Consider the following 72,089-nt stretch of genomic DNA (forward strand, 5'->3'; position numbering starts at 1 on the left):
ATGGTGCCCTTTAGTGTTGATGACAAAAATGAAACTTTTTCATTTGTTTTTGATTGTAGTTTTAATTGTAAACATGTGAAATATGACAGGGATTTTTATCAGTATACAGTGAAAATACACAATAATCTGGCATAATATAACTAATACAGGGTTTTACTTTTTATTATAACTGCAACTTGTAAATTTAGAAAGTGTCTCTCGCCATCTCTTTGGACTTAACACGATTGGAACTAATTTGGGATAATTGGATCGTGAAGTAATGTCGATTTAATCTACAAATGTTATCTCCTCCGCTTTTCTTCTTGTATTACACACTTGTTTTTATGAGTAATTTGCGATTTTGCAACATTCATGTATATGACACCTAACACTTTTGAGAAATTTGCAAAATATTGAAATCCAATTATCCCAAATTAGTTCCAATCGTGTTACATAGGATTTTTAGCTTCAGAAATAAAGATCTATTGCTTCTCTCCTTCAAGTTGAAAAGGTATCATGAGATTAAGATGCAGGTAGGGCGTAAAGCTTCCATTAAACTGACAGGTTTTGTGATTAAAAAGTAATGTGCAAGATGTTATAATACACAAACTACCTAGAAAACACTAAAACTACACACGCAGGGTAGCGTGTTAAATGTTCACACCAACCTGTATCACTTTGGCTCCTGCTTGATTCCAATACATGGTATTTAACATTGCTAGTGCTGTATTCAGGTCAATGAAAGTAAGGTCTTTCACCTAGCGCATGCAAAACAGATGCAAAAACAATCACATATTTTATGTTAATTCACCAATCGTACCCTCCATCCATTATTTTAAGTGCACATGCCGCACCTAGCATAGGTCTACATGAATAAGCCATAGTTTATATGCTACAGAGCCTTACAGTACACTGCATATACTTATGCCGTCACCTTACAGTACACTGCATATACTTATGCCGTCACCTATCGTGGACGAAAAGGACAATTCTCCTCGCTGAGTGAAATTTATCGCTGTGTAAAAATCTCCGCGCTGTGTAAAATTTATTTATTTACCAGTTGGTTCACAGTGGCGGCAAGTAATACTACGCGGGGGAAAACAGCCCCCCTACACAGGGCTTGATCTTGCTGTAGTGCCGTAGCCTACAACTTTCCCCGGTGACATTAGCTTGTTTGAAAAGGTGGGTCATCTTTCCCCACCACCCACAAAACTGGAGCAAACATTGGTCGGTCTTGTGATTATACGTGCATCATAATACACACAATTATTGATGTCAAAAATCTACATTTTCTTCCAAATAATGACTCACTGGCATGGGACTCACAGATAACCGTTTATGTGTGGTCAAAGTCTAAACTACATCGATATTTCTAAGGTCAAGAGCGTACTAAAGGGGCCAAAACCGCGGTACAGATTTCTGCGACGGTGTCAGACTCAGTCACTACTGAAATTTCAACGAAGTACTCTGAAAGAAGTACGGTATATTCTTACTTGAAACTTTCGACTACAGTTTTTAGTCTTGTTAGTTGTTCGATAATACCAGTTTTGTAATCAAGAAAGGTTTCTGACGTCGTTAGAATGGCGCAAAAATCGCTTTCCTGTCTCAGCTACGAAGTGAAAATACGAAGATAAAGAGCGCCACATGCGGTCAAAGTAAGGTTATTGAACGTCACACTTGTAGGTTTTGAGGCTTCACTGTGTCAATTTCTGTGTCACTTTGAAGTCTCATAGGCTTCGCTGCATAGATGAAATGTCACACTTGCAAGTTTTGCACGTTTGAATTTATGTTTCTGAGACTTTAAACATAATTTCTTTTGTAGGTCTGACAATGATGTCTACTTCAATTTCAACAAGATACACAGAAACTTTGGTTGATTACTCAAACTTCTGTATCGAACGATTGCTCAGAGAACTTTTTTCCAGATAACTTAAGGAGGAGTCTTCCTGACATGATTAAATGGAAAGACTCACGGAAGTTAAATGAAATCAAATCACAATGCACGCAAACTGATGTGCATGGTTTTTGTGTGAAACGTTCACAGAGGGCGCTCTTAATTTTAATTACAAACGATGAACTGCAAGCGTCGATATAAACATCCTTTGTATTAATAGCCGGAATGATGACAATGGCACCCATTCATTCATATTTTTCATTCTTTATTGGAATCCGATCAGCTTTCTACAGAGTATTAGGAGTTTTTCAGGCAGACAAAATGTAATCTTTGAAAGTACGCATAAAAATGGTATAAAAATACAAGGTTGTGAAAAAAAATCATTGTACAATAAGTGGATACGAATACAGTATAATAAAACATTATACAAAACATCAAAAACATGGCGAACACATATCCACGTTAAGTAAAACTACCCAAATCTTGAGAGAAAGTGTGGTCTTACAAAATACAGGACGTTCAACTTCATTTGCATAAATTGCTGATGACTGCTTGTTAGATATATGTGATTTTCTGACAAGATAGTGAGGTTCTATTTTCAGATAATAGTTCGCATTGGATATATTAAGAGGACAAAGATGCTGTTATCGCTGTAATCATACATGTAAAAACATGATTAAAAGACCCCCCTACGTGCACAACATACAACACTTTTAAGTAACTTCAAGGAACAAAAGATAAAACTTTTCATGACATTGTTGGTATTTTCCTTTCACAAACAAGTTAAACTTCCCCTGTTTCACTCTTATGCGTGTTGGACAAGTTAATTATCATCGAAAACACAACTCATTTTACACTCCATATGCAATGTTATTTTTAAAGACTTAATTTAACTCCAGAGTAGCAATTTGTTTTCACGATATCATTTTACATTACACATTTACAAGTTGTGTTTACGAGTTAACCAGACATTTGACATGATTTTGCAGTAGAACAACAAAGATTTTATCATGTAAACAGTTTGAAATCAATGGTCCGAAATAGGTGACTTAGCTTTGCGTAGTTACACACTTTTGGTATCGATAAGAAAGATGAAATCATGCTAAAATTGCTGAAAGTTGCGTTTTGTTCTCATAATATAGTCCATCGATATTTTGTTCAGCTCATGCATTTTAGAAGGTATTTCATTTGCCTGACGGGGGGGGGGGTATGTAAGCGCAGAAAGTCCGTTACCTCCCAATTTCCTTCTGAATTGGCTGTGATAGAACAACTCGGCACGACCAGTAGGCCCTTCACTATAGAGACTATGAAAATTCACTGATATCAAGACATTTTATTCACAATTACCCTGTATTCCTTTTAAAAGTTCAAACTGTCATGCCTTAAGTAAATCCCTCTACCGGTCGAGCCCGATAAACGATGAAAATTTAACGACCGTTTCACGATTCAATTAGGTCATGTTGTTTTTTGTGTCAAGTACGTACCGTTTGATAAAATGACCTACGCACAATGGATATATTGTTTTTCGTTGAGTCAACCTTGGTATCTCAAGTCATATTTAGATCTGACGACTGTTTAAAGGAAATACACACCATGTTGCCAAGACAACGTCAAAACATCGTTGTAAACGACTTCTAATGGAAGTACTTAACGCTCCAATACGTGATATAAAGGTCATGGTACGAAATATCCCATAGTTCAAATCTATCGCAAGCAAGCAAGCAAACAACAAAATCGAGGTCAGTGGAGGTTTTCCAGTAGTGTTCGTAATTAAAATACACTTTACAAGAAAATGAAGAACTATTCTTAAAAATAATGTGAATATCTTTAAAAATCAAAATTGCCGTAAAGGACAATATCAACAAAGACAGGCCCGTAGGCGTGATCTGAACATGCCTTACAGAGTATTTTCGTTTTTGTGTTAATATTCTCTTGTAAATTATGAAAAAGGAAAAAAATCATCGCATTTTCAAGGCCCTACGCTTTTGATTAATAAGAAAATAGATACTTTCTAATCGTATTGAAAGAATTATGATGTAAAAGCATGATTCAAAAAGGCATAAAACAATGGCATTAATTACAGAGGCAGGAATACCTTCGCCTACTTAGGTACTCACAGGTGGTTGCTTCAATGCGGCAAATGAGGTCGCATACTTATATCCAAACAAACACAGCAGAAAGACAATGGGAGGAAAGGCGATAAATTCCTTGAAGTGACAGGAAACTCACCTGACAAGAACCAAGTGGGGACAGCTTGAACTAACAAGGTGAAGATTAAGAAAACAAATAATTCATTATGTGTGGGATACAGTAATTTATCACAGCCTCTTGTTTGCCACAGAGTTGTTCATTTCTGCTCTACGTCGATAACACCTCGCAAAGGGAGCCGAAGATGGCGGGCGCAAGCGGTTAACTGTTACGCAGATGTCACTGCAGTACGATAAGATTTTTTTTTGCTTGGCCACACAGTCGCCGCCATTGCAATCCCACATGAAAGTGCGTCATCACACGTCAAGACCTGAGCTTGAATATTTTTTTACTATTATTAAAATTTGCAATGATAGAGTTATGAAGTAAGTAAGATAAGTTGAAAAATTGAAAATATAACGCATCAATACATTTTTGCTTAGGATCATGAAATACATTACACTGACATGTTCCAAGGGTCACCGTCCAGCCCGAAGTACGTTGGGTAGCCGAGCTCAGCAAATGCTAGCTAGACGTCGTACACCTGTGACAAATTAGAGCAACCTGAAAAATATTTTTATCAAAAACCCACCTCCTCTTATCAGTCTGTTGTCACTTTCAACTAAAATTCAAATCTTACTCCACTTAATGGGTTCAGTCTTAGTGTGACATTATGTCAGTTATCTATCTGAACCAGATTCCAGTGTGAAGGTTACAAAAGAAGGCTTGCAATATTAGCTCACTGAACCGGGCTTCGTAAAGCACAGCTTCTCAAGGGCGCGCCCCGGGAGAAAAAAGCTTTGGCAGAGACCAGTGGGGAACAATCACTGCGCAATCGCGAAAAGGTAGTGGTATTCACATTCTGACGCCATACTTATTGTAATGGCTGATAAACGTCCCAGTCTCCGGCTATGAATAGCTGTATCTTATCAGAAGACCGGATTGAAATATGATAAATAATAGCCTTGCAGAATGACAGACAAAATCGAGATAAGAAAAGAAAAAGATAAAGATAGGAAAAATCGAGATAGCACATAGGGTAGCAGACAATGAAGGTCACGTGGATCTATAAAAAATCATAGGCAGAAAAAAGATTGCCGCATCGTGTAGGTAACGAAATGAAAAATGAAAGTTTGATGAATAAATCAAGCAACTATTTGCGAGAATATAGCACCTCGCTATATTTACAGATATAAATGGACCATCATGAATTCACGAATTGCTAGTTTACATGTAAAACATCATAGCCTACGCCGCCAACCATAAGGTTGTAGTTAGTGAAGTACCTGTTGAATTGTAGAATTGATTACATACTCTTTCATAGTCAAGACGAACGGATTAGTTGCCAGCTCGATTTTCGCTTATCAAATAGCTAAAATGATACGGCTGCATGTTATACCAGTGCTGTGAGTACGTGAGGTTTCGAAACAGTTATTCAGATGAAAAAATTTAAGTATGATTTAAGTCCATTGACGACAGACACTGGTACAACATTATCTCAGCGTAGCTCTTAATTGTTTTCTTTCGAACAAATTTTACTGACCTATACAATACATAGACAAATCAACTCCATAGACAATTGATTAATCAGCCCCAATGAGTTTATTCGAGTTTTAAATTGAAATCTTACATTGTAAATACAGAAAATGGACTATAACTCTACATTTCATTAGGCAATTCTTACCCCTAAGCTTAAAGGTATACTGTCACCTGTTCCAATTTTGCCACAGTTACCATGAAAAGAGGAAATCTAACCAATCACAGATATTTAGCGGGTGGCTGCTTTTTAAAAACAGCGCCCTCACATGGGCATTTTGAATACCAAGGAACGCCCCTTTGACCATATATGGGCATATTTAGATTACAGGTGACTGTATACCTTTAAGTATACATGTAAATTGGACATGCTGCTGATAAATTACGCTTTCGCTGTTTGATTTTCCGAAAATTGAAAATGTCACTCTTTTCAAACGAAATGATCATATTGTGCATGTAAATACAATGACGGCTATTATTGATTCATGGCATGGATCAGTTTGGGTATTTTAATAAAATCTGTCACATTTTACCCAGAAAAAGAGCCCTCTTAAATAACGAAATCTTATTGAATGAAAGGCTTGCGTTTTAAAGATTTTGTAAATATTAGTGCCCTTTAAAATTACGAAAGCTATATAGCGTAAGTACTTTTGTTTCGATGATTTTGTAAATATAAGTGTAAATATTAACCATACCTAAATTAAGTGTTACTATATATATAATATATATATACTATATATTATATATATATAATGTATATATATATATAATATATATATAGTGTAATGTACGAAATTTAAAGTATACATAGAGTGTAAATATATAATGTAATGTACGCAATTTATAAATGTATTAACATATATATATATATATATATATATATATATGTGTGTGTGTGTGTGTGTGGTGTGTGTGTGTGTGTGTGTGTGTGTGTAGAAAGGGTTCCCTTCCTCCGCGAGTAAGCTTATTTTCAGTGTATAGAAAAAGTAACGTTACCCAATAGAACCACGGATTCAAGGTGGAATCATTTTCTTCAGCAATATCGAAATGACTCTCTCAAACGGAAACTATTCTATGTAAATGGCCACGAATTTAAGAACGGATGTTATGGACGGACTTTGTAACGATAAAAATTAAACCTAACTGAAGCTGACCTCAATCGTCTAAAACCGGGTATTTCTGTAAAATCTGTCACATTTTGCCCAGAAACAGACCCTCTTAAATAACGAAATTTTTATTAAATAAAGGCTTGCGTTTCAAAGATTTTGTAAATATTAGTGCCCTTTTAAACTTACCAAAGCTATATAAAGTAAAATACTTTCGGTTCAATGATTTTGTAAAAATTAGTGTAAATATTAACTTTAACAACATTAACTGTAACAATATGTATATAAATATATATATTATATATATATATATATATATTATATATATATGTATATAGTATATATATATATATATATATATATATATATATATAATATATATATATGGTGTAATATTAATGTAAACGTATGCATTTTACTATGTATGTAGTGTAAATATTAGTGTAAATTTTAACGTAAATTACACAATCTTATAATATATATATTTGGAACGATTCCCTTCTGCCGCGAGTGAGCTTATCTTGTATAGAAAAAGGTGACGTTACCCATAGAACACGGATTAAAGGTGGAATCATTTTCTTCTGCAATATTGAAATGACTTTCTCAAACGGAAATTGTTCTATGTAAATCGCTCCGAATTTAAAAGCAGCTGCAATGGACGGACTTTGTAACGATAAAAATTAAACCTAACTGAAGCTGACCTCATTCGTGTAAAACTGGCCCATGTCTAAAGCGAACATTTTGGACGGATTCACATACGGAAATATACGAGCTTATTTGACTTTGACTATTTAGGCCACAGAGATATATCTAATAAAATCAAATCAGTCACTGGTCGAAAAGATATATCCCTAATTAAATGTAATGTGTTACACCAACCTTAACACATTAATTTGAAGAGAGGTGTACCGTGTTAAAAGTATATCCCATTGACCGATAAAATGATGTAAAAGATAGACATCGAATAATCTAGGATTGTAAACAACCCCCAAAAACTGTAAGATTATGGGACATTCTTAATTAAAGTAAAGTCACCTGACTAAATAAGAGGCAAATGTTGTTATGCCCTAATTACTTAAACAGAGTTGAGTAAACTTGTGCAGTTTACGGACGGGACGAACTTCCTTAGTTTTGATAACACAATCGCTACAGAAAAAGATGGGACGTGATTGAGTTGAAGATACTGGACGATGATAAGGTCAGTAAAAGTGAACAAATGTGCTTACATAGATTCATACGAACGAATCACCTTGATTCCGACTTATCAAAAAATGTAACTCTACTGACATGGACGGACACACAACATGCAGCGTAATGCATAAAGCAAAGTTACTGAGTATGCTGAGTGTTCACAAGTCCATTCTTCTTGTGACTTCTAGTCTTCATTACATCTGAAATCTGCATAATCGAATAAAACACAATTATTAGTGCAACTTAATGAGTTCGTTTCGCGAATAGGCCTTGTGTTGTGATCAGCTGATAGATGACTCAAGGATGTACTAACTTTTGAAGATGACAGTGGATGAGACTGTCTAGGTAGATTTAAGTTAATGAATCTATGAATTAAATTCATGTTGCAGTGAGAAATAACTTGATAGAGAAAAAGAAGGGAAAACGTTATTTGTTATGCTTGTTACCCTATGCTTGTTATGTAAGACACTCAATGCAATTATTTTAACGTCATGGACAGAGTACAACATCTAAGACCTTGACAACATGTGAAATTCTGTTCATTTTTCAAGGAAAACAGATTATTATCATGCTTCTACTTAAGTGCACTGATTAAGATTAACTTCGAAACTCGTCTTTGTTTCTTTAGCCCTCAATATATATATATATATATATATATATATATATATATATATATATATATATAGGCCTATAATATAGCCTATATATATAGGCCTATATATATATATATATATATATATATATATATATATATTATATATATATATATATACAAGAGTTACCTGTTTCGTTGATGAAATGTTGCTCTGATCTCCATTGTTTGGTCGTGCGATGAGCGAGAAGTGCTCCTCGAGGAATTTCTCCTGGAAAGAAAGGCGTACCCGTTGAAATAAAAAGGTTTTGTACTTCGGAGATTTGTGTTAATTATTTTCGTTGGTCAACTAGATTGTATTAGCGACAATCGATTGACAATCAATCGTAGGTATAATGACCTAGTCGTCGTCGATTTTCTTTGTGTGAATACTTAAATTCTCGCAAAATCAGAATGTGTATTTTTGCGATCGCTCTTAAATGTTTCCGTTCCGTTTTGACTACTAGTGTATAAATAAGTCGCTATTTACCACACCACACACCAGGAGTTTGTTGCATTTATAAGTTAAATCACGTCAATTAATTCAATGATTGATATGAAACACATTCCTTCAATTATCCTACAATTGTCCTTTATTCTTTGGTTTGTTACAAGATACCGATGAGTCGCCATGTTTTGATCAGTGATAACCCCTGGTGCAGCCCTCGCCAACGTCAAATAGTTTAAACTCTTACATTGAAATCACCAACCTCGTCTGCGTAAGTGCCCCTTGCGCACTCAATTCTTCCGTCTTGGTCGAGATGGCCATAGTAGTCGTAGAACCCAAGATGCTGAGGACCATCACGAACATAGCCTGGTAAACCGTGCTTTCCTTCCACATGCAGGATTGTGTCCTCCGCTCTATAGACCGTGCCGTCAGAGTCTACCAAAAGGAGATGGTCAGACCCTATTCTGCCCAAATATCCGAACATATACAGCTTCTTACCAACGCAGCATTTCTCAAACTCATCGCGTATGACATCGCAAGTGTCGCCAGTTCCATTATGAAGTATCAGTTCCCAGCCATTGATTTTGATTCGCTGCCCAATGTACTGCTGTAGGATTTTACCGTAGTTTTCTATCATGTTGGAGATTTCTTTTGCAAAATCTGCTTTGTCCGAATCTAAGGGCGTCACAACTTGTAAGTTTATCATGTGGTTATCTCTCTGGTTTTCAACGTAATAATACCGGGCGCGCTTTGCTGAGTGTTGTGCCATCGTCGTATCTTCTCTACATTCGTCATGGCTGCAAGGGCCTGCCATACTTGTCCTGACTAAACCTTTCGGCTAGTTACAATCTGAATTAACAGATAGAGGGAGTACGCGCGTTAGGGTGTCGTGTCATCTGGTTGCAAAATTTGTCAGGTGGTTGTTAGCTACGACACACCCATATTTGGTTATGTTTTCGATGTCAAAGGTCAGAGTGGAAAGTCCGCGCAAGTGTGCTCACATGGCGTGCCTCGACCTAGCTCTAGTGATCAAAATATAACAAAGCACATTTTCATTTGTGCCATTTCTAAGCAAGTGAGTTCGATTCTTGATCGTAGGCTTGTAACACAACGCAAGGATACGATTTCTCATATATCTCTGGTGCATGGTGTTAGCATGCAGGCGGTTTTAAAATTCAGAGGTCAGACGAAACCAAGTCTACATACATCAGTCATCATGATCGACCTCGACTGGTAGAGCTAGAATTCAAAGATTCAGCACTTTGTTGTGTGATTGTTATGGTGCAAAGCCGTACAAAGCGTGTGCCAAACTACTGTGCTTGCTTTTGTATTCATGGCACTGCTAAATATCAATAGCAAATCTCTTAGCCACATTTTTTATCCGTATTGAAACCAATGAAGGTTTGACTTTTAAAATCTCTGCTACCTCCATGGTTAGACTGATCACTTTAACCTTAGGGGTGTTACACACAGCGGTCTACACTAGCTCTTTTACCATCGTTGAGAGCAATAATAGTTAGCATGTCTTTTAAATTCACCAGTTGTTTCACAGTTGTGTCAAAAGAGTCAAAGAGATGTCTTGAAACACATCAAAGTCTACTTATTTAAAAGCATTAAGGTGTTTAGCCTTGTTTTACATTATCACTTTTCTCTTCATCATAGGATGCATGCTTCAGTAACAACTGTAAAATATGCTCGAAGCATTATAGACTGCAGAGAAGCAGATATGTCCTGCAAGCTTTGCCCAGTGAAGATGTTTCGTCCTACGAAATACAAGTGGAAAGTAAAAAGACACATTCAGGCCCACATGAAATCCTCAGTACCTTGTGGAGGTAGGCAGCTAAATATGTTTGTCTTATTGTCAATGTGTTCTGATGTATTAGCTTTAATAAATTAATTCATGTGTCACCTGGTTGCACGGAGACTCCGGTGCATCTCTCTTATCTGCTAAGGCAGCTGTGACTTCTAAATTTTTTCATTGGTTTTTATCTTTTTATACTATCATTAACTGATTTGTCTAATCAAAATTGCATACAGGCTCTGCATTTGGAGCATGCTGAGTCACAATGTGTCACCTGGTTGCACAGATACTCGGGTGCATCTCTCTTACACTGACAAGGCTCTGACTTCTAAGTTTTCCGATTGTTTTTCATCTTTGAATGCTTGCAATAATTCATTTAACTTGTCTAATCAAAATTTTATGCAGGATCTGCGTTTGGAGCATGCTGAGTCACAATGTGTCACCTGGTTGCACGGAGACTCCGGTGCATCTCTCTTACTCTGCTACGGCTGTGACTTCTAAGTTTTCTCATTGGTTTTCATCTTTGTATGCTATCACTAACTGATTTAACTTGTCTAATCAAAATTTTATGCAGGATCTGCGTTTGGAACATGCTGAGTCACAATGTGTCACCTGGTTGCACGGAGACTCTGGTGTATCTCTCTTACTCTGCTAAGGCTGTGACTTCTTTTCCCATTAGGTTTTCATCTTTGTATGCTATCACTAACTGATTTAACTTGTCTAATCAAAATTTTATGCAGGATCTGCATTTGGAGCATGCTGAGTCACAATGTGTCACCTGGTTGCACAGAGACTCCGGTGCATCTCTCTTACTGTGCTAAGGCTGTGACTTCTAAGTTTTCTCATTGGTTTTCATCTTTGTATGCTGTCACTAACTTATTTAACTTGTCTGCAGGATCTGCGTTTGGAACATGCTGAGTCACAATGTGTCACCTGGTTGCACGGAGAGTCCGGTGCATCTCTCTTACTCTGCTACGGCTGTGACTTCTAAGTTTTCTCATTGGTTTTCATCTTTGTATGCTATCACTAACTGATTTAACTTGTCTAATCAAAATTTTATGCAGGATCTGCGTTTGGAACATGCTGAGTCACAATGTGTCACCTGGTTGCACAGATACTCCGGTGCATCTCTCTTACTGTGCTAAGGCTGTGACTTCTAAGTTTTCTCATTGGTTTTCATCTTTGTATGCTATCACTAACTGATTTAACTTGTCTATTCAATTGTATGCATGATCTGCGTTTCGAGCATGGTGAGTCACAGTGTGTCACCTGGTTGCACGGAGACTCCGGTGGATCTCTCTTACTCTGCTACGGCTGTGACTTCTAAGTTTTCTCATTGGTTTTGATCTTTTTATGCTATTACAAAGTGATTGAAGTTTTAAAATTAAAATTTTATGCAATCGTCTGCTTTTTGAGTATGCTGAGTCACAATGTGTCACCTGGTTGCATGGAGTCATGTGGTGCATCTCTCTTACCCTTATAAGGCTTTGACTTCTGAGTTTCTCCTTGGTTTTGCTCTTTTTATGCTATTACAACATGATTCAAGTTTTCAAATCAAAATTGTATGCAGGAATCTGCTTTTAGATCATGCTGAGTCAGAATGTGTCACCTGGTTGCACAGAGACTTTGCAGTGGTATAAAACTTGCTATATAAGGGGCGCTGCACCCAACACAGGGTATTTCGCTCCTAAATCACTTTTTTGCAAATATTCATTCAATTTTAATGAATTTGTTAACCCAAGATTAAAATATTGGTTGGGTTCATCTTCAAGGTTGTCAAGCTGTCGTAGGCTGCTTGATAAAGAAGTGTTAATTTTTGCAAATGTTTGCAAATCACCCAATTTCCTGGCTTCTCTATTCTTCCAATTTCAAGATTTCCAAACAATTTAACTCCATACTGACTTGGTCAAATTGTCTTAAATTTTCACATTATTGTCTTTAAATGCTGTTAAACAAAACTTTTTTTTGTTTGCCAATAAAGTTCTTACATTTTGAATAAGAGGCATTTTAATTTGTATGAGGATCATGTACTGTAAAATATGTTCAGAAGTAACCTGCCAAAAGAAGGAAATGACCACCATGTTAAAAGTGATATTTTATTCAAATCATATGTGTCACGTGTCTATTTAGGGCAACTGTTGTCAGCTACACTTATATATAATCATTTTGAAGGTTTATGGCATGTCTGTTGAAAACAGAGAGTATTAAAAAAGACTAATTTTTGATATGAAACGTGTCTGTTAACGGTGTGTATTCTGATGTAATAATTGAATTTTATTTATTTTGGCAGTATCCTTGAATGCTATGACACTGCCTTAAGAACAGATGGTAAGAAGTTTGATTTGGAAGAGGAATGTGAAAGAAACGTCAATGTAAGTAGTGGTATTACTGGTATGTACATATGTTGCTTCTCACATGGGGTACCATTTTGTGTAGTTATTATATTACAACTCTCAAAATTTAGAGGGCCTGTAATGCTTACTTTCGATGATTCTTTTCATTATTTATATTTGTCCATTGTAAGTTGTTATTTTACTACAAAAAGAATGTTTAAAAACAATATTTAGCTTGTCAACATAGCATTTGTATGTGTGATTGCACTGATATTGGAAAGCATCCGTAAGGACTTGTTTTAAACATCAGCATCCTGGTGCAGAGTATGCTAGGTTATCAGACTCAACAAGGAGCCACATGCATAAGCAGGGGAGTTCATCAACACCAGTGCTAAGTAAGAGCATTTTAACAAATATTTTTTATCCAAACACAGAACTCCTATGATCATTGAACTATTACATTCTATTGAATTACATTTCCAATGTTACTGTACACAAGTTTATGGGCTAAGCCCTATCATGATATCATACATTTTATGACATTATCTACCACAGGTTTTCATGGATGAAAGAAATATACAAAAGTGTATTAATATTATGTCTATATGTCTATTTTTCTCATTCAGGTTTGTTGTAGACTACATCGCAATTGTGTTGTTGAAGGAGGCTGAAGTTTACCTTGTGTCAAGGAAAAGAATGGTTATGCTTGAAGTATTGCAACAGAAATCTAAATATACTATTCTACAGGGATAAGCTTATTGACATTTGTCCACATTGTTATGAAATATTTTAAAACTTAAATTTAAGGCAATTATTGTCATATTTAACCAAAAATATCATTCAAAAGTTCTTGTCAGACACAATTATATTAATTATACATGTCCCTTGGGATGACATCAATAAGATTTTGTAAAATCGTGCCAAGATATATATGCAACTTTGTATTTTTGAGATTATTTTTGTCATTGTAGATCTATTTTTTCTTAAAAACTCCCTGTCAGACTTTTTGATATTCAGTATACAGGTCCTTAAAATGACTTAAGTCAGATATTTTATACAGTGAGAAAATGCAAATTTTTTTTGGAGCATATTTTGTCAATTTTGATCAAAAAGTGCTTTTGTCTAATTGGTGTTTATCTGATGGCTTTGCATTTTCTTATAAAAATCCCTGGAGACTACCTAAGCCAAATCATTTTTCAAACTGGGGGAACCCATGATTTTTTATTTTTGGAGCCAATATATTACTCTGCAAGCTTGAATGACCTATACCAACCCCAAATACCTTGTAAAACAATTTTGAAGACACTGAAAATAATGTAGTTTTATTTGGTGTCAATTTGTAGTGAAATGTGATCTAGAAAAAAGTTGTGAGGCTATGTTTTATGTAGTGGACCAACTTTAGCAAACATTTCATGGAGGAAACCCCAAACACTGATGAGGAATTTCAATCCACAAGAAGGCATTTGGCAAGATGCGCCATACCATTAAAACAGACTGCAGTTTATTTGTATTAGCTCCAATCATTTTGTTACACAAACAAAAATACCTGTCATGTCATCACTTAATTAAGTAAATCTTCACAAAGATGGAGGCAGCCGAGTGAAATCATGTACAGATTGAATAAGATGAGTGATGAATGATAATATCAGGTCACTTCACCACACAAACAGAATAAACAATGATATTAATGTTGACGACCTATCCCTCTGACACCATATTGTTTTTTGATCAGTACCCTACATACATTTACTCCTTCCGAGGTATGATTTATCAGTTATCATCGACCAATTACCAGTGGTTGTCTGCTTTTAATTACAACTTTGAACTTGCTGTAGACAATGTTGACTTACTATTTGCTTGCAGTAATTGTCAAAATATAGTTGCACATTTTTATCTCACTGAAACCAAGAAGTTTTCACATTTAATGTTACACATACTACTCGTAAAACTAAGAAGTTATTGAAATCTTTCAATTTTTCTCTGACGTCCAACATTGGAAAGTTAATGTAAGTTTCCTTCTCACCAGTTGTTTATTTGGTGTGTATATTGCACATTGTATTCTTGGCTCATATGTGTATAACTTAACTCCGAGTAAATCATCCCAACATTTCACAGCAAGGACCATCAAATTTTACTGTTGATCTACAAAATTGAAAAGTGGCTGTTAAAACGGAATTCTGCGTGCGAAAATTGAAAGTTCAAAGTCTTTGCAAACACAATAGCATTTTGAGTGAACAAGTGGAAATAGTAATACGTCATATTGTTTGTTAAATAGGAGCAACACTGTGCCCTTGGTGGTGTATTTTTAAATGTCTTGCAGAAATTGATATTTATTACTATTGTTATTATTGCTAATTGTTGTTTTGCCTGATTGAGGCACACACCTAGCTATCCTATGGATTATCTTGAATATTATCACAGCACAGCTACATGAGCCACCAGGCTGCTTGTTGAAACACCTACTTGTAGGGGTTTTAACTGACTGCTAAGCTAGGCGAATTAGTATTGTAGATATTGTGAGTTCAAGCCCCATAAAAATGCATCAGCAAGACTGCATCAAAGTTGACCACTTTTACTGTACATGTTGTTCACAAATTTAGTTCTAAGGCCATCAAGAATAGTTTATGGGATCTTTTAGAGTAATTTAACATAAGGGCCTGGGGGAGTCAGAGGAATGTGAGGGTAGTCACTCAAAAAATTGAAAGCTACTAGGGGGTTGATCAAAATGTGGAGAGAAAGAAGGGGGTTGCTCAATTTTTGGTACAAAATGAATGGAAATACCTCTCAGATTGCACCATTTCATCAATTTCTCAAAATTATTGATGCGACACCCCTCTCACTTCCTCTCCCCCTAGGGTGTTCTAAAAGTTTTACTTAGTAAAAACAAATAGAAAGCACCTAATATTGTACCAAAGTGCATCATTGCACTCATTAATTTCTCAAAATTTTTGACGCGGGAGAGGAGACACGCCTCTCACGCTTTCCCCCTTTGGGGTGTTCTAACAGTTTTACACAAATTGATAACATCTCTCATATTGCACCAGACTGCATTATTGCACACATCAATCTCTCAAATTTTCGACACGAGAGGGTACAACTCCTCTGACACTGCCCCCCAGCCTCCTGCATGTTCTCCTGTACTTTCAAATTCTGCCCTTTCAGATATCTTAGTGAAAACCTTGTCATGATACCCATCCAAAGTAAACAAGACTGTATGGTAAACAATACTATATGGTTGGATAGTGGTTACAGCATGAGCTTTTGTATCTACATTTTATTGTGACTTTGAATTTCCTTTTGCTGGTTTCATCTTTTTCAACCGTCATGAGGTAACCGATGATATTCTAGCAGGATATGAAAGGTCTTTACTATTGCTGTAGTTTTGTAAATGTTACAAATACATGTCTTAATATTCAACTGTTCTAAGTAGGGGGATGGGGAGGGATTTAATTTCTGTGTTAGAGACTGGGTTACTCAATGCATCGGGGTTTGCAGGGGGTTTACTCAAAATTTCAGAATATCATGAAATTCCCCAGACTTCCCCCCCCCCACAAAGGCCGTAAATAATGACGACTCCCTAAGTAAGTTTTTTACCACAGGAAAACATTAATTTTATTCACTCTTCGTCCTTTGTTAACCTTAGAAAGTTTGATCATGTAAAATTGTGTTGTTACTAGTTGTAATCTTGAATTGTTCAAATGAATAAAATCTTGGAAAGTAAACATGATCCTGTGTCACTGTTGTTCCTGTCTTGTTTCACCATCAGAAAAAAAGGGATTCTAATAAATTCACACCCAATTGCTCTACCAAAACCTAAAAATTATTGACATTTTTCTGGCAAGACACGAGACGTCTCACCAGTAATACCTGTAAGTGCAAGGCAACTCTGCATAACATGTTCACTTGAAGTTAAATATCTTTATTGTATGTGCTAATATGCCAGAGTGGCATACGGTTCAATAAAGATCAATGCTATTCTGTTCGGACGAGAAAGGTGACCCACCGAGGGCGTACTTCCTACTGGTACTCGTGTGACAGGCTTGCAACCACATGACATACTCCGGGTGCGCGCGTACTGGTTTACAGGATTAATACGCCCGATAGTATGGACGCATTTAATCATTTCCGGTAGGTCAGAAGTTTTATGAGTAAGCGTTTCTATCAGCATTTCTAAAAGGTGACCCTTCTAATTTTCAAGGCTAAGTCCTGTAACTCGACAATATCCCCGAAATCCATGGTAATATATCGTGTATTATATTATGTAAAAACAGATCTGTGATAATAACATTAGCCGCGCAGCTTTCTAAAGATTGACAGCCCCACCGAATGTCTCTACCTATACGCTTTTGTTATGCTTAGGGTCACCTGTTACCATGGTATAGGTAAACAATGTACTACATGTATTTATAACTGACCAAACCTACATTAACGCCAAAGAAATTTAAAGTACTATGAGATCTGCTCCCTATAGCCCTAGCGTATAGGCTTTACACTGAAAAAGACAAACATATTCATATGCAAAACAAAGTCTGTCCCTCTCTACTATGAGAATAAGTATTAAAGGTCGACTGTTAATTGAAAAGGGTGACACCCCGTCGTAACGACATGATACGTAGGTCTCTATGTAGTTATCAAGATAGATAGATAGGTAGGTAGGTGGGTGGGGAGGGAGGTAGGGAGATCGGGAGGGATGTAGGAAGGGAGGTAGACGGGTAGGTGTTAGGTAGATGGTAGGTAACTAGCTAGGTAACAAGTCCGGTCTACTGAAGGTACTCTTAAATTCGTATTTAATTTTGCACTTCTGGATATTGCATTTTACACTTCATCCAAAGAAATGTACAAACATCGACTCGATCGTCAACGTCGCAAGACATTTTATTAGATTTTTGTACCATTTTGACACACAACTATAACATATCTACTCAGTCCTTAAAAATTATAATCACTCTTGTCTTCTCCGACCAAGTAGTGTCTTCTAGCTTTTGCAATCGTCGAATAATAGAAGCTATTTATATCTTAGGCTGTGTTCACAAACACCTCTGGAGGTGGGTGCGAGAGATTCCAAAAAAAGTTCTCAGATTTTTTCAAATACCCACCTAACAATCTCGCAACGTGTTCAAGTGTCCCCTGCTGACTTGCCATAATTTTTAAATCCCCCCAAAGGAAGACAAAATGTGGCCGATATAGTTCTTCGTCAAAAAATATCAAATTATAATATACGGGAGTCTATTGGGCAAAATATTAACATTTTTCCCATAAAACAAGCTATATTTCTACATTTATATGTGTGTGATAATGCAGTAAAATGTATTTTGCTTGAAGTGACAGGTGAAAAGTGCATGTGTGTACAAAAACTTTGATTTTTAGATTTCACCGATAATGTTTATTCACTATATATGGTAATCTATTAGGAAACTATAAACGCGTATTTCCAATATAAAACTAGCAATATCTGTTCATCTATAGACGTTTGATAACTGAAATAAATGTACTTGATTAGCATAGGGTGTTTACGAGTGCACATGTGTACTAAAAATTTGACTTTGGAATTTCGCCTTAAATGTTCCACTATATATGGGAGTCTATGACAAAACTGTAAATATTTTTTCTCCATTAAAAACCTGCAATATTTGTGCATATATGGACCCTGAATAATTGACATAATTATACTTAGAGGAAGAAGAGGATGGTTACATGTGCATATGTGTACAAGAATTTGATTTTGGAATTTCGCCTAAAATTATGATCCTCTATACAATAGAGTTTATGAAAAAACTATTAATAATTTTTGTTTAAATACAAAGCACGGTAAATCTATGTAATTATGTGTGCTTGATTATTGATATTTATGTTCTTGATTACACGTAGGTGGTTACAAGTCCATTTGTGTGCAAGAAATCAGGTTTTGGAATTTCACCGAAATGTTGATCCGCTTTACATTGTAGTCTAAGAGGAAACTATGAATAATTTTTGTAAAACACAAAACTAGCTAAATCTGTGTATTTATGTACTTGTGATTATTGATATTAATGTACTTGATTAAACTTATGTGGACACAAGGGCATGTTTGCGAAAGAAATTTGATTTTGGAATTTCACTGAAAATGTTGATTCACAATACATTGTAGGCTACGAGGAAACTACAAATAACGCATAGGTTATCAGCTCCAAAATTTTTATTCAAAGGTTGTTTGACTTGAAGCTTCAAGTTGTCATTGGTAAAACTATGCACTATTCTAAATAGCTGGTAATTTTTCAAAGTCCTCAAAAGATTAGGAATGTACATTAGGCGACATGAATGTTTGACACCAACCAAAAGTCAATGTATTGTCCATAGGAGAATGTTATCAAATAAGTTATCTCCAATTGTTATTGAAAAATTAACTTGAAAATTTTAGTCATTAGAGAGGACAGTGTTGCACAGGGTTGGGTAAGTAGAAATCATGACAACACAAATCTTTTTCCCCAATATTGCTGCTTGGATCATCAATAAATTGTTTAATATACATTGAAACTTGCGCCCGAAGGGCACGCTGAAAATGGAAATGGAAGGAAAATAAAGTGCAAGAAGGTATTTGAAAACGAACGAGATATTCAATAAATTTTCAAGTCCCCCTTTGCAACGTCAATTTTTTTTCATATCCCCCTGGCATGTTGTAAATTTTTCAAGTCACATCCCCCCCTGAAATCTCCCGCCCCCTCCAGAAGTGTTTGTGAATGCAGCCTGATCCTGTTCTTTTCGTTGACAAAATACGCAGTGGATCGATATATTGACCCTTATAAATCTTGCTGTTGACATCATTGTCAAAGGTAAATCACTCTAGCGATGTCCAAAGTTTGTACCAAAGTCTCTCATAACAGGATGGTCTGGTTAAACTTTGAGTCCAACCATGGTCACGTGACCTGTCAATGCCCTCAAAATGGAGACATTCTTTCATAGGGTTTATTTGTTCTCTATTTCTGGTTACACGTCATAGACAATGGCTATATAACTATTGTTTCGATAGAGTTGCTATATCCCAAAGCAAATTGTAATTATCCTGTCAATCAAAATAGAGTTCTACCATTACTCGAAGGCAGCTGGTTTTGAGAGCACGCCATTCAGCAACGTCTACATTCAACTTAGGCATGGCAGAGAGCAACGTAAACTACGGACAGCATACGAATGAAGCATTCTATTTGTCTAGACATGACCGTTTAAGGCCACAGATCGAACGAGGATGCGACAAATTCCTAGACGTGTATGATACTTTCATCACAAAAGAAAAAGACAATGTCATCGTAGCCGCTGCAATGACGGACTCCGATCTGGATCAAAAGATGACGTACTTGTTGATGCAGGTAAAAGAAATGTCGTTTGACACGACAGAACTTATCTGATGCGTTTACCGTAGCCACTTGATTCGTGTTTGATATTACAAACTTAAATTTAATCAGCTCTGCAGCTAAAACTTTCCTGAGCTATGAGAGAGAGAGAGAGAGAGAGAGAGAGAGAGAGAGAGAGAGAGAGAGAGAGAGAGAGAGGAGTTATGGATTATGTGTAGGGGTGAAGTAGACTGAGTAAATAGGCAAACATAATATAGGCTATATGTACGCTGAATATATAATTTATATGAAAAGTTAAATCCTTAAGATATAAAATCTAAGGTGGAAGTTCAGGACAATAGAGAGATTAAAGGCATGCACACGGTCAGTCTTGTCGTCTCCAAAGTAAATAAGAAGAATTGAACTTTATACAACACAAAGTTAAACAAAGGGCTGGTCACCTTTTAACAAGAGTCATACATGTACCAGTAGGTTAGGAAATTAATCTGCAAATGTAGTTAAGGGGTACTTTTTGCTGAAAGTCAAGTAATGAAGAGACACCTTAACTGTATCTGCTCAAATACATTGAATATTGTCTCTCATTTGATCCAAATCGTGTGTTTCGTTCCTATTAGGAAAGGAGCATTGTTAACGGCGGGTGGGTTGGAAGAGAAAATATTTCATCGACTTTTTTTCGGCTAGACATTAGCAATATTTTCAGAGCCCCTTCTGTTGGCAAGAAATATTTTGGCGGCCCTTCCCGACAAAACAAAATGTAGCGCCGACTGGCACCAACCTATCCCGCAAGCTCCTTCCGTCAAGGTGTGTGTATATCTATCTATCTGAATATATATATATATATATATATATATATATATATATATATATATATATATTATTAGATAAAGACATGTATGTATGTATGTATGTATGTATGTATGTATGTATGTATGTATGTATGTATGTATGTATGTATGTATGTATGTATGTTGTATGTATGTATGTATGTATGTATGTATGTATGTATGTATGTATGTGTATGTATGTGTATGTATATATGTATGTTAACTCTGTGTGGTAGTCTATGGTTGAAACTATAAACAGTGTTGTCCCAAAACAAATCTAGATATATCTGTGCATTTACCTTGCATTTATTTATTGGGTAGTCAGCAACATCATTATCGTTCACATAATGTATAAGTTAAGGTTCTTCCAAAACTTTAGTTGGTCAGTCAGTAACAACTTTGCATTTGTGATCGTTGACACCGTGACGTCACACTATTGTCAATTTATACTCGAGCAGGGTCTTATAATCGAACAAGTACGGTACATATGTTTGACAATTGATATGAATGTACTTGACTAGGAAATGCTGATTAGAAGAGTATATGTGCACAAGAAATTTGATTTTCAAATTTCACTTAAAAAGGTCATATCACTATACATGGTTGGCTATGCCGCAAACTATGATATTTTCCAATACATACTTGACAATATCTGTTCACTAGAATTCAATGATTAAGAGGGCAATTGTGTACAAGAAATTTTATTTGAAATTTCACCCAAAAGTGTCATTTCATTAGACATGGCTGTCTAGGCACAAACCATAAAGGCAATATCTGTGGATTTATGTATCTTTGAAAACTGATATGAATGTACTTCATTATAATATAGTGATTGAGAGGACAACTGTGTACAAGAAATTTGATTTTTGAATTTCTCATTACCACACTTGGACAGTCAGCATTACAGTGTTCAAATGCACAAAACGTAAATGATCACCAGTCATTGAAATAAAGCTGTTTCATTGGAAAAGCTCAGAAAATTGGTCTATGAGAGGTTTGTTTTTTTGTCTGTTCGGAGTGATTTATCGGTTTGATTTGCATAGAGTGAAAACTTGGAGGCCCTTTTATGGTACTTCGGAATTTTCAAGGCTAGTTTTCTTGGTGGCCCTTGGCCACTTTCTCTTCCGCCCCCTTGTGCCGTTGATAACGCTTGTTTCCTAAAATAGATCACCAATCGCTATCAAACACTTAAACTTTATTTGAAAAACATATTATTCGTCTGATGAAAATCTTATCAAAGTAATCCCGCTACGTTATACAAAAGATAGTTTAAAAATAAGCATTTTGAATTTTCTTTAAACTTTCGAAAACGGAAATTACCTTTTGAATGTAGAACATTGAAAATAGAAGAGTAAGGTGTTGGTTCCTCATACTGCTTTTAATTAACTCGCACAGAACGTCGCCCGGAAATAGTGTTGATGCCTCAATTTCTAATTTATTCAGTTGAATACTTAAAAATCACTCTAGTGAGTAATTGGTAGTGGTCTCATGTTAACCGTCGCGAAATCTGTGCGGGCCTCCCGGAAAAGTATCGCACAAATCACGTTTAATCCTACCGCCTCCTCCCTCCTAACATTTTTGCTGCGATACAATCAGTTAACTTCAGGTCAACCTTTGTGCCAAAGATTTTTATATTGAAGTTTTTACGAAAAAAACTTGTTTTTTTCCCCAGTCTTCAGCTAACATATACTACAAGAGATTCGATTGCTTAAAAAGTAATATTCGATTTCTAGTTCATTTCAATACAATTCTCCGTATTGCTTCTTCACAACAATTATGATTATTTCTTTTTAATTATTAATTTTTAAATAAATAAAATATAAAATTTTAGAATATAAAAATATTTCTTCATATGAATACATGCTACCGATATGCAATACAGTAAATCATTTTCAATTATACATTTTGTAAAGTTGATATTAAGCCTGAAGACAGCGATTCAACAACTAAAGATGAGTCCCACGACGAAACTTCAAGAAAAAGAACAACAGTATGCTAGAGAACTAAGAAGTGCAGAACACCAGGGCCTTTCCCCATTCTCGGTACTACTAGAGATGGTAAGTACTAATTATTACTGCCCGTAGAGTGTTGGCAGAGGCCGTACGGCTGAAGGGCCCGACCTTTCGAGGCTCGTCTTATCCAACAACAAATTACACATCTTCATTGTAGTGGTTTTATGATATACCTTAAGCAACATAAGACATGGCTGAACAAATGTTGCACACACCTTGGATGCGAAATTTAGACTACAGCATCATTCAAGTACCATTTGGATGTGACGGCGAGCGGTGCGCTTGAACCTGAACCTTACAAGTCACCTACATTCAAACAATTCCGAACTGCCTGAACAAGTACAACCATCAATGCTCGGCATCTCAAATTACGATTTTGTCACCTTAGTGAGTCATAGATCTTTCAGCCGGTCCACCTTATTTTCAGTATGTCGGATTTCTATAGATAAAGGCATGAGATCGCAGAAGCTAAAAAAAAACTTTGGGGCATACAGGAATTTAACATAAGAAAAGTATAAAAAATAGAAAAAAATTGTTTAATTTTTCTAGTTTAATGAACAAAAAGAACTTTCAGCCATGAAAATGATAAAAAATTAAAGCTGCAAGCCGCGTTTGCGGGGCCCAAGCGGATAACATGGTTGAAAGATGTTGCACTAATGATATTATGTGCAAAATTCGATCTTGGAAAAGTATGATTTTGAACATCATCTCATAGTTACTGTACGTGTCAGTGGGAATTGCATGTTTTACGTAAAATCAAATATGGCGGCGAAATATGAAGGATGTAGCACTTGTGGTTACTGAGTTATGGACATATACTCATATTCAAGGTCAAAGGTCATCGAGGTCACAGGACATTTTGTCAAAAAAATTGTAAAGCTTAGTTATCCCTATATACCAAAAATCAGACCTCTAGCTCTATTGGCTGGCTCAGAATTAGATATGCACATAATTAATGAGGTACAGGATGTGGTGTCATAAGGTCTCCCGTCATACCAAATATGAAGGCTGTAGCACTTGTGGTTACTGAGTTATGGACATATACGTATATTCAAGGTCAAAGGTCATCGAGGTCACGTGATATTTTGTCAAAAAAATTGTATTGCTAAGTTATCCCTATATACCAAAAATCAGACCTCTAGCTCTATTGGCTGGCTCGGAATTAGATATGCGCATAATTAATGAGGTACAGGATGTGGTGTCATAAGGTCTCCCATCATACCAAATATGAAGGGTGTAGCACTTGTGGTTACTGAGTTATGGACATATACGTATATTCAAGGTCAAAGGTCATCGAGGTCACGTGATATTTTGTCAAAAAAATTGTATTGCTAAGTTATCCCTATATACAAAAATCAGACCTCTAGCTCTATTGGCTGGCTCAGAATTAGATATGCGCATAATTAATGAGGTACAGGATGTGGTGTCATAAGGTCTCCCATCATACCAAATATGAAGGCTGTAGCACTTGTGGTTACTGAGTTATTGACATATTATATTTCAAGGTCAAAGGTCATCGAGGTCACGTGACATGTCAAAAAAATTGTATTGCTAAGTTATCCCTATATACCAAAAATCAGACCTCTAGCTCTATTGGCTGGCTGAGAATTAGATATGCGCATAATTAATGAGGTACAGGATGTGGCGTCATAAGGTCTCCCATCATACCAAATATGAAGGCTGTAGCACTTGTGGTTACTGAGTTATGGACATATACGTATATTCAAGGTCAAAGGTCATCGAGGTCACGTGATATTTTGTCAAAAAAATTGTATTGCTAAGTTATCCCTATATACCAAAAATCAGACCTTTAGCTCTATTGGCTGGCTGAGAATTAGATATGCGCATAATTAATGAGGTACAGGATGTGGTGTCATAAGGTCTCCCATCATACCAAATATGAAGGCTGTAGCACTTGTGGTTACTGAGTTATGGACATATACGTATATTCAAGGTCAAAGGTCATCGAGGTCACGTGATATTTTGTCAAAAAAATTGTATTGCTAAGTTATCCCTATATACCAAAAATCAGACCTCTAGCTCTATTGGCTGGCTCAGAATTAGATATGCGCATAATTAATGAGGTACAGGATGTGGTGTCATAAGGTCTCCCATCATACCAAATATGAAGGGTGTAGCACTTGTGGTTACTTAGTTATGAACATATACGTATATTTAAGGTCAAAGGTCATTGAGGTCACATGACAATTTGTCAAAAAAATTGTATTGCTAAGTTATGCCTATATACCAAAAATCGGACCTCTAGCTCTATTGGCTTGCCCAGAATTAGATATGTGCATATTTAATGAGGTACCGGATATGGCACCATAAGGTCTCCCATCCTACAAAATATGGAGGATGTAGCACTTGTGGTTCCTAAGTTATGGACGTATATGTATATTTGAGGTCAAAGGTCATCGAAGTCATGTGACATTTTTTAAAAAAATTATTTTTCGTAGTTATCCCTATATACCAAAAATCTGACCTCTTGCTCTATTAGATTGCCCAGAATTAGATATGACTCTTACATAGGCCAGAATAAGCCATTTGTATAGCTTAGCTGCAGAGGTATAGGGGAGGTCAAAGGTCATTGAAAAATCAGAAAAATAATACTTTAAAAATTTTCTTCTCAAAAACTGCCTGGTTAATTTCCTTGAAATTTATTATATAGCATCTAGTAGTGTGGCCTATAAAGTTTGCGAAAAGATTTTGGTGTTAGTTCTGGAGAAGAAGATTTTTAATGATTAAATTGCGATTTTCGTAAAATCCAAGATGGCGGCCAAATCATGTGACCAATCCAAATGTCTTTCGCAAACTTGAAACAGATCACTGTAAGGATGACATGATTAAAATTTCAGTTAAATCTGTGTGTTTGTTCTGGAGAAGAAGATTTTTAATGATTAAATTGCGATTTTCGTAAAATCCAAGATGGCGGCCAAATCACGTGACCGATCCAAACGTCTTTCGCAAACTTGAAAGAGATCACTCTAAGGACGACATGAGCAAAATTTCAGTTAAATCAGTGTTTTGGTTCTGGAGAAGAAGATTTTTAATGATTAAATTGCGATTTTCGTAAAATCCAAGATGGCGGCCAAATCACGTGACCGATCCAAACGTCTTTCGCAAACTTAAAAGAGATCACTCTAAGGATGACATGAGTAAAATTTCAGTTTAATTGGTGTGTTGGTTCTGGAGAAGAAGATTTTTAATGATTAAATTGCGATTTCGTAAAATCCGAGATGGCGGCCAAATCACGTGACCGATCTAAACGTCTTTCGCAAACTTGAAACAGATCACTCTAAGGATGACATGAGTAAAATTTCAGTTAAATCTGTGTGTTTGTTCTGGAGAAGAAGATTTTTAATGATTAAATTGCGATTTTCGTAAAATCCAAGATGGCGGCCAAATCACGTGACCGATCCAAACGTCTTTCGCAAACTTGAAAGAGATCACTCTAAGGACGACATGAGCAAAATTTCAGTTAAATCAGTGTTTTGGTTCTGGAGAAGAAGATTTTTAATGATTAAATTGCGATTTTCGTAAAATCCAAGATGGCGGCCAAATCACGTGACCGATCCAAACGTCTTTCGCAAACTTGAAAGAGATCACTCTAAGGATGCCATGAGTAAAATTTCAGCTAAATCTGTATGTTGGTTCTGGAGAAGAAGATTTTTAAAATTAAATCGGTATTTTTCGAAAATCCAATATGGCCGCCAGGTCACGTGACCAATCGAAATTTGTATACCCAGGTGCACGAGATCTCATAGGTACCTATTAGCCCTGCAAGTTTCAGAAGTTTGCGGTAAGCGGTGTTTGAGTTCTAGGTCGACAAAAAAAGAGCGGAAGAAGAAGAAGAAGTAGAAGAAGAAGAAGAAGAAAGTTGAACTCCTATAAAACCATAGGGCCCAGCCGTTTGGCTTGGGCCCCTAATATTTTTAAGATCACTATCTAAAACTGGGAATTCGACTTATTACCCATAATGTATTTCAGTATCCTGTTGTTTGCCCCAACCCACCCCACAAGACAAAAGCTTTTTGCAGTAGCGAAAACATAATGGGTTTTGATACTATCACCGTGTAGCCTAAAACCTTACTTTCCCGTGAGGATTTCCTTTGATATTTCATTGCCAAAATTATCAACTGTCAACTTAAAATGTATATTACAACATCTTAACCACTGATGCAAGATTCGTTTAAAGACAAATGTTAATCTGGCATTTTACACGTTCAATCAAAGGGGCTTACGACCAGTCAATTAAAAGATAATAAAGAGTAATGCTATTAAACCTAGTTTTGTGTACGAGGCCCTTTTTCCTTGTTTGTGTACAAGACTTTTTTCCTTGTTGTCTCAGTTTTCTCGCCATATGCTTCCTCGCTCTGTGAGTACTCTCAATTATGTATGCTGTTCAGCATGCGGTTTGTCCCCTTGGTTAACTTTTGTTATAGGATTTCCGGGTTTCCTCTATACTGTTGCCATACTGAACGATCGCATAGCATGCCAAACCTATCCAAAAGTTTTGTCTGGTTCCCTGTCCCATTTCTACCGCTGGCTGCGCTGTTCATGAAAATAGGATCAGGTATGGGGTTGAGATTGCAATTAATTATTTCGAACTTCGAGCTACCCATTGTGCCCCGGCCATAGGATAAATTTTACTTCCATGGTTTCCAAAACCAAGCATGATTTGTCGAAATTTAATCAAAAACGAAAAATTACTCATTTTTGAGTCACAGCCGTACATGGGGAAGGAGGGATAGTCTGTCACATATGAGACTAAACCACTATAGAAGAACAGTGTCAGAGACTTTAACCTGAAGCCGTGTAAAAGACTTCACTGTTCTATATTTCGTCGTCTTTTCCAGGCTTGCCACTATATATATTTGCTGATCACGTGATCTTGTCCGATAACTGTGTCATTAAGACGCTGTCAAAATTCTGACTAAAATGGCGGCCCATAGTCAGCGGTGGAAATTGGGCAGGGACCCTAACTTGCCAAAGTTCACCACAGAGGCGCACTTCATACTGCATACATAATTATCACTGAATTGTCATAATTCGCAGAGCGAGGAAACACAGGACACAAGAACTGAGAAGAGAGCAAGGGAAAAAGCTCTTCAACAAGACTAGGGTTAATTGCATTATTCTTTATTATCTTTTAATTGGCCGTTCACAAGTCCCTATGGTCTAACCAAATATGGGCAGTTACTACAGTAAAACGGTATGGAAGTGAAGGCACTTTCGTTCAGCTGGTCAAGATGATGATGAAGCTAGCTGACAACCCCAACCTTTATGTATTTGAACCTTTCGGATTTTACAAACACAATATCTATGAACATCAAAGCGAGAAGAAACACTTAATGGGAGATTTAACAATTCTTACAACGTGGTACAGTTGGACATTTTCACAAGCGACGGGCCCCAACAAGTATAAAGTGCAAAACCTCATGATATCTCATTATAAGTCATCAGAACAACCCCTAAACTAAGCCGTGACATGTTAAATCATATTTTTTTTCAGATCACTCTTCTCTACAAAGACGCCGATGCAATACAGAATTGTCTCCGTGTGGTGTACGAACGACTGACGCTAGATGACGATAGATCAAAACCAAACCCTCTCGTGGCGAAAACAATCTGCAAAGTGGAAATGACCCTGAGCAATGGCCTTACTAAGATGTTTTGGGGAGCTAGTGTTGCTAGGGAACGAAAACTTCGGAAAACGTACCTACGCAATTTGGTAAACCAGCACTTTCATGAATGGGTGAAGGGAACACTAGAAAACGAAAACGCGTTCATAAAATTTCCCATGATATCTGTCCGCTGTGTAGCTTTACAGTTTAGTCATGGAGAAGAAATTTTCACAGACAACAATATGAATACAATACCTCCCTGCCAAACATGTTCTAGATTGTTTCAAGGTATCACTTGGGGCGAAAATCCGAGAATCGACCATGAGCGAATCTTTCCTCCGGGTAACTGTGCAGAGTATTATGCATTTAGTAAACTTTTGCGAGCTGTTGGTGATTTACAATCCTGGAAATGTTCTTTTCAAAATGGTACGGATGTAAAATCGTACATGATAAATCTGCTCAGTCAATGAGAGCAAATGCAGAAAAAATATGTTTTTCAGTTACTGCCGTCTATCATTGTATAATTGTGCATTTTTTTTTGTTTTGTGCTTGCAAATGTTTCAATATTATTCTACTTGAAAATGTTTACGTAATGAATTATTGAGGACTATAATGTGAAATGAAGACATTCTTTCCCAAATAACATTGGCAACATTGGTTTTTGTATGGGAATCGTGAGTTACGGTTCGCCAAATTATCATAGAATCAGGTAAAAAGATGAGTATGAGACATGGGATGAGTTCTAATCGCAACTCACTTGCCGATCTGACCTAATAGTCTAGCGTTTTTGTGGTGGCGATTTAAGTTTTCACGTCCGATTTGTTTTCATACAAATTGTTGCTGTTTTGGTTTCATTTTTGTTGCTGCTTTGTAAACTTAAAACTGTTGATATGTTTTAAAGATTTATTCTGGTGACAAGCTGCACAATGTTTTGAGTATCAAGTTTACATAAAAAGAAAACAAACAAAACCAATGAAAAGTAGTAAAATACAACGATCTCTCTATCAAAATATAACATGTTTGTTAGATCTTGCATACACGACCCTAGCCTGTACTGTGAAGGTATATGGTTCAATAATGATTTGTAACTAAACATAACACATCCTCGACATATGATATCACAGGCGGCCCATACACTATTGATAAGCTTATTATTGAGTTTTTCCCAGTTTTCTCTGTCACTGTCAGTCCCTCTCCTTTTCTTCATGCTCTGACTGATCGTAGTAAGTAAAATAAATAAAATAAAAATAGCCTAACCTATAGCCTCTTGACTCTTTATTTATTTTACACCCCATTATCAAGGGTTGGTCAACATTGCAAAGATAGAGATGTAAATGAAAAAGGAGCCAATTTTAGTAACCTTTCCTATCTTTCGCGATGTTGACCAACCCATAAAATCTCTTATAAGTCCACGGATTAGCACAATTAGTTGTGTTAACCATTTGTTTTATTTACTCCGATTAGTCAGAGCATGAAGAAAAGGAGAGAAAATGATAGAGAAAACAGTGAGAAAAACTCAGTAATAGTTTTTGGGCCGCCTGTGATGACATCTGCTATTACTGTTTCAAACAAGTATATATATAAGAAGCTTTCGTTTGGTTGTCATCAGAGTGTTCTCATCGACCGTCCAGTTTCGTCGTATTTATTGTTGATTGATTCCTTAAACGCATGATAAAATCTTAAAGAACAGCAAAGGAAATATAAACTCGTTTAGCTTCAAAGAAAATCATGTGAACGATGTACTGTATCGATTATGAAGAAGCTATGACATATTTTGTGATTAGGAGAAGCCTAGTGAAGTGTGCAGCGAACTCCTTTCCAAAATGAAATACACAGCATCAGCGTATATATATATATATATATATATATATATTATATATATATATATATATATATATATATATATATATATATATATATATATATATATATATATATATATATCTATATCTATATCTATCTCTCTATCTATCTATCTATCTATCTATCTATCTATCTATCTATCTATCTATCTATCTATCTATCTATCTATCTATCTATCTATCTATATATATATATATATATATATATATAATATATATATATATATATTATATATATATATATATATATATATATATATATATATATATATATATATATATATATGCAGAAATGGCAGGAATGTCCATAATCTTGTTTCAGCTCGTATGGATGACGTTAAAAGTTTACGTTTTTATTGATTTTATTTGCAATTTACTAGAGAAACCGAAGCTGTCTAGTCATTTGAAAACATGGTCTAATATTTTCCGCGTTGAACATTTTACCTTTATGAAACATGTTGTATTTCAATTACTCTATTTTGTCCCCGAATCTAAGTGAACGTCCGACAAGCTATGGTTCGAAATACCTACATAATTACAAGCTGCACCATGCATATCATATCATATCACTTTCGAACAGATAGAGGGCTAGACCTATCTGCAGCTGCACACTATGCATATCGAAAGCAACACAGCATTTATTCTATCTTCCAAACATGTGGTAAATCTGGTCATTTAAACGGGCAAAATTTAGATACGCTTATTTCGAAACTACATTGATGAACTGATTGCCCGACAGCATAGAGCTGCATGTCAACCCCGTCGAAGAAAGCATGTGACACGTGATGCTCATTAAGCGTATCGAGCCTGAAAGTAATATCAACTTACGTTTCATTGACCACATTCCATTAATGCAAAATTGAGCCCTTACAGGGAATGATGGAGAGGGTGACTGGGAATACCTTTTGATAAACTGCTGATGTAAATCTGCCATTGTGCAGTAGGTGCTTAGATAAGATGGTGTACGTAGATGCAAAACTTACATATTGTGCATGCTGGAAAACATTTAATATCTATCTATCTATCTATCTATCTATCTGTGATATATATATATATATATATATCCGTGATATATATATATATATATATATATATATATATATATATATATATATATATATATATATATATATATATATATATATATATATATATATATATATATAATATATTATATATATGTATGTATAGGAAAAAGCCCGAGTACGAGGGCTCTTCTGGTATATAAAGTCCAACCCAACGATAAAATGTCGAGGCCGCAGGCCGAGACATTTTAACGTAGGGTTGGACTTTATATACCAGAAGAGCCCGAGTACGAGGGTTTTATCCGACTTAAAAACTATCGCCCCTAACTGATATATTTTCGTTTTCAATGTGTTTACGTCAACCGTCCCCTTTGTCAATGTAACATGTTTAGGATATGAATTAAATCTTTTATTTGTGAAATAGACTTCCAATGTAATGAAACATCCTATAAATGCCCTAGGGCACATTATATAAATGCCCTAGGGCACAGCAGATTTTGTGTTGCAGCTGGTTTAAAATGTACCAGATGTCTACAGAATATGACATGTTCACTTTTGATTGGACAGTACGTTACTACGGTGCTGTCATTCGTTTCTGGAATTTTGTGACCAAGGCTTTACGAGTAGATAAAACACCCTGAATTGAGCACTCTGATTGGTCAATCAACAGTAGATAGTTTTTAAATATATATATATATATATATATATATATATATATATATATATATATATATATATATATATATATATTGACAGGAAAGGTCAAGCAGCACCAACTTCTTACGTGTCTGTCCGTTATATTTCTTAGTTTGCTGTAGATCTTGTGAAGATTCTTTGCCATACTAGACGACTATACTTGGATCTATGCAGATTCACAGGGGTACCAGTAAAAGGCAGTACAGGGAGTTGTGACTAGTTGTCAATGGACCACCAATAAGTGTAGGTCTAGCAGCTGCGGTGTATCTGTATCCGTGAGGATCGCAAGATTTCACAGGGCTATCTTGGATACGGCACAAGCCTATTTCAATATTGACAGGATAGGTCAAGCAGCACCAACTCTAGGACACAGTGTTCTTCACTACAAACTAAATTTTATTGTCCGACGTTTCGTGGGCTTAATCCCACTTCATCAGGGTTAAAAACTGAAATAAACGGATAACAGACTATAAAGCATATGAAAGAAAATACAGGAAGCTAAAAAATTGAAACGAACTTAAAAAGCGAAACTCTACAAAAAGTACTTTTAGTGGTAACTGGACCTTGGACTCAACACGAGGATCTATACCACATAAAGAGTTGTGGAACAACGCAAGACTGTACTCACTTGTTGACTATCAAGATGGAAATGACACTGAACCAACCAGAGCAGAGGTTGAAATGCATTGGGTGATTGACACCTACAAGCTGATTTTCATATATTGAATGCGATGTACATCGCATGCAAACGTAAGAAATGTGCAATACGATGTACAATACAAATGAACAAACAATGTCTTAGAAAGTGGAGAGACAGCTGCAGGAAAACCAACCGGTACTGAAATATTTAAGCCAGGAGAAAACAGAACTCCGCTGAAGTGAAAATTTCACCATCAAAATAAAAAACTAGTAAAAGTACAGGGTAAAATTCAATGTCAATATTCTAAAAAAGATGTAAAAGTCTTAAATAATGATGATCACCATAAAATAAAAAAGTGGTAAAAATACAGGGTAAAATTCAATGTCAATACTTAAAAGATGTAAATGTGTTGAAAAACAAATGTGATAAAAAATGTGATAAAAATAAAGGTATCACCCGTATGTAGTCAAACTGACAGGGGGGGGGGGTGAAAAATACCCGAAAGTCAATGATTGAATAAAAAGTTACACTATAGCAGGAATGGGTGACTCTCTATTGAGTCCCTTTGGATACATGGTGTTAAGTAAAAATATCCACTTTGTTTCAACAATGTCCCTAGAATATTTATCATTGTGATCACTGTTATGAACCGTTTCCAAGATAATGACTTTCATATTCTTTACTGAATGGTTGGGAAGGTATAGTGCTGGATTATCGAGATAATTGTTTTTACATTTTATCATGCTTCTGTGACCGGCCATTCTGTACCTTATTTTGTTTTTAGTTTGGCCAACATACTGACATAAGCAAATATCACAAAATACACAATAAATGGCATTTTCAGTATTACAGTTGTACTGTCCCTTTATTTTGAAGGTTTGACCGTTGCTATGACTTGTTATGCTGTCCGTGGTGACCATCTGTGAACACATTACTCTGCATCTAGTATCATTACATGGCCGTGAGCTCCGTTTATTCTGTTGTTGTTGTTGTTGTTGTTGTTGTTGTTGTTGTTGTTGTTGTTGTTGTTGTTGTTGTAATCTGTGTCTTACAATCAACTGGCCAAGATTGGCACAAACTCTGTCCGAAATGAGCAGAGGTGTAGGGGAAACCATAGACATTCTTTCAGAGAGCTAGTTGGCTAGTTGTCTGACGTCTGGTCGCATAGGATTGAAGTCGTTGACCCAAACCACTCTATCCATGGATTGCTTTTTATTGTAACGGAGAAAGGACGATCTTGGTTTCTTACGAACTTCATCTATAATGGTTTGTATTTTGTTGGCCTGGTAACCAGATTTGATCAGTCTGTCCTTGAATACACTGGCCCGTTGATCAAACCACATATCGAGTGAACATATTCTGCGCAATCGGATAACTCCACTGTATACAATGCTGTTGAAGATGTGTCTTGGATGGTGTGAAGAGGGAGACAAATATCTTCCACTGTCAGTAGGTTTGGTGTACAGATCCGTCTCCACTTTCCCGTTCACTATGCTTGTAGAGATGTCGAGGAAATGTTGCTTGGTTTTACCATACTCCAAAGTGAACTTGATAGATGGGTGTATACTGTTAAGGTATTTGTGATATCGGAGCAATTTGTATTCGCCGAGTGTCCATATACCGTGAAGATCATCAATAAATCTTTTGAGCAGATCGGGTTGGTCATTATAATTTTCGGTTTTTCTCCAGAACCAGCTCATAAAAATGTTGGCGTACATAGGAGCGAAAGGCGTACCCATGGCTGTCCCATGGATTTGAATATAATGTTCTCCACAAAACTCGAAACCATTGTTACGTAAGACAATATTGGCTAACTCAATGATGTCATCAGTATTGGTAGCGTTGAATTTGGTGCATGTTTCGAATGCATGTTTAAGTGCTTCCAGGCCCTCATCAATCGGGATATTGGGATACAAACTGATTACATCCAAAATGAACAGAAGAGAGTCCGCCGGTAACGTTGAAATCTGTGAGGAATTTGCTTGATGAAGTTGATGATAGATGTAAGAAGTCAGTGGAATCTTTAACTAATTCCCTGCAATACTGTGGTACTATATCCATCAGTTTGTGATGAAGCCATATGGATGCTCTTTGTGTAGGGCTATTGATTTGAGAGATAATAGCCCTAACTGGGGGTTTACGATGGAGGCTGATATCAGGATTCTGGATCTTATGCCATTTTGCCAAACCATGCATATACGGAGTAGTGATGTTGTGTTCGTAGCAAATAGCTGCTGCTTCTGTGGCTGAGATTGTTGAATTATTTTCCATTTTATTTTCTTGTTCGACGATTTTAGCATGAACTGTAGGTGTCAAATCTTCACTAATCTGTTGATAGTATTTAATGTCAGACAAATTCTCTCATAACTTCTATATAGCTTTGTCTATTCCAAAGGATAACAGAGCCACCTTAATCGACTTTGCTGATATAGATAGACGGTTCATCCCTCAGTTTTCTGATTTCTTGTCTCTGTTCTTTAGTGATATTGTCTCTGCGGGACGACGTATCTGACTTGTATTGCAATACTTCTTTCATTTCTGTTTCACGGTATTTATCGAGCATTTGATCCCTACCTGTTCGTGGAGTCCATTTACTTGGTATTCTCAGTTCTTTTGGGAGATCACAAGCGTAGTTTTCACAGTCATTTTCAGTGTCGTGAAAGAACTCTTTTAATCGTAATCGCCGATGGTATGAGTGAGTGTCCTCGATGAATTTCCATTTGTCCCAGGATTTTGGTGTGGGTATAAATCCCAAGCCTCTGTTGAGCAATGTTGTGGCAGCTGGTGTGAGTTCTTTTCCACTGATATTTATTATATTGTTAATGTCTGATAAGGCCGCAGATTTTCTGGCTATATGAAGTCTCACGTTTCTTTTGTGTTTTCTTACATATTTGTTAAACCGACGACGTTGATTCCCACCAGATCTATGAGTTGTGTTAACTGTGTGAGAAACGTTTTGTTGTTCTGACTTCTTCTTATCCAGTGTTGCTGACGTGAGTTTCATAAGTTTATTTTGACGTGTATTGTTCAACTTTATCTTTGTGTTTCTGACTTGATTACGTAGTTGGGCATTGAAGCGACGGTATATACGCTGGTCTGCAAGACTTTGCAACTTCCTCGTCAACAGTTGAGTTTTACTTTCGAGTCCTGGGCAAAGTTCATTTTCATAGAATGATATAAGAAGATTCACTAATTGTCCGATGTTTTTCTAAGCGCTGAGTTTCATTTGTATTCTAAATTTGTGTTTTCTAGTGGTGGTTTCTTGTTAAAAGATAAACCAGTAGGTATGACATTTTCAGAACGGCAATGTTGCAGGAAGGATAGATGCGATTGAAATCTTACGTGTCTGTCCGTTATATTTCTTAGTTTGCTGTAGATCTTGTGAAGATTCTTGGCCATACTAGACGACTATACTTGGATCTATGCAGATTCACAGGGGTACCAGTAAAAGGCAGTACAGGGAGTTGTGACTAGTTGTTAATGGACCACCAATAAGTGTAGGTCTAGCAGCTGCGGTGTATCTGTATCCGTGAGGATCGCAAGATTTCACAGGGCTATCTTGGATACGGCACAAGCCTATTTCAATATTGACAGGATAGGTCAAGCAGCACCAACTCTAGGACACAGTGTTCTTCACTACAAACTAAATTTTATTGTCCGACGTTTCGTGGGCTTAATCCCACTTCATCAGGGTTAAAAACTGAAATAAACGGATAACAGACTATAAAGCATATGAAAGAAAATACAGGAAGCTAAAAAATTGAAACGAACTTAAAAAGCGAAACTCTACAAAAAGTACTTTTAGTGGTAACTGGACCTCGGGCTCAACACGAGGATCTATACTACACAAAAAGTTGTGGAACAACGCAAGACTGTACTCACTTGTTGACTGTCAAGATGGAAATGACACTGAACCAACCAGAGCAGAGGTTGAATTGCAATGTTACTAATTTAAGTGTGAATCCAGCTGCTTCTTGGAAATTGTGTAACCTCGTACGCCAGATATAAACAAGAGCCTTACATCGCATTGCAAATAACATTTATATAACAAGAGTTGTACCCTTTCAAAAGTTTAAACATTTGATTAGATGTATCCTATATGTCAGAAATAGTCCCATTAGAGACAGATTCATAGCAAATTTGAGTGATTTCTTGACCTAAGAAATAAACCTCCTGAACGAGATTGTGCTTTAAAAGTCAAGGGACATATGTACCAACAGTAGCCAGACCAACAATTTCAAACCTGATTAAGTGCAATCTTATTGTTATTGTAAAATTACTCTGGCTGTTACCACTCCCCTGTGTAAGTTTGTAAACGCGCTTGTTTATTTACAAAAACACAGGGTGTTTATTGGATAGCAAACATTGTCTACACTTATGTGTTGTCAACGAATAAGTGTCTAGCAACAGAGTTTGTGCTACGAGTTTTTCTCATGGCCTAACTCTAAAACCAACAATAAAAACATGGCTACTAAGAAGGTTTCTACAACAAAGATCGAGGTATTTGTTCGCTTAAATTGCATCGCTGAGACTAATATACTAAGAGTTTAATGTTGTAAGGCATGTAAGGCAAGTTTCTTTCGTTTTATATATTATAAAATAATTAATGAAAAGCCCATATATATTTGTGATGAAATAATAATGCTGAAAAGCTGTTATCCATTAGCAATTGAATAACAACTTTGTTCTTCCTTGTACAAAATTATCTTCTTGAATTTTTTAAGCTTATTGATAAACCACTTGAAAGAAAAAGCTAATTGGATAAATAATGCGGATGCTATTACCAAGATGAAGATCTGAAAATTTTACATTTGAAAATCTAATTTTAATTCTGAACATAATTGTTAATTTAGTCGATGATGTAATAAAGTGAAAAAAAGGAAGATATGTGCAATTGGCACTAGTACAATAACAATGAGTAATGAGGTATTTAGGAAACAAAATACTCTGCGTGTGTTTATCCATATCTCCGATGGAGGTTGCATTCTGGAAGCTTTACAACTATTCTGATAGCACCATGATGATGGCTTGACTTGATGAAAGGATGGACGGAGCGCCCTCATGCGGACAATTCAATGACGTTTCATCAAACGAAGTGCAGCATTTCCGGATATATCACCCAAATCATGAAAATGAGTTAAATTTGCAAATCAGCAACCAACTGACATAATACAGCTTAATGTGTTTTATCGCTACTGTAATACTTTCAGATCAACACCTGTACCAGGTTTCATCAAATTTGCTACAGATTTTCCAGAAACTAAAAGAGAAACCAATAAAACTAATGAGAAACGTTAATTAAGAAATTTTCAATTGACAATTAAAAGACACGATATTACTATTACAGCATTTAGGGATCGACATCTATACCACTTTACATCAAACTTAATGCTAAATTTCTGGACATAGGATACCAATTAGGAGAGGTCATTAAATATGCAAATTAACAAGTTATGGACATGATACATCAAATGTCTTTGTACAACATTTCAGGACTCTTGGCTCAACAACTGTCCGGCATTTCGTCGGATATGATGCAGCACATCCTTACATATCACCCTTATAACCAAAAACCAGTAAAGATGTAAATATTGTCATATGTCTGTATGCACTGTCAGACCACCAGCTGTAAAATGTTTCATCAAAACTAGGTCTGCGGGGACATGCGGATTGAGTCCCGTCCGTCCGTCCACGCAGATATCCCAACCTCAAAAGTAAACAAGAAAAAAAAACACAAAAAAAACAAAAAAAACACTGACAACTCCCAGACGCTGCAGCTATCTCCTAGAATATCGCGCTTTATCGCTTGATATGTGTAAATCTAAAGCGTCGCCACTCGCCTTCGATCTTAATGGCTGGAACAACGTTAAAATGTAGTAGATATTTCCAAGTTTAAAAGTAACGAACTATATGTCAGAATTAAAGTCCCAGGCCTTTGCTATCTCATAAAAAATATTGGGCAAAGTTCGTCGTTTGCGACCGAAACCTCGAAAATAATAACACTTTTCCGGGATAATCGTTTGAAGACATATCAATAATAGTCGACTGTTTATTATGACCAAAATATCTGTAAGATCGGTTTTTCACTTACAATTTGTTTTGATACGCTTAGGCTATACAGCCATTGTCGCTGGTATTCTTCGCTGTTATGCAGTAATTTGTATGTTTCAGTCCTTGAATTTGTTTAGATACAGGAAGAAATGCATATATTTTTTCTAGTTATCATGGGTTGAACTTTAGTGATGTGCACCACCACATGATCAAAACCGCTCTACCAATAAATTAATGCATACGATAATTTCGTGTAAAAAAGCAAAAGCTACCTGGTAAAACAAGGCAAGTTTGTCAAAATGCGTTTTCTCGACTTTATTCATTCAAATGAACGCACAGAAGCGGAGTATTCAAAGTGTGTTTAAATCTTATCCATTTATTCGTGTTCTATACGACTCTATACATTGTAACCAGGACTTTCATTACAGAGGAAAACCAGAAGGACCTCTAACTGTATGGTTTGGATTGTTATATCATTCGTCGTTTATTTCCTCGATGAACTTTGACCATTTGAAACAAAAAACTGACTACAAAACCTGACGACAACTATTACAGTTCGGACTTCCTAATAGACGACCACCAATACGATTCATCAAAATCTGGGTTAACACCCTCTGGTAGAAATACCGTTCGAGATTGAGGTCTATTTTCACGATTGTTTAGAGGTGTTGGACTTTACCCTTCTTGATACACATTACACGCAGCGTCAAGTACTCTTTTGCATTGCTGGAAATTTGAAAACTCCGGCTATGAAATCAGAAAACGCCTTGAGTGTGTCCTTTCCGCATCTTCTTGTTTTTGTTCTGTTCTGTGGATATTCTAATACTCAACACGCCAATGTGAATCCTGGTGATCCCCATGCTTGCTTCGCATATGAAGACCTAACTGGACCGTAAGTATTTCAGACATTTTCAGAAGTGTCAACTGGACAAAAAAGACCTATTAGCAGCATAAAAATTAAAGTTATGATACATATGCTTCTGTGACCTACTAAGTTCTAATATGCAGTAAATCTCGTTCCCGTAGACAGGGAGTACAATAACAATGACAAAGGGTTTAATAACTTTCGGTGTTGTTTGACGCTCTTTGATTTTTGACCTGAAAGCTGTTTAAAAACACTGTTAAATCTAACTTTGCCTCATTGTTTGTTTGCTGTTTTTTTGTTTTGCTTTCTGAAAAATGTGTACTTCACTAACACTGTTATATATTATTGCCTGAATACATGGGTTTAGGTGCCCGAGAGCAGGTGACAATTTGCCCGACGCCAGGAGGGCAAATTTTCTCCTGCTGCGAGGGCACATAAACCCATGTATTCAGGCAATAATATTTTTATTACATGCCTCTTCTTAGATAATGCTATATGACATTTAGTTACAAGCAGGGCATTTTAAAACAATTTTACCATTATCAACCAGCATCAAACAGATTTTAACGAAAGTCAAAATAGCAGTGCGCGCCCGGATATTTTGCATTTAACGTTAAGCGTTTACTTTGACATCGAAAACATCGAAAGGCTTCACTGGCCCGGCTAACCATGGAAACCGGTCAGTACATCGTTCACCGGCCCGCGACCATCCCGGACGTTCCTATTCAGATTAATGCACTGATTTGCATTCACCTCGAGGCACGTAATAAAAGATCGATAATTCTTCACTGAGCCCACCCAGAACGGGTATATCTTGACTGAACGTGAACACGTAGCTAACTATACGCCCAAGTCATTCTAAAAATGTTATTTTAAACTTTACGTGTAAATTCAACATTAAAATATATATTGCAATATGCGTATTCACAAAATTACCGTTTTACGTCCTTATGCAACATATTTTTCGATATTAACCTCAAAATTGAGCGTCCCAAGCAGTTTTATTAATTCATTTACTGCAGAAATCTATACAGCCCATATAAAAATGCATAATATGGCACAAAACCTGAACAAAAAGAATTCTGTATTTTTTTTCACTTTGTAATAGGGTATACAGATGCTGTGACGGTTACTATCTCAGTAACTCTATTTGTATAGGTAAGTAATAAAAACTTGATTTTATTATGAAATAGATTTCAGCAATAAACCACACCCCGCAATCGGTGTACGATGAGAATTTTAACATTGCAATATGCCAGGAAGAAACCATACCCAGCAACAAATTTACAATGAGGGTTTGAACATCGTACGATACATATGCCAGAGCGATAGATTTTGTCTGTAGCTGAGTCTGTCGCAAGTGTTCCACCTATACTGTGTATCGCGAATATAGCACTGTTGCTTTCACGTCTCGACCAGTCAGATAGCTGTATATGCGTTATCATAACAGTGGCATAATATAATGAATATAATATCATAACAGTATATAAATGGCGCAGATGGAGCGATCTGATTGGTCGAGACGTGAAGAGAACCGTGGTATATTCGTGATATACCACAGCTGGTACACGCGCGAGATTTCGGCAAGAGCAAAACTCCTTTTTTGACGTTCCATGCCTGAATGTCAACATATCGTTATGATATAATAGCAATAAATCATGGGCAGTGACGGTACACCTCTCGTTTTTGACCAGTTCACTTCATGTATACACTCGCTGTCGCTCGTACATGTATGTCGTGAACTGGTCTCAATCGCGTGATACACCACAGGCGGCCTATACACTATTAATAAGCTTATTGTTGAGTTTTTCTCACTGTTTTCTCTATTATTTCCTCTCATTTTCTTCATCATAGTCCCTCTATGGATAGAGGGACTTTGTCGTCATGCTTAGACTGATAGTTTCAAAGGGGATTAAGCAATAATCCCCACCTACCGACGGTATATCACGAGATTTTGCCCAGTTCACGACATGTATGCACGAGTGATAGCTGTTAACCTTATAGTGCCTGTCTTTGATATATTAACGTTATTAGTCAGCCTTTGACTTTGGACCTGTCGGAGTATGTGCGGAGTTTTTCCCGCCTGATTTTGCCAGTTCACAGTTACGGCATCCATGCAATGTATTGCCAAGTGAATGTTAGGCCTAGTGCTGTTGTGTACAGAAACCTTACTTTTTGGGAACTTATCAATAGCGAGTGCATATATGATCTAATAAAAACCGAGAGGTATTTCGTGAAAGGGAGTGGTTTATTGCTATTGTATCTTAAAAGTATATTGAAATTTTGGCATGAAACATCAAGAAAATATTTTTGTTCTTTGCGAGAGCTCGCGCGTATCCAAACCGTGCTATAAGATCGCCATGCCTAATCTTTCCAGTCATACAATTTCCATTGCGTACCCTTCCTTCCAAGAGCAAAAGAAAATTCTTCATCAAAATTTGAACACGCTTTTTCTAAACTAGATTTGATCTGCTCTCATTGCCCCAAGAGCGTAAAAATAGGCTATGTGGTATCACGAAAATATTTTATGTTCTTTGCATCAAAGTTATATTCATAACATTAACAAAAACCAAACTCTTATCTCAATTATGAATGTCATCTATTTTTTACGACACAATCTCAAAACAAAACATATGCTCTACATGTAAACCTTTATAGAAAAACAACCATGTGTTATTATAGATAGCGTGATCGAACCTATAAATAGACCCAGCAGCAAACCAGTAACTATTTCTATTTTTGTTAGAGCAATGGGTACATAAAGAGAAGTTTCGTCAAAAGATATGTCAGAAAATAATATTTCGTCATTGATGTTAACATTAATTTATAAATTTATTGTTATCTCTGTACTAATCTCCTTATATATGTATTAACGCAATCGTTATGAATCACTAAACCCGTCACTATGTGTGACAAGTCGTTTAATTCAATTTTTTACTACATTTTTTGTCAAAACATGTAAATGGTAAGCAACGTAGTACAGTCTATATTCAAAATGGAAGTAGTTTCATCCTTGAATTAGTCCTCAAAAAGTCAAGACATTTGCTCTGGTTTCTATCTACAGTTTGGATTGTTCGTTGAAGACCATTAACCTGATTTTAAATAATACTTCAGCAATAAATGAACATAAAGGTTCTAAAAGGGACTACGAAACGTGTGTGACTTTTTACCGAGACCGTTTTATTAAAGTATACATTTTTTAACGTTAAAGATATCGAATATTTCTTTAGATTGCCCGGATGATCTTTATGGAGAGGACTGTTCGCATACCTGCGGATGTCAAAACGGAGGAATTTGTAACAAAACGGACTGGTCGTGTGTATGCCCTCAGTCACACTATGGCGCACTTTGTGCTCTTCCCTGTCCATGTGAAAATGGCGGTACATGTAACGACGACAAAAGAGTGTTCAAGTCTTGTACGTGCAAAGAGGGTTACTATGGGAACATCTGTGAAAACAAGTGTTCGTGTCCCGACGGTATTGAATGTGATCCCGTCTCTGGATGTCAGTGTGAACATAAAACTTGGGGAGTGACCTGTTCGGAAACGTGTGAATGTCCATCTAATCAGGTCTGTAACATTACTGATGGCTCATGTGAATGTTACCCTGGTTTTTATGGAGACGATTGTCAACATCGATGCAGTTGTTTCAATGGAGGAAAATGTAGTAAAGAGAACTCGAATATTTGCGAATGTCGGCTTACTTGGCAAGGAAAATATTGTACAGATTGTAACATTTATAGATACGTTTTAAAACTCGATGGCAAGAGACACGAACTTTGTGAAGATAAATGCCTACACTGTTTCAATGGAAATGACTGTAGGCCTGACGACAAAACATGTGACTGCACACCTGGCTGGCATGGTGATCGATGTGATCAGCCATGTGAGAGTGGTCACTATGGGTACAAATGCTATGAGGTATGTCAATGCCAAAGTTTTCAACATTGTAATCATGTGACAGGAGAATGTTCATGTCCCCCAGGCTACATAGGCCCATCGTGTAAGCGAACATGTCCGGAGAACTGCTTAGAATGCAAAACAGACACTGACAACTGTGTATCCTGTTTGCCAGGATGGACAGGGAACAACTGTGAGATGCCAAAAAGTGATTATGAAATAAAGTGCATTGATGCGAATGGAACGTGCATCTGTTCAGAAAGGTGAGTCAGTACCAATTAGATAAAACGACGAATGCACCACATGTGAGAATTTTCCAAAATTATCCCTACTTTTAGGCATTCTGTAAAATTAATAAGATCAAGCATAATCATGCTGTGATTAATATGCTTTCCTATTAACATGAGTTGTCAGTTGTCATGTTAAACATATGCCATTGGGAGGTCAAGCATATCTTTTCATGAAAGATCTTTTGTGGCGTTAACCCCTAGAAAAGCGACATCACAGACCAGTGTTGTAAGCAGTTTTGATTAGAGGAAAACATGCTCTGGCTGGCATAGGGTACCCTCGGTGTCCACTAAGGGAGTTTATGCATTATATATTTCTATCCGTTTAACTTTTCAAGCGAATTTGGGCCAAGGGTAGGTTTAAACGTAGAACCTAACGAAATCTAAAATGTCTAATGATATAAAGCCACAAAGACAGAGATTACATATCATGATACAAACATGCTGAAAACACCTTGTCCTAGATCCAGCTTTAGTACAAGCACTTGAACATAGACCGACATGGGCTGATGTAGCTGATGTATGCACAACTACCTTACATGCAACCATAAAAAGCATCGATCCAGTCCTTTTGGGTTCACCTTTCCCCTTGGTGACTAAACATTTAACCGTATGGTATTCCGCGCAACCTACCCGAATTGCTAGATGTATGGTCATTCCGTCAGTGGCCAACATTCCATTCCCTTTGAGCTACGGTGTCACTGCCAGAAAGTAGAAGGCATAAGGTATAAGGAATTCCACTGCATCTAAATATCACACAACTTGGAGTAATATAAGACAATAAGGGCGCCCAGTGGTGATCAAGGCACTTTTTGATAAAGAAGACTGCTTACAAACCGGTCTGTAATTACACTTCTTGAAGGAGTAATGCCACAAAAAATAGAGTGTTTAATGGCATGCATGGTTTCCCGTGCCATGTTTTGAACACAACCATTGACCAATGAGTTAGAGGAGCATGCAATTAGGTCACATATATAGGAAAATTAAGTGGAATTCTTTCAAATTAATTACTAAAGAAATGGTCCATTTATACCACTCACTGGAACACGCGTGAAACGCATCTGAAGCTGATTTAAACCTTCCCCTTATTAACTCGATCTTTTCGCTGGCATCCAGTGATTAGCCTCTTAATATGCGATACGATTGCACGGATCATATTATTCATGTTGCTGTAACTCAATTTAATTGTGTCTTTATGCTGAAGTTCCTGTTGAGTTTGACCTGTTTGGAAAATGTTTATCAACAAGTTGAAGAGATTTCTTGCCAATGTTAGTTTCCAGGTTTTTACTGAAAGGGGGTTAAACCACACGATGTTACGTTTCCTGTTATCAATTCTTTTAGTTGATTATCTGTTCTTGACATATTATAATTGGTCGGTGTAACCAATGGACCTCACCGCTATGCTGTGGTGACCGTTGTATCTATAGAAGATTCCCTTATTACTGGATATTTTTGAGATGCACTTGCTTTTTGCATCAGGGGTTTGTTTATTGTAGTTAAAAATAATAGCAAAGGCTTATTGACGGCCTTTGATTGACTTAACTTTCCAATAAAAAAGTGTGAAAATATGTAGTACATAACAACGATTGTACTATATGAAATTAGGCTTGATTCCTATGTATATTCATAGATGTTTGGAATATTGCAAAAATGAATCCTGTGATCCGTATATGGCATATACCTCAGGTAAGATTAGACACTTTATATGCTGGTTTTTCCTAACATTGAAAAGTGTTGTTATCATTCAAAATATTTACAGAAAATCAGGGTTGCAATCATTAACAATAATGAAGTAAGGCATTACAATCAATCCAATCAAACCTCATGTTTCCTAATTTCTTGAAAATATTATCTTACATAATCAATGAAATAAAATACGGACAAAGTACGCTAAGATAGTGTATACTTGCACATTTCCTAAGATATACCTATATTTTAACTAAAATGGCCGCTTAACTCTCTAATTGGAAAAAAATAACTAAATCCACAAAACATATTTTCGAGTTCGTTACAACATATATACTTTGAAAGAAGTACTGATTATGGATGTGTAATAAACTTAAGATCAATATAGTCGTCATTTCTCTGCCGTATATGAGTAAAATAATTTAAATATCAGAAATACAATATCATAAATTTCTCTTACTCGTGTATTGGTTTTTGTATCTACATGGTTTAACCGATGGTACAGGCAAGCATACATTTACAGTTGTTCTGCTGCTGATGTGTATTTTCGCATTTTTTGCTGTCATTCTGGCTGCTATGAAATACGCGCGACATCAGATGAACAAAGTGCACGCTGGGTAAGTAAATATATATCTGTATATGAAATTTTACTTATTTTCACCGTTCTTTTCATTGTTTTTTTCCCCGGTATTTTATGATGTTAAAATATCTGCCACACCGGACCAGTGTTTCATGAAAATTTGTGTAATTCGATTATTTTCATACTTTGCTTATCAACAGTGTTAAAAATAGTCCAAGGATAATTTTTGTTGCTAAATGACTATACGGCCCGTTTAGTCATCAACGAATTATCTGAACCTCAAGGGGCGCTTGATATTCAATATATGAACAATGTAATAAACAGAATAACTCAAACCTGCTCTGTGTCCTCCGACTGTGAGCCAGATTCATGATGCAAATTATACACGAATGGGACGTTTTTTTGCATATGTATAAATTATGCTGTGAAGTAATAGTCTTGCTACTCCTAGTGTATCTATAATACAATGGAAAACCAATCACACTTTTCTGTCTCTAATTAAGCAAATGTGTGTATTTTCCCGCCTTGTATAATGTCTCCCTTCCTGTCTGCCTGTATGTCTCTCATTCTCACACACATACTCACCTCTCTCTCTCTCTCTCTCTCTCTCTCTCTCTCTCTCTCTCGCTTTCTCTCTCTTCCTCTCTCTCTAAGGAATAACCAGCAAGACCATGAGGACCATGATTATGCAGCCATAGACTTCACTCAGATAAGCCAGAAGGAAAACAGTAAGTCAAAAAGCATCCATTTAAATATTCTTTTTTCTTTTTTGCTGATGTCGCGATGAAACGATCATGCTAGTATTTCAAAAGAACCAACATTGGCCGTATCAAACAATTTTGCATCGATGTATACACCGGTTATGAAAAAAGGACAATCACTCAAGTAGTAGGCAATAATTGAAAATATATATTCGATCTTCGTTTATAAGAGACGCCATGAGAAAGCGACTACGAGACAACTTAGATAACTGTTCACCCCACTGAAGTTATAAGTTGACATGTTCATCCTTTGCTAACACGTTCTGTTTTTTGTCAAAATATAGTGTATTCCAAAATTGGTTTAAAATACTGATCAACATAGTTTTCATTACAGTGCTACAAAACTCTGGGATTCTCTGCCAAACAACATAAGAGTTTTCCTTTGTGAACTAATTTTTAAATGTACTTCTCTCAATATTAACATTGTTGTACTTATTGATCCCCGACGAAAATTACTCATTGAGTAATTTGGTCGCTAATTTAAAGCGTAAATAAATAAATAATGAAAAAGGAAGAGTTTTTCATGTTTATACATTCTAACATAGATAACTTACATTGTCCCCTCTTATCTCACTTTATGCAATATCATGTGTTTGGCAGTTCTGTATTGTCTAAGACATCATAATTTCGAAGTTGCTAAGTAACCATTTTTATGATACATTTATACCTTATTATTTTTTCAGGTACAATTGTACCAAGTAATGAACAAGATGACAAAAATGACTCTTTGGACTATGAATGGACTGACTATGACAATAGACGACCATATCAGTCTCTGACAGACTTCGATAGAGGTGTATATCAAAGCTCTATCAAAGGAGAAGATCATAGGCCTGATGGACAGGTTGGCATAGACGATGTAATCGATGACTCACAAAAATGTAAGTGAACTGCTTTAGAAGGCTTTTCTACTCATGATATTACTCTTTGCGTTTTCCAAAACACTTTTTATGAAAAAGTCTTGCCGACAGAGGGTCCTTACCACATCTTAAACAATAAACAATGCCAAACACTGCTACATTGCTAACTTGACCTCTTGATGACACTTGCATGAAATAACTCTGATGAACTTGCTAAATAGTTATAATTATCAATGCTACAAAGGATTTCGAGTAATTTAAACATTTTTGAAACGGTCCACCAAGTTGTATTGCAAAATTCCCACGTGTATATGCATGATGCAAACCCACTATAGACTCACCAAAGAGGGCTGATTTAGACCTAAGTGATCTGTTTTGAATTATCCTATTTCATTTAAAAAATCAAGTGTTTCACCTGCTTCTTTTGAAATATATAACATATTGCCTGATTACAGTGACATTACTGTCATGCCCCTGTTGATTGACAGATACCTAGAAGCGAACGAATCTGTATAAAATTATATAAACTACACAATCGATATAATTTAAGTTACCTATTCTTTGAATTTCTATGTTTGTGGTCTAATGACATATCGCTTAATAATCCATGTAAAAGTAAGTTAAAACGATTAATTAGAAATGTTCCATCTTCACTTGTGCTGTGAAAACGGACCATTTGTATTTTCATTTGAAAAGTACAAGTTAGCTAAATCTTCGATGCATTTTGGTCACTGATAAAATATTGACACTGATGTCTTACTACCTACTAATTTTGGCAACTATTCCATTTTGGATAGTCTTACCTTAAGTCTCGTTGGGCAAACCAGAGAAAGGAAGTTGCGCAACAGGCTAAGGGCGAAGTTTGAGTTTAAGGAAATTATTGACCATTTAACAAGGACGTGGAAATGGCTTACAGCCTATAGGCTAATGAAGTATGGAACGGAATTGGGTTTCACATCGTTCACTGCTTTTATTCAAAATTGTCAGCTTTTCTTCAAATAAAGAAAAGAACTGTAATAATCTGTAGAATAGTATGTGACATGAACATTACAAAGATGTAACTTTGAGAATATAGCGAAACGTAAGTTAAACAGTGAGCTGACTTGTTTGCTAAAATACTAGCCCATGGCATTGAGGTTGCACTTTGAACTTGTTACCTATTTCTCTGCCACTGTAGCACTTTCCCGTTCAACATGGCGTCAAAATCTACTTTGTTCATAGGCATGCGGCAAATCGAGGAAAGATTTTCCCAAGATATTGACCAGTGTTATACCACTATATCTCCACATATGTTTTGGATGACTTTGGTCGACATTTAACCTTATTTTACATGAGGACATTACAACCGGTTATTGACATATATGACACAAAAATTCCCCAATTGTTTGATTGTCAGACACTTTGTTGACATTATTTCTTTAATGAATAGTACACAACGTTGATGATGTGCATGTGTAATTATAAACTTAATAATTAGTATTATATCATACCATAATACTGATGATTAAAATACAGCGATCTGATTTGTAGAGACGCGAAAAGAACCGTGGTATATTGTTGATATACCACGGTTGCCATGCACACTAGCTCTCAGCTTGAGGAAAAGTCCTTTTTATGACGTTCCATGCCAGAATTTCAATATGTCATGCTATAATAGCAATAAATCGATCGTGCATATATGTCGTGAACTGGTCAAAATCTCGTGGTATACGATCGCTGGATGTGCTTTATTGCTTAAATAATAAACTTAATAATTATGCTCATGTAGCCTGCATCATGCCATATCAGCAGGGTTTCTTTCCATTAATGTTACAGTATAAAATGCTATTCCACATGCACCTCCAGACAGCCATTTAAGCCATTTGCCCTGTTCCTATCAGCTAAATAGTAATTTGCACATTTCATTACCTTTACCAATTAGATAAATATAAATGGTAGCCCTAAAAATTTACCAATAAGAGCAGTTGTTTCTATGGCAACTCTTCTTAAGTTCTGGTTGCAACAGAAACAAAAAGTATAGTAGTGGATATTGCCTTTGTTTTTTTAACCCTCGATGCTCTAATTGTCAAATTTTTGCAAGGTCAAATTTGTATTGGTTGGACTTTTGATAATTTATGTTTCTGGACACTAAATGATTGCCATTGAAATAGGCTACATTTGCATATAAAAATTTCGTTAGTTATTTTCAACCCATAAAACCCCTTTTCATTTTTTGCTTTTGTAGCCATTTTCAATGTCATTTGGCAAAAGTGATATTTTGAACAAGTGATAGTGTGTTAGAATTTACATTTTGATTTTGCAACCCTAAATGTTTTTGTTCTATTTTTTTTTAGCAATCAGAGTCCTTTTTGGTGATGTTCATGAAAAACTTACATTCAAATGATTACCATGGAAACAGGTTCCATGAGTATAAATATCAACTTTGTTCATTACAACCCATCAAAAACGTTTCGAAATTTTTGTTTTATTCTAAGGCATTTTAAAATAAATTTAAAAAAATGATTTTGTAAACCTGAAAATGGTTTCTATGAACACATAAGGCATCAAGACGGACATAAATTTTGTTCTTTTTGCCCAAAAATGCCCATATGGAATGGTCATGAAAATCGGACTTATCATTAATTGGATTACAATAAGATAATAATATGATTTTTTAGTTAATTAGCTATGATCAAGAGAAAATTCGCCGTATCGATATCCTTCAGAGTTTAGTTCAAAAAACGTGCATTCAAGTCCCTGATTGTAATCATTTTAATCTTTACTAGAGCTGTAGTGACAAAATTCAGAGGAGTTATTATAGCGAAAGATCAATTGTTATCATATCAAAGAATAAGGGCATTTGCACTAGGTTGTTAAAACAATGGCATGACAATGAATATTTCCATAAAAACCCGTATATATTTACTTATATACCATAAAGTCAACGTATCCAATTTTTTCTTGTACTCAAATTAAATCGACGACAGTTTTTTCAGTTTTGGTGATGCTGATGTTTCATCACATTTCGGCACACTTGGCCAAGTTTGGCGCTATGTTGAGCTGGGAACACCATGCGATCCGAGAGTATGCAACACAAACTTGTATCAATTTCCGATGAAAGAATATCGATCGATAACTTTCACTGCACGATTAAAGTTGAGATTCTGCACCCGTTTACCACCATTCTGAGTTACTTTTACCAATTTACAGCGATTTCCATCGTTCATATTCACCCATAGTTGGTATAAAACACAACAAAATGACAAGTATTTAGTCTCTACAACTTACGAGATGCCTAATATGCGTCAATTTAAGACCGTCATTCTGCATATGTAAACTTCGTCAGATTGCCATGTTATTGACGGCAACAAGATATTACAGTTAATGGAATAAATAAAATGTAAATGAAGCAAGTATTAAGAAATTCAAAAATCTACAACGATACGAGTTTATATATCACTCAAATGATCACCATGCCACTTTTCACCATAATTGTTTCAGAATAAATGCCTATTCTTCAGTGAGAAGTTTGCATTCTCTTCGGTATATCAGATGCCATCGTTTTCTATGGGGAAATCGACCTTTTGCCCGGATCATTATATCATTATATCATTATATGAAAACAAATAAAAGTTTCATAAGGAAATTCAATCTAAAACGATAGAAATTTTGTATATCGATCAAAGGATTAAAGTGAAACATTTCACTGTCATTGGTTCAGAAATGAGGAAGTTTATTATGTGAGAAGTGTGCAATCTCTTTGGTACGTGAGACGCGCATATACACTACTGTTTTCTAAGGGAATCGAGCTTATTCGGCACATCGTAAAATGAAAAATACATCTGGAAAAACCCCCGTTGCTTTTACCTTTTTATTTCTCCGTTATTTCTTACAATATTTGAGTATGCACGTGTCATGATCGTCAACTAAAACTCTATCGTTCATATTTTTTTTGCTTCCCTTTTATTTTTATGAAATGAAGCCTTTACAATCATTTGGCTGTTGGCTGTGTTTTCAATCTTTTTGCATATTAGTAGTATCGCTAAGTTATTTTAAGAATTCTGCTATGAAACTATTGCCAAAATATGACAATAAAAAGAGCAGCAATTAAGGAAATGGAATATGCAAATAAATATTTAGCTGTTCTGCGAGTAAATTCTGCCAAATTTTCAACACTGCGCGGAAGACGGATTTGACTTTCAGTATACTTACTTATGTGTTGCGAAAAGTGGGGGTGCCATGAGTGAACAAAATGAGGGCCTCTTTGTCCATTATGTCGATGTCGAAATCGTATTGTCCCACAAATAATAGGCAATTGTTGCATATGTGCATCGCCTCCTTATCCATAAGTCAACTACAGAGAACCTTATGCTCATATATAATAATAAGCTTGTGCCATCGACATCGACATATCATAATTGAATTAATAATTCACAATAATGAAAGATCCAACGCTGTATTATTATTTTAGGTGCAATTATGCCAAGGAATGAACAAGATGATGATAATGACCATTCTGATTATGCAGTGCCAGACTATAAAATCGGACGTTCTTACCAATCTCTTAAGGACTTAGACAACCATGAATATCAAAGCATAACCAAAGAAGGAGATCGTAGACCTAATGAACATACTGGTATGGACGATGAAATCAATGATTCACGACAAAGGGATGGTGAGATAAAAGGTTTCAGAATATCATTCTAATACCAACGTTTTCCATTGCTTTTGTCCGATGCACTTTTCGCAGAAAACTTGCCTTCATATTTGAATCTTCATCAGTCTTTATTAATAAATAGTGCAATATTCTAGTAATGAAATTGCGGTTTCGATAATTCTTCTAAACTCGCATGAGTGGCACTAATAATATGATACGAAACACTGCATTTGAGGATGCTACAAACGATTTCGAGTGATTCAAATATTTTCAAATGGTCCACCGAGTTGTATAGCAAAATTCCTACGTGTATATGCAAAAGGGCTGACGTCGACCTAAGTGATCTGCTTTGAAGTGTCCTTTTTCTATCATTTCTCAAAGATCGGCTGTTCACTTGCTTTTTCTTGAAAGATAAGATATTGCCTTGATATGGTTGCATCACTTTCATAGCCTTGTTTAATTAGGGATACCTAGAAGTAAACGATTCTGTATAATATAAAAGACACAATCGATACATCTTAAGTTATTTTTTTCCTTAAATTCGTATGAGTGCGGTCCAATGACGTATTGCTTACTAATCAATGTAAAAGAACATGAAAGAACGAGTAATTAGACATATTCCATCCTCGCTGGTGATGTAACAACAAACTGTTTATATTCAGTTTTAATATATAAATGCGTCAAAGCTTAGATGCACTATAATCACTGATAAAATAAAGGCATCAATGGCATACTATATAATAATTTTGGTTACTGTTCCACTTTTAATAGTCCGACCTTAAGTCGCCTTTGGCAAACCAGAGAAGGACATTTGCGCAAAGAGGACGATCCTTGACATTACAGAAACTATTGACCATACGACAAAGATATGATCGTGGCTTACAGCCTAAAGGAAAACCCCTACACTCGGAATATGGAATGGTATTTTACGTCGTTTCCTTATTTTGTTCAAAACTCTTAGCTTTTCTTCAAATGTAGAAAAGAGGTGTAATAATCTGTGGAATAGTATATTACATCGACATTACAAACTTGTAACTTTGAGAATATAGCGAAACGTAAGTTGGGCAATCAGTCGACTTGAAAACCAAAATGCTTTCCCCAGGCATATTTAATTTGGCAACCAAGATTGTAAGTTGAACTTGTTACCTGTGTCAATGCCACTGTAGCACTTGTCCATTCGACAGGGTGTCAACATGTAGTTTGATCATAGACACACAGCGAATCAATGAATCGGCGAAGAAAGATTTTTTTAAGATATTGACCAGTGTTATCATCGCCACAAGGTGCTTTCGGTGACCTTGGTCGACCTTCTACTCAATTTCATATGAGGACAATGCAACCTGTTTGGGTTGTTTTGATGTCAAAAAGTATGACGAAAATCCCCCCGCCTATTTATTGATTGCCAGACACTTTGTGAACATTATTTGTTAAATGAATAATAAACAAGGTTAATTATGTGCATGTGTTTTTATAAACGTATTAGGAGGTCGAGAATTCTATTCTTCATATCTATGGCACAGTATAGAATGCTATCCTAAATGCACCTTCAGACAGCCATTTCAGTCATTAGCCATGTTCCTGTCAGCTAAATAGTAATTTGCACATTTCATTACCTTTACTGATCAGCGAAATTTAATAGATTATCCAAATCTGTTCTGCTGGGACTTTTGAAAATTAATATTTCTGGCCACTAAATAGTTGCCATTGAAACAGGCTATATTAACATAAATATCGCTTTCGTTGTTTGCAAACCATAAATCCCTATTTTGAATTTTATTTTAATTTCTAAGCCATTTTCAATTGCATTGGGCAAAAAAAAGAAGATATTTTGAACAAGTGACATCGTATTGGAAATTACGTTTGATTTCTTCCACCCGAGATACTTTTGTTAGTACATCTTTTGAGCAATCAAAGCTCTTTTTGGTGATGTTTATGAAAATTTACATGTAGATTATTGCCGTTGAGACAGGAGTAATTACTATAAATATCAGTTTTTTCATTGCAACACATCGGATACGTTTTCAAAATTGTATTTTATTCTAGGCATTTTAATGCTATTTAAACGATGATAAATTAAACCTCAAAATGGTCGTTATTGAACCATAGAGCATCAAAACGGACATCATTTTTGTTCATCTATTCTGGTTTGTCATGAAAAAAGGGGATATCATTATTTCGATAATTCGATAATTCTTTATTTAATTGGTGTGGATCAAGAGAAAGTAACTCGTCTTATCGCTCAGTGTATAGTTCAAAAAGATGCCTTTAATGTCCCTGATAATGAAATTGCATTGTCCCGCAATCGGTAATAATTGAATGCGTGTATACGTCAACTGCAGATGACCTTTAGATAAAGTTTTGGCATTTTGAAATGTCACATATATCATAATATTGAAGATATAATTCACAATTATAATGAAAGACACCTCGTTGTATTATTATTTTAGATGTACCTATGCCAAGAAATGAACAAGATGATTGTAATGATTATTCCGATTATGCAGTACCAGACTATAACATCAGAAGTTCGTACCAATCTCTGAAGGACTTAGAAAAATGTGAATATCAAAGCATAATCAAAGGAGAAGATCGTAAGCCTGATGAACATACCGGCATAGACGATTAAATGGACGAATCACGACGAAATGATGGTGAGATGAAACGTTTCAGAATGCCTTTCTACTCTCAATGTTTTTTATTGTGTTTTCCGATGCACTTTTCACGAGAAAATTGCCTTTCATTTTTGAATCTGCATACTAACCACATCTTTAATAATACATACTGCTACATATTGACCTAAATTGTGCTCTCGATAATTCTTCTAAACTCGCATCAGTGGAATGAAATCTTTATACATTTGACGGTGCTCAAAACGATTTTGAGTAGTTTTTAACATTGTTTTAAATGGTTCTCCTATTTGTACTTTTTTAATTACCCACGCAAAAATACATGATGCACGAGCCCAATGTGGAGTCGAAAGAGGAGTCCTGTATAACAAAGAGCACTGCTTTACAGTATCCTTTCTATACAATGTCATAAAATATCTACTTTTCATTCACTCTTCTTTAAAGATACCCACACTTGAATGTTTATCTTTACATTGCAATGACTGTCATTGTAACTCAGATACCTTGAAGCAAACGATTCTGTATTAAACAAATACAAATAGACATCAAATCAGGTCCAATAATCGTTATCATTCAAAGTAAACTTTGAAATTTACCAGGTCCAAGGAACATATAGATGATGACAAAGGCAATGGGGTCATCTTGAACCACAAAATAGTGGTGGTACCAGGTGTCCGGAATGGGTAAGCGTACCCTGCCAGCTAGCCGCACCCGTCAAGATTGACCCAAAGCGACAAATTCATTGTTATTTGATGAATTCACCAAATTACTTTTGTGAGTCAAAATTTGGTATGCTGTCACTCATCATTTGAGAAACAGACAGGTCATATTTTGATACAACATCTCCGTATCTACCGTAGAACTTCTTAAATGATTTCACTAATCTACTTTCTGAGAATCCTTGCCTCACTAACTTTTGAGCTAATAGGCTGTGTCTAACTCGAAAGTCTTCATATGAATGGCATGCTCTACTGTATCTGAGGAGTTGTGAAATATACACACCATAAGCTGGAGATGATGGTATATTGCTCGACAAAAAGGGAAAGTTTATGATTTCAAAATTGAATCGTCTCTTTTGTCATACAGCTTAGTATATAGAGTATTATGTCTAATTTCAAACAATACATCTAGGTATGATGCCGAGTCCACACTTTCAGTTGTTTCTTTTATTTCTAAATCATCTGGGTAGATGTGGTGTAGATAATTGGATATACCAGGATTGTTTAAACTGATGAGATCATCAATATATCTGTGGGTGTTGTTAAATCGCTTGGCAATCCTTTTACACCCAGATTTCTGAAGTGATTGCATGAACTCCGCTTCATACGAATACAAAAATAAGTCTGCAAGAAGTGGGGCGCAGTTTGTGCCCATGGGAATGCCTATGGTTTGCCTGAATGTCATGCCAGCAAACTTGATAAATATGTTGTCAATTAGGAAATATAGCATTTGAATCACCTCAACATCACTGTATTTGAGTTTGGCATCACTGTTGTTGGTGAAATAGCCTAAGTTGCGCTTGATGGCAATGTATTCATACCTACGACTACCATTCTTGTAAAAGAAGGCTTTCTTCACGAGAGATGATAGTCTGTCTTTAAGTTTGTTATGTGGGATGGTTGTGTACAACGTTGAAAAATCAAATGTTTGGATTGAATTGTACATGTTTTTGTTATTTTGTAAAATATGTAACAATTCTTTGGAGTTCTTTAATATCCACATTTGATTGACCCCACTAGTTTCATAAATTTTGTCACAATACCGTACCAAACCAGATTTAATGGTTGATAAAATGATGGTTAAAAGTTGTGACAAGCGTTTTGTTGTACACTTACTGGAACCAGCTATGAAACGTTGTTTATAGGGATTCTTATGGATCTTAGGAATCCAATATAGATTAGGTAATACCTTGTCATAGTGTATTTAATTTTACTTACCGTACCTTGTTTTCGTTGATTGTTTTCTTTGTTTCGTCCGACGTTCATATATCTTATTATGACAACGTAAATTGCGTAAGAAGAAATGTTTGGTCTCCATCGCTGATGCCAAGAAAAACGTTCATGTTTGCATTTTAAAACCACAAGTTGATAAAACCACAGTTGATGACTTGTATTATGATAGTAACGGTGTTGTAATAGATAATAGATTTTTGCATGAATGTTGAGTAATAGTACAATATAGGCAGCCACTAATTATCTACGAAATCTAAGATAATTGTCGAGCTTATTCAATATACAAAGCTAAAATGAAAAAAAAAGAAGAAGTTTTTCAGTTTCAGTTTCATCCAGCTGTGTATTCTGAACAAAATAGTATGTGTGGCATACTTTAACGTCCTTAATACCATCATTTGAAATACGTCATGACCTATTTATGCCTTATTATCGTTTTCAGGGCAAAGTGTGTCAAGAAATGAACATAGTACTTGTAATGACCTGTCCAAAATTGATAACGTATGACGTCAATATATATTACTACGGACCTGCACTTACATTGCTCTATAAGACTTGGCCTGAGATAATAAGCGATGTTGCATCAAGTTGCTCATTGAAAGATATAACTATGGTGTATATACGCTTGTATCAAGTACTGAAAAGTTTAAGATATATTACCACACAATACAATCAAGTAACAACAAGAGACTCAACATGAACAATTTTGGCACTTGAATCGTACCAAAATATCCTATCTACCCGCCTGCAACGGGGTTATTGCTTAAGTACAGGGTAGAGGTCTACGGCCTTAATATATTCTACATATGCAATAAGGTTAGGTACATTCAATTTAAGTGCTTTTTTTTCTAAGTAACATTCCTAATTTACTTGTGTGCAAAATAAGGCATTTAGATATTGATAAAATAGCACGTTTAATCCCGTAGGCAAATATGAAATTAATCAGTCGCTTAGATTTACCAGAATGTCCTGTCAACGAGCAATTTGAGCATATGATTAAATGTGGAGTGGAAACTGTAAACTTAGCACCGGTTCTTTGCTCGCCTGTCGATCTCACTTTATTATAAGTAACTTAATTTATATATATATATATATATATATATATATATTATATATATATATATATTATATATATATATATATATATATATATATATATTATTGTTAACTTTAGTGTTTGAAAAGTAATTAATTTATTGTATCAAGACAAAATCATTGCCAAATGGTTTTGCTGAAAACTATGTACTTAAATGAAAATTTGAAACAACGAATGTATGATATATGTCAAATTTATAAGCGCAGTACAAAAAACATTAACTGGTGTACTTTTAGCCCTACCCTGCACTGAAAGGCTACGATGAAACCTTAACCATTGATCAGATCATAACATACATTGATATAATTCACAAGATATAATTCACAATTATAATGAAAGACACCTCGTTGTATTATTATTTTAGATGTACCTATGCCAAGAAATGAACAAGATGATTGTAATGATTATTCCGATTATGCAGTACCAGACTATAACATCAGAAGTTCGTACCAATCTCTGAAGGACTTAGAAAAATGTGAATATCAAAGCATAATCAAAGGAGAAGATCGTAAGCCTGATGAACATACCGGCATAGACGATTAAATGGACGAATCACGACGAAATGATGGTGAGATGAAACGTTTCAGAATGCCTTTCTACTCTCAATGTTTTTATTGTGTTTTCCGATGCACTTCACGAGAAAATTGCCTTTCATTTTTTGAATCTGCATACTAACCACATCTTTAATAATACATACTGCTACATATTGACCTAAATTGTGCTCTCGATAATTCTTCTAAACTTGCATCAGTGGAATTGAAATCTTTATACATTTGACGGTGCTCAAAACGATTTTGAGTAGTTTTTAACATTGTTTTAAATGGTTCTCCTATTTGTACTTTTTTAATTACCCACGCAAAAATACATGATGCACGAGCCCAATGTGGAGTCGAAAGAGGAGTCCTGTATAACAAAGAGCACTGCTTTACAGTATCCTTTCTATACAATGTCATAAAATATCTACTTTTCATTCACTCTTCTTTAAAGATACCCACACTTGAATGTTTATCTTTACATTGCAATGACTGTCATTGTAACTCAGATACCTTGAAGCAAACGATTCTGTATTAAACAAATACAAATAGACATCAAATCAGGTCCAATAATCGTTATCATTCAAAGTAAACTTTGAAATTTACCAGGTCCAAGGAACATATAGATGATGACAAAGGCAATGGGGTCATCTTGAACCACAAAATAGTGGTTGTACCAGGTGTCCGGAATGGGTAAGCGTACCCTGCCAGCTAGCCGCACCCGTCAAGATTGACCCAAAGCGACAAATTCATTGTTATTTGATGAATTCACCAAATTACTTTTGTGAGTCAAATTTGGTATGCTGTCACTCATCATTTGAGAAACAGACAGGTCATATTTTGATACAACATCTCCGTATCTACCGTAGAACTTCTTAAATGATTTCACTAATCTACTTTCTGAGAATCCTTGCCTCACTAACTTTTGAGCTAATAGGCTGTGTCTAACTCGAAAGTCTTCATATGAATGGCATGCTCTACTGTATCTGAGGAGTTGTGAAATATACACACCATAAGCTGGAGATGATGGTATATTGCTCGACAAAAGGGAAAGTTTATGATTTCAAAATTGAATCGTCTCTTTTGTCATACAGCTTAGTATATTGAGTATTATGTCTAATTTCAAACAATACATCTAGGTATGATGCCGAGTCCACACTTTCAGTTGTTTCTTTTATTTCTAAATCATCTGGGTAGATGTGGTGTAGATAATTGGATATACCAGGATTGTTTGAACTGATGAGATCATCAATATATCTGTGGGTGTTGTTAAATCGCTTGGCAATCCTTTTACACCCAGATTTCTGAAGTGATTGCATGAACTCCGCTTCATACGAATACAAAAATAAGTCTGCAAGAAGTGGGGCGCAGTTTGTGCCCATGGGAATGCCTATGGTTTGCCTGAATGTCATGCCAGCAAACTTGATAAATATGTTGTCAATTAGGAAATATAGCATTTGAATCACCTCAACATCACTGTATTTGAGTTTGCATCACTGTTGTTGGTGAAATAGCCTAAGTTGCGCTTGATGGCAATGTATTCATACCTACGACTACCATTCTTGTAAAAGAAGGCTTTCTTCACGAGAGATGATAGCCTGTCTTTAGTTTGTTATGTGGGATGGTTGTGTACAACGTTGAAAAATCAAATGTTTGGATTGAATTGTACATGTTTTGTTATTTTGTAAAATATGTAACAATTCTTTGGAGTTCTTTAATATCCACATTTGATTGACCCCACTAGTTTCATAAATTTTGTCACAATACCGTACCAAACAGATTTAATGGTTGATAAAATGATGGTTAAAAGTTGTGACAAGCGTTTTGTTGTACACTTACTGGAACCAGCTATGAAACGTTGTTTATAGGGATTCTTATGGATCTTAGGAATCCAATATAGATTAGGTAATACCTTGTCATAGTGTATTTAATTTTACTTACCGTACCTTGTTTTCGTTGATTGTTTTCTTTGTTTCGTCCGACGTTCATATATCTTATTATGACAACGTAAATTGCGTAAGAAGAAATGTTTGGTCTCCATCGCTGATGCCAAGAAAAACGTTCATGTTTGCATTTTAAAACCACAAGTTGATAAAACCACAGTTGATGACTTGTATTATGATAGTAACGGTGTTGTAATAGATAATAGATTTTTGCATGAATGTTGAGTAATAGTACAATATAGGCAGCCACTAATTATCTACGAAATCTAAGATAATTGTCGAGCTTATTCAATATACAAAGCTAAAAATGAAAAAAAAGAAGAAGTTTTTCAGTTTCAGTTTCATCCAGCTGTGTATCTGAACAAAATAGTATGTGTGGCATACTTTAACGTCCTTAATACCATCATTTGAAATACGTCATGACCTATTTATGCCTTATTATCGTTTTCAGGGCAAAGTGTGTCAAGAAATGAACATAGTACTTGTAATGACCTGTCCAAAATTGATAACGTATGACGTCAATATATATTACTACGGACCTGCACTTACATTGCTCTATAAGACTTGGCCTGAGATAATAAGCGATGTTGCATCAAGTTGCTCATTGAAAGATATAACTATGGTGTATATACGCTTGTATCAAGTACTGAAAAGTTTAAGATATATTACCACACAATACAATCAAGTAACAACAAGAGACTCAACATGAACAATTTTGGCACTTGAATCGTACCAAAATATCCTATCTACCCGCCTGCAACGGGGTTATTGCTTAAGTACAGGGTAGAGGTCTACGGCCTTAATATATTCTACATATGCAATAAGGTTAGGTACATTCAATTTTAAGTGCTTTTTTTTCTAAGTAACATTCCTAATTTACTTGTGTGCAAAATAAGGCATTTAGCTCAATAATGATAAAATAGCACGTTTAATCCCGTAGGCAAATATGAAATTAATTAGTCGCTTAGATTTACCAGAATGTCCTGTCAACGAGCAATTTGAGCATATGATTAAATGTGGAGTGGAAACTGTAAACTTAGCACCGGTTCTTGCTCGCCTGTCGATCTCACTTTATTATAAGTAACTTAATATATATATATATATATATATATATATATATATATATATATATATATATATATATATATATATATATATATATATATATATATATATATATTATTGTTAACTTTAGTGTTTGAAAAGTAATTAATTTATTGTATCAAGACAAAATCCATTGCCAAATGGTTTTGCTGAAAACTATGTACTTAAATGAAAATTTGAAACAACGAATGTATGATATATGTCAAATTTATAAGCGCAGTACAAAATAACATTAACTGGTGTACTTTTAGCCCTACCCTGCACTGAAAGGCTACGATGAAACCTTAACCATTGATCAGATCATAACATACATTGATATAATTCACAAGATATAATTCACAATTATAATGAAAGACACCTCGTTGTATTATTATTTTAGATGTACCTATGCCAAGAAATGAACAAGATGATTGTAATGATTATTCCGATTATGCAGTACCAGACTATAACATCAGAAGTTCGTACCAATCTCTGAAGGACTTAGAAAAATGTGAATATCAAAGCATAATCAAAGGAGAAGATCGTAAGCCTGATGAACATACCGGCATAGACGATTAAATGGACGAATCACGACGAAATGATGGTGAGATGAAACGTTTCAGAATGCCTTTCTACTCTCAATGTTTTTTATTGTGTTTTCCGATGCACTTCACGAGAAAATTGCCTTTCATTTTTTGAATCTGCATACTAACCACATCTTTAATAATACATACTGCTACATATTGACCTAAATTGTGCTCTCGATAATTCTTCTAAACTTGCATCAGTGGAATTGAAATCTTTATACATTTGACGGTGCTCAAAACGATTTTGAGTAGTTTTTAACATTGTTTTAAATGGTTCTCCTATTTGTACTTTTTAATTACCCACGCAAAAATACATGATGCACGAGCCCAATGTGGAGTCGAAAGAGGAGTCCTGTATAACAAAGAGCACTGCTTTACAGTATCCTTTCTATACAATGTCATAAAATATCTACTTTTCATTCACTCTTCTTTAAAGATACCCACACTTGAATGTTTATCTTTACATTGCAATGACTGTCATTGTAACTCAGATACCTTGAAGCAAACGATTCTGTATTAAACAAATACAAATAGACATCAAATCAGGTCCAATAATCGTTATCATTCAAAGTAAACTTTGAAATTTACCAGGTCCAAGGAACATATAGATGATGACAAAGGCAATGGGGTCATCTTGAACCACAAAATAGTGGTTGTACCAGGTGTCCGGAATGGGTAAGCGTACCCTGCCAGCTAGCCGCACCCGTCAAGATTGACCCAAAGCGACAAATTCATTGTTATTTGATGAATTCACCAAATTACTTTTGTGAGTCAAAATTTGGTATGCTGTCACTCATCATTTGAGAAACAGACAGGTCATATTTTGATACAACATCTCCGTATCTACCGTAGAACTTCTTAAATGATTTCACTAATCTACTTTCTGAGAATCCTTGCCTCACTAACTTTTGAGCTAATAGGCTGTGTCTAACTCGAAAGTCTTCATATGAATGGCATGCTCTACTGTATCTGAGGAGTTGTGAAATATACACACCATAAGCTGGAGATGATGGTATATTGCTCGACAAAAAGGGAAAGTTTATGATTTCAAAATTGAATCGTCTCTTTTGTCATACAGCTTAGTATATTGAGTATTATGTCTAATTTCAAACAATACATCTAGGTATGATGCCGAGTCCACACTTTCAGTTGTTTCTTTTATTTCTAAATCATCTGGGTAGATGTGGTGTAGATAATTGGATATACCAGGATTGTTTAAACTGATGAGATCATCAATATATCTGTGGGTGTTGTTAAATCGCTTGGCAATCCTTTTACACCCAGATTTCTGAAGTGATGCATGAACTCCGCTTCATACGAATACAAAAATAAGTCTGCAAGAAGTGGGGCGCAGTTTGTGCCCATGGGAATGCCTATGGTTTGCCTGAATGTCATGCCAGCAAACTTGATAAATATGTTGTCAATTAGGAAATATAGCATTTGAATCACCTCAACATCACTGTATTTGAGTTTGGCATCACTGTTGTTGGTGAAATAGCCTAAGTTGCGCTTGATGGCAATGTATTCATACCTACGACTACCATTCTTGTAAAGAAGGCTTTCTTCACGAGAGATGATAGTCTGTCTTTAAGTTTGTTATGTGGGATGGTTGTGTACAACGTTGAAAAATCAAATGTTTGGATTGAATTGTACATGTTTTTGTTATTTTGTAAAATATGTAACAATTCTTTGGAGTTCTTTAATATCCACATTTGATTGACCCCACTAGTTTCATAAATTTTGTCACAATACCGTACCAAACCAGATTTAATGGTTGATAAAATGATGGTTAAAAGTTGTGACAAGCGTTTTGTTGTACACTTACTGGAACCAGCTATGAAACGTTGTTATAGGGATTCTTATGGATCTTAGGAATCCAATATAGATTAGGTAATACCTTGTCATAGTGTATTTAATTTTACTTACCGTACCTTGTTTTCGTTGATTGTTTTCTTTGTTTCGTCCGACGTTCATATATCTTATTATGACAACGTAAATTGCGTAAGAAGAAATGTTTGGTCTCCATCGCTGATGCCAAGAAAAACGTTCATGTTTGCATTTTAAAACCACAAGTTGATAAAACCACAGTTGATGACTTGTATTATGATAGTAACGGTGTTGTAATAGATAATAGATTTTTGCATGAATGTTGAGTAATAGTACAATATAGGCAGCCACTAATTATCTACGAAATCTAAGATAATTGTCGAGCTTATTCAATATACAAAGCTAAAAATGAAAAAAAAAGAAGAAGTTTTTTCAGTTTCAGTTTCATCCAGCTGTGTATTCTGAACAAAATAATATGTGTGGCATACTTTAACGTCCTTAATACCATCATTTGAAATACGTCATGACCTATTTATGCCTTATTATCGTTTTCAGGGCAAAGTGTGTCAAGAAATGAACATAGTACTTGTAATGACCTGTCCAAAATTGATAACGTATGACGTCAATATATATTACTACGGGCCTGCACTTACATTGCTCTATAAGACTTGGCCTGAGATAATAAGCGATGTTGCATCAAGTTGCTCATTGAAAGATATAACTATGGTGTATATACGCTTGTATCAAGTACTGAAAAGTTTAAGATATATTACCACACAATACAATCAAGTAACAACAAGAGACTCAACATGAACAATTTTGGCACTTGAATCGTACCAAAATATCCTATCTACCCGCCTGCAACGGGGTTATTGCTTAAGTACAGGGTAGAGGTCTACGGCCTTAATATATTCTTCATATGCAATAAGCTTAGGTACATTCAATTTTAAGTGCTTTTTTTTCTAAGTAACATTCCTAATTACTTGTGTGCAAAATAAGGCATTTAGATATTGATAAAATAGCACGTTTAATCCCGTAGGCAAATATGAAATTAATTAGTCGCTTAGATTTACCAGAATGTCCTGTCAACGAGCAATTTGAGAATATGATTAAATGTGGAGTGGAAACTGTAAACTTAGCACTGGTTCTTTGCTCGCCTGTCGATCTCACTTTATTATAAGTAACTTAATTTATATATATATATATATATATATATATATATATATATATATATATATATATATATATATATATATATATATATATTGTTAACTTTAGTGTTTGAAAAGTAATTAATTTATTGTATCAAGACAAAATCCATTGCCAAATGGTTTTGCTGAAAACTATGTACTTAAATGAAAATTTGAAACAACGAATGTATGATATATGTCAAATTTATAAGCGCAGTACAAAATAACATTAACTGGTGTACTTTTAGCCCTACCCTGCACTGAAAGGCTACGATGAAACCTTAACCATTGATCAGATCATAACATACATTGATGTGATATCGTCGATAATTGACAGTAAGTGGTACTTCTGTAGAAAGTAAGAAACAACTGGCTAATTCTTCATTTTCCGCAACGGTATAAACGGGAATTTAATTTGAAAATAAATGTAACTTTTTAAGGAACCCTGCCTTTCTTTTTGTTTTACTCATCGCCCTAGGTTCAAGTCAACAGAAGATTCATGTGATATATTTGGCGAATTCTTTTTCTATGATCAAATCTATCTAAGGCAAATAATCTACTATACGTTTATCTTCGAAAATGTGATAGAGCATTCATTACTGTTAAGCATTTTTGAATAAATTTAAAGAGAATACTTTTATGTATTTTTGACAAAATCTAATTTTTTACAAAGATTCGATTGAAACTTTTTTCAACAGAATTTTTCCCATTCACCTTTATTACGTTCTGCTGTAATATGAACTGAGCCTGTACTTTATATCTACCATGATTTCTTTGTGGTACATTGTCATAAAAACTTATAGGTTTCAACACTTACTGCAGAGCTTTGGTTGTTTAAGTTCTGATAAGTCCTTCTTGTGTTGTTTTTTATTGTCTTGCGTAAAGGAGCATGTATTAACACTGATATACTAATAAAAACATCAGGTTTTTATGATAAATTCAATCAAAACAAATAGGTTAATATTAATCATTTTTTCATTTTTAGCTCACGTGTGTAAACACGTGGGTTAATGTCATAGCGATGTCTGTCTGTCTGTCCGTGTGTGTGTATGTTAGTGTGTGTGTGTGTGTGTGTGTGTCTGTCTGTCTGTTTACACGATAACTCAAAAACGACTAAACAGATTCAAATCAGATATGGTAGACAGATACCATATGCTACTTGCAATTAGTGATTAGATTTTGGTTAGTGTGGCTTGCATATTAATGAAGTTATGCAATATCGTTTTTTTCCGTACAATAGTTTCTCTATGGAGACGGTAATGACAATGTAAACATGTATCAAGAAATACTGCACAAAATTTCATGAAATTTTCCACAGATGACAATCTTAGAACATTATGATGATACTATGAGTGTCATGTCAATTATCTCGTCATTTGCATATTTAATGAACTTTTGTTATTTGTGAGATAACTATGAAATTCCTGCATCAAACTTGATGATACTTGCAAAAAATATTGATCTGATATATATCTAATTATACTTAGAAGCATTGGGCAGTGTAAAGTATGTAAATAGGTCATTTGCATATTTTATGAAGTTTTGTAATTAGTCATATAACTCCGATATAACTGCACAAAATGTGATGAAATCTGCTACAGATACTTATCCGACTGATATTAAACTGTGGTATGAAGCATTTAGTAGTGTGAAGTTAATTAAGGGTTCATTTGCATATTTAATGAACTTTGTAATGAGGTTTATAACTATAAAAAATTACGGCATGCAAGTCAGTGAAATTGGGTACAGATGTTGTTCTGATAAATATGTAATTGTACTGAGAAGTATTTGGCAGTGTCAAGTTAACAAATAGGTCATTTGCATATTTTATGAAGTTTTGTAATTAGTCATATAACTCCAAAATAACTGCACCAAATGTGATGAAATCTGCTGCAGATACTGATCCGACAGATATCTAATTGTAGTGTAAAGCATTTAGTTGTGTGGAGTTAATGGAGGGTTCGTTTGCATATTTAATGAACTTTGTAATTAGTGATATTACTCCAAAATTACAGCATTAATTTAATTGGATATTTAATATATCCAATTGTACTGAAAAGCATTGAGCAGTGTGAAGTTTATAATTATTTCATTTGCATATTTCATGAAGTTTTATAATTAGTCATATAACTCCGAAATAAGTGCATCAAATTTGATGAAAACTGATACATACACTGATCAGACAGATATCTAACTGAGTTGTAAAGCGTTTAGTAGTGTGAAGTTAATTAAGGGTTCATTTGAATATTTAATAAACGTTGTAATTAGGTATATAACTCTAAAGTTACGGCACCAAATTTGGTGAAATGAGCTAGAGATATTGATTTGATAAATATTTAATTGTGCTATGAAAGTTAATTTCGGGCTCGTTTGCAGTTTTAATGAACTTTGTTATTAGTGATATTACTCTAAAATTACTGCATTAAATTAAATGAAACGTGCTACAAATGTTGATCTGATGGATATCTAATTATCCAATGCAGCATTGAGCAGTGTCAATTTAATTAATAGCTCATTTGCATATTAAATAAAGTTTTGTAATTAGTGATTAAACTCTGAGAGTACTGTGCGAAGTTGATGAAACCTGCTACATATAGTGATATAACAGATATCTTATTGTTCTGTGCAGAGTACTACTATAAACACGTGAGCATATTCAGTTCATATCTGGTTATGAGCTTGTTCTGATATTTAGCCAAATATGCAGCTGTTTTATGATTAGATAAACTTGGTGCACTATTAAATTCTGTTAAATACGTTAGTGTGTTTTCAACTTAATGTATAGTCGTCCCATGATCAGATAAACGTTTACGAGTTTGTTTGGATGTCAATGTAAAGTACAGCTATTCTACGATCGGTAATATTTTGTCTTTATTAAATTTACACATCTAATGTTGCATTGTCATATATTGCATAGTTCTAAAGTATAGTTGCATTATCGAAAGACCTGCCCCTTTCACAATTTGCAGGCATTTGTATGGAGCGTTATGAAGAAATAAAGATCCTTTTTAGCCATCCACTTGTCTATACGTTGTTAGACTTTTATATCGTACTAGTTACAAACTGACAACTGACGTCTATAACCTAACTTTGCTTTCCGGATCCCCTTTGGATTTAGCCTTATTTTTTTTATAATCAAATGTAAAATATAAGACTATCGTCAATGGTACATGGGTTGCTAATCGTTACATCATTTAATTAGTTTGGATAAACAATTCTCATTGTCTTCCCTTGAGAGCATGGCTGTAGAACTAGGATTAAGACGTCATAAATTTATAGAATTCGCTATTGAAGCCTGCTAGGTGATAAGCATTGGGAATATATGCAATCTATCACTGGACTTGCAAAGTGACGAAACTGTCCAATGGTCGGCAGAAATTTCCTGTAACTGTAGCCCTATACACTTATGCAAGGACCTAACCTAGTGACAGTGACCAAGGTATGATGTATTAATTGTCTCTCTGACCGTGTTTACCGGCATATATGTGTGTTTTATTTAAACTAACGCTTTGTCGCGTGCTCCATTTGTATGTGTGTCTCATTAATTTTAGGGCTTCGTCGAGGGGATCTCGATAAAAAATGACTGTTTAAAAGGTTAATGAACTGTCTCTCTAGAGATGTGCACGTAGCCGAGTGGTTTGGATCCATGACTCTTTGCTTGCACAAGTAGGTACCGTAGGGAGTGAGTTCGAATTCTAAAGAAAACGAGGAATTTGAAAACAACAACATTAATACAAGAGTCAATAATATGTCCATGATGTACGTACTACCTTAATTTGATCAATGCAATCGATGTAAGCTAAGTGCTCTTGAAAAGATCACTCGATGTCTGCCTCTATGAATATTATGCACTTCGCCACGTACAACGTACAATGCTTTTGATTCGCCTTGTAAATATATTTTCACTATGAAACTCCACACTTTGATGGGAAAATTACTCATTTGAAGTCTAATTTTACGCATTCTGAATCTAATTAAACCTTCTCAGCGGAAACGATGCCTTTTGTGCATAGCATCTGGCAATGTTCGATAGGATTGTTAAGTGTCAAAGAGATATTGTGCGAGTAGCTATATAAGTAAAAATAACCTAGGCGTTAATATCGACTTGTATTCTGGTTCTGTTTTTTAGCTCACGTATATGTCTACACATGTTATGTGCATAAAACTCGCGATGTGTTTATCTATCCAAAAGAACAGAAAGTATCATAAAGTTATATCGTCTGTGAGGTTGTTATTAATTTGAAACTTTGTTCTCTTTTGCGACACGAGTCTAATCTAATCGGAATCGTTGTTCAGACTAATTCCCTGTAAGGGGACTATCTGTTGTCGGTATTGGATAGCTCCTCTTGGATTCACGAACTGCATACTTAAGACAATGAAGGCAATGTCGACTAAACTCGGCAGTCAACGTTTCAAGAACTCGACAAAATCCTATATCAACCAGCCTTCTATACAACTTTAGAGCCAAAAGTAGATATAAGCAATTACAAAAAATGATAATCTCACAAATTGTAAGCCAAACCCGAATAAATAAGCGATGGTTGGACAAACAGTAAGTCGCTTTTTACGCCTTCATTACCTCTAACATTGAATATGTTCTTGTCGGTGGAAAGAATGGTGCAACGAATTAAAGAACCTTAGTGCATAAACAAGATGTGCCCCTAATTTAGGGGATGCAGGCAATGAGGGTAGGGTTTGTCTTCTCAATATGTGGAGATCTTCTCTGTACCTGGCATTAATATTGTGCAGTTCAATGAAAGTAAGGTAAGGCAGTTGCAGCGTCTGCAGGTAAGTTCCCCATGTGTTCCGTCAAGTTAAAATGCTGTTGTATAAACGCACTTTGCTGATTGTCTTCTCATTATGAATGGATGTCTTTTCGTACAAGCAGTATACAAAGACGGCCATGAATGTTATAAGTAGACGTTTCCAACTTATGTGCCTTCATTTCCATTCAACTGTTCCTGTACATTACAATTTGCTAAATTTAGTTATTTTACAATTTTTCCGGTTCTCCATAAGTCTTGTGACAAGACAACGAGATCTTACAAAAATCATGTGACAACTAGAATTTAATATTTATCCATAATCTTTCAATCTCGTCATTCCCTAAATGATCAATATCATTTTTGCAAGCAATTTTGAGAAAAATAATGTTTAAAATCAACTTTTGCAATTTTATTTGTACAATATATTATTATGTATTCTATATTTTCGGTAAATTATAGAAAACATTTATGTGATTAAGAAGATAATACAACTGTATAATATTCCACCGAGCATCAACTGAACCTGCACTTTCTGTTAACCATCGTTACTTTTGATAGATAGTTATACAATACTGCAGAGTTGTTGTCATATACATTCTGATACGGATGTATCTTAGTCGTATTTGTGTGTTTCTTCAATGTACATCTGGCAGTTGCTGTATTCGATATTCTAATTAAAACATCACATTGCTGATTAAGGAAACTAATGTTAATCAATACAAGTACGTTAACATAATGCATTTTTTCATTGTTTCGAGCTTCTTCTCATATCTAGCGAAATATGCAGCTGATCTATGCTCAGATTACGCTTTTGCCTCATTAAAATCTATTATATATGTCCTCTTGACTTCAGGTATAGATTTTTACATGATACGCGTTTTGTTTTGATATCGATGAAATGTGCAGGTGTTCTAGGATTGGTAATAATTTTGTCTTTATCAAATTTACACCTATACCTGTACACCTATATTACACCTGCATTTTATAGGTCGCATAGTATACAGAATGATTGTAACACGGAAAGACCAGCCCTTTTCACAATAAGCGGGCACTTGTATGGAGCGATGTGAAGAAATAAATATCCTCATAAGTCATCAACCTGCCTATAGTTTGTTAGACCTCTTATATCCTACTCGTTAGGGGGCGGCAAACGACGTTTACTACTTGCCTTTGATGTCTGATTCCCCTGGGATTTGCCATATCTTAATATCAAAAGTAAAATGTAAGACCTTTGTCAAGGTACCGCGAGTGTTACAACACTATAGGGACAAAGTGCGTGACTAGAGCGAGAAACTGACGCTTTCTCGCAATCGGTGAGAATCTGTTCTAATTCTCACCGCTGTCGGTGAGAAAATTTTAATCTTCACTGGAGATTGGTGAGAAATGCTTTCCTTGGCGAGAATCAAGTGTGAGAACAAATTCTCACCGGTGACAATGGAAATTCTCACTAAGTACAGCGAGAATTGCAATTCACTGGCGAGAATCATCAAGACTCGCCTTTCGGAGTCTTTATGATTCTCACCAATGAACGGAGAGTCTTGATGATTCTCTCCAGTGAATTTCAATTCTCGCTGTACCTAGTGAGAATTTCCATTTCCATCTATACTATAGGGACAAAGTGCGTGACTAGAGCGAGAAACTGACGCTTTCTCGCAATCGGTGAGAATCTGTTCTAATTCTCACCGCTGTCGGTGAGAAAATTTTAATCTTCACTGGAGATTGGTGAGAAATGCTTTCCTTGGCGAGA

The 72,089-nt window shown here is 35.5% G+C and overlaps 2 protein-coding genes and 1 long non-coding RNA gene across 5 annotated transcripts; 2 read left to right on the plus strand and 1 right to left on the minus strand.

The window, feature by feature from the left end:
• Nucleotides 1–6,516: 6,516 nt before the first annotated feature.
• On the minus strand, nucleotides 6,517–9,805 carry LOC139116491 (uncharacterized). 3 transcript variants are annotated; one of them, XR_011548313.1, is made up of 4 exons: nucleotides 9,220–9,805; nucleotides 8,676–8,756; nucleotides 7,389–8,100; nucleotides 6,517–6,735 (listed from the first exon to the last, which is right to left on the minus strand). XR_011548313.1 is itself a non-coding variant. In XM_070679112.1 (3 exons), exons 1-3 carry the CDS (start codon nucleotides 9,784–9,786, stop codon nucleotides 8,032–8,034), a joined length of 702 nt encoding a protein of 233 aa, XP_070535213.1. In that variant the 5' UTR covers nucleotides 9,787–9,805; the 3' UTR covers nucleotides 7,324–8,031. The 3 variants fall into 3 exon arrangements, 2 of the variants coding, with proteins under 2 accessions (XP_070535213.1, XP_070535212.1); XM_070679112.1 differs by lacking the exon at nucleotides 6,517–6,735 and having other exon boundaries at nucleotides 7,324–8,100; nucleotides 9,235–9,805; XM_070679111.1 differs by lacking the exon at nucleotides 6,517–6,735 and having other exon boundaries at nucleotides 7,324–8,100.
• A 10,334-nt stretch (nucleotides 9,806–20,139) lies between these two features.
• LOC139116492 (uncharacterized) lies at nucleotides 20,140–29,397 on the plus strand. The gene is made up of 3 exons (XM_070679113.1): nucleotides 20,140–20,446; nucleotides 23,169–23,312; nucleotides 28,783–29,397. Exons 1-3 carry the CDS (start codon nucleotides 20,234–20,236, stop codon nucleotides 29,362–29,364), a joined length of 939 nt encoding a protein of 312 aa, XP_070535214.1. The 5' UTR covers nucleotides 20,140–20,233; the 3' UTR covers nucleotides 29,365–29,397.
• Nucleotides 29,398–46,412: 17,015 nt separating this feature from the next.
• Nucleotides 46,413–48,117, plus strand: LOC139116493 (uncharacterized). Its single transcript, XR_011548314.1, has 3 exons — nucleotides 46,413–46,521; nucleotides 47,139–47,212; nucleotides 47,929–48,117. It is a non-coding gene; the product is annotated as an uncharacterized lncRNA (long non-coding RNA).
• Nucleotides 48,118–72,089: the final 23,972 nt, after the last annotated feature.

Source organism: Ptychodera flava, chromosome 17 (assembly GCF_041260155.1).
Source record: "Ptychodera flava strain L36383 chromosome 17, AS_Pfla_20210202, whole genome shotgun sequence".
Lineage (NCBI taxonomy): Eukaryota > Metazoa > Hemichordata > Enteropneusta > Ptychoderidae > Ptychodera > Ptychodera flava.

What these genes read in the sequence shown, in the direction of transcription:
- LOC139116491 (XM_070679111.1), bottom strand. Translation starts at nt 9,786, where the DNA reads ATGGCAGGCCCTTGCAGCCATGACGAATGTAGAGAAGATACGACGATG. An exon ending in ACGAGGTTGGTGATTTCAAT is followed by an intron (nt 8,757 to 9,219) that starts GTAAGAGTTTAA and finishes CTTTCTTTCCAG; the next exon opens with GAGAAATTCCTCGAGGAGCA. An exon ending in ACATTTCATCAACGAAACAG is followed by an intron (nt 8,101 to 8,675) that starts GTAACTCTTGTA and finishes TCGATTATGCAG; the next exon opens with ATTTCAGATGTAATGAAGAC.
- LOC139116492 (XM_070679113.1), top strand. Translation starts at nt 20,234, where the DNA reads ATGGCAGAGAGCAACGTAAACTACGGACAGCATACGAATGAAGCATTC. An exon ending in TGACGTACTTGTTGATGCAG is followed by an intron (nt 20,447 to 23,168) that starts GTAAAAGAAATG and finishes CATTTTGTAAAG; the next exon opens with TTGATATTAAGCCTGAAGAC. An exon ending in TCTCGGTACTACTAGAGATG is followed by an intron (nt 23,313 to 28,782) that starts GTAAGTACTAAT and finishes ATTTTTTTTCAG; the next exon opens with ATCACTCTTCTCTACAAAGA.